General features: G+C 37.2%; 1 protein-coding gene across 1 annotated transcript; it reads left to right on the plus strand.

Moving 5' to 3' along the window:
* The first annotated feature begins 7151 nt into the window (after nt 1-7151).
* On the plus strand, nt 7152-39482 carry LOC127443362 (trifunctional purine biosynthetic protein adenosine-3-like). Its single transcript, XM_051701886.1, has 22 exons — nt 7152-7282; nt 13026-13175; nt 13405-13500; nt 15050-15224; nt 15638-15749; nt 15905-15973; nt 18055-18180; nt 18494-18581; nt 20693-20778; nt 24212-24380; nt 24484-24718; nt 25257-25351; nt 28179-28288; nt 30632-30830; nt 30956-31207; nt 31450-31602; nt 33546-33749; nt 33918-34070; nt 34164-34294; nt 34552-34693; nt 36901-37016; nt 38924-39482. The coding sequence occupies exons 2-22, from the start codon at nt 13031-13033 to the stop codon at nt 39119-39121; spliced, it is 3054 nt and encodes a 1017-aa protein (XP_051557846.1). The 5' UTR covers nt 7152-7282; nt 13026-13030; the 3' UTR covers nt 39122-39482.
* Nucleotides 39483-72089: the final 32607 nt, after the last annotated feature.

Consider the following 72089-nt stretch of genomic DNA (forward strand, 5'->3'; position numbering starts at 1 on the left):
CACTTGTATTCATAAATGTTTAATTTAAGTGTTAAAATAGGGGAGAGCGCAGCAAAAAGTTTGTATTTTTCTTTTTTCACATTAATTTCACATGTGTCTATTACACATGTGGTCTTGTTTCATGAATACAGTGTATCCTTTTTTTCGCAATCTATCTCGAAAAAAAGAAAGTGAAATGTTACAACGTGCCCCATAAGCGGGGCACGTTGTAACAAGACCATATATCAGCCTAAAATCCCCTAAAAAACCTAGAAGATAAACTACATTTTCATGTCAATAAAAGCCATTTATTAACTGTCATATATAATATCGCAATAATTTTGACACTTGACAATAAATACAAAACAAAGCCACAGCACTGACCGAAACAATGCATGGATTGATGACAAAACACACACACGCACGCACGCACGCACGCACACACACACGCTCACACGCGCACGCACACACACTCACACACGCACGTACACACATACACACTCCCGCACACACAAATTCACACGCACACACTCACACATACACACACGCACACACACTCCAACATACAAACATACACACACGCACACACACACACACATGTTGGTGCAGCTATCATTATGAGGACTCTCCATAGACATAATGATTTTTATACTGTATGAACTATAGATTCTATCCCCTAACCCTAACCCTAACCCTCACAAAAAACTTTCTGCATTTTTACATTTTCAATAAAACATCGTTTAGTATGTTTTTTAAGTGATCTGAATGATGGGGACACTAGAAATGACCTCATAAACCACATTCATAGCATAATACCCTTGTAATTACCAGTTTGTAACCTTAAAAAAGTCCTCATAAACCACATAAACCTGCCCACACACACACAGACACACTCTCGCACACACACCCACCCACGCACACACACACACCCACACAACCGCCATTCCGTCATGGCTGTGATGTCACCACGACGCTTGTGCCAGGCTATGTGCACCTTGATGCCACGTGAAGTGTCGAAAGCCCGCTGGCAGGAGGTCACGGGGCAGACCCAGCTGACTGAGACGACTGGCTGATGGACCACCTGTGCCCCCTACTGTGCGAACTTGCTGTGCTTTAGCCACCCGACGCTCCGCTCGTTGTTGTGAGCGTCACTCCTCAGCCCTCTGTTGTTGTTGGAGGGCGACTGCCTCCAACGGCCCAGTAGCGTCCTTCATGAGCCTCCTCCACAGAGGCCGATCTTGACACCGCTGGTACCAGTCAGCGGCAAGTCCACTCAGCTCCAGATCCTCCGGTACCACATCACTCCATCTCCTCTCTAACCCGTGCTGCGCCCGTTTAGCCCCCTCAATCCGGCCGAACAAAAGATGTTTAGGCTTGTGGGCTACATGGCCCAGCCAACGCAGCCTTGCCTGCCGGTCGCTGCCATCTCACTTGACGCCGAAAAGGCATTTGATATGGTAGAATGGGATTATCTTTTTAAGATTTTGGAAATGTATGGGTTCGGGAGTACATTTATTGGTTGGATTAAGTTACTCTATAAACACCCTGTAGCAGCGGTACAAACAAATGGATTGATTTCAGATTATTTTACTCTGGATAGGGGCACTCGGCAGGGTTGCCCTCTTTCCCCATTATTGTTCTGTCTTGCCTTGGAACCATTAGCAGCTGCGATAAGAAAGGAGGATGATTTCCTACGGGTGGTGGTGGGAGGTGTGGCGCATAAGCTTCTGCTTTACGCAGATGATATATTATTATTCATCTCTGACCCCACTAGATCTATGACTTGCCTCCACAGAATTATTCATTCCTTTTCCAAGTTCTCAGGATATAGAGTCAGTTGGTCTAAATCCGAAGCTTTGGCTCTGAAAGCGTACTGTCCAGTAACGGCCTTCCAGCCAGGTGCCTTCCAGTGGCCCAAACAGGGTATTAAGTATTTGGGTATTTTATTCCCAGCAAATTTGTCTGATTTAATTTCGACTCTTTAATAAAAATGTTTTCAAACGATGTGGAAAGGTGGGTTCATTAAATGTATCTATGATTGGGAAGGTTAATGTTATTAAAATTAACTGTATTCCAGAATTCAACTACCTGCAATAATCTCTCCCTGTAGATGTCCCCCTCTCTTATTTCAAGCAATCTGATATAGCAAAGTTTAGCATAACGAAGTCCTTCATTTGGAATGGTAAATGTCCCAGATTACATTTCAGTAAGTTGCATAGGCCGACTGACAAAGGTGGGCTAGGCCTACCCAAGATTTTGTTTTATTATTATGCATTCGGTCTCAGTCATTTGGCTCATTGGTCACTTCTACCTGAGAGAGCCCCTCCCTGGTTTTGTATTGAACAGGAAGTTCTTGCCTCTATTTTGCCATCGCAAAGCCTTTCTATCAAACTAACCGGAGAAGTTAAGTCACACCCCGTTATCTCACATTTGCACGTGATTTGGACTAGAGTGGCCAGAGTGTTTAATTCGGACATTTTTTAAAATGTTGCCTCGAGCATATGGCTGAACCCCGAATTATGTATCAACAAGTCCCCTTTCTGCTGGTCAGAGTGGATTGTGTGGGGGGTTACTACACTCGGTGACCTATATGAGAGTGGAGTGTTGAGATCCTTTCAAAGTTTGGTTGAACTTTTTGGGATTCCCAGATCTCAGTTCATCTAGCTGTAAGTATTTACAGCTGTGCCACCTGCTCTGTACTATTTTTGGGAGTAGTTCACGCCCCTAAAGTGGCAGATACTCTGTGAGAGGTGATTACTGCTTTTGGAAAAGGTCATGAGGCATCAGTGTATTACTCCCTGCTCATTCAGAGTCTGGGGAACAGAGCTTTAACTTCTCTCAAGAGATTATGGGAGAAAGATTTAAACTTGGTATTGGAGGAGGGAGTGTGGGCTAGGATTCTAAAAGACATCAAATCTGCATCTAGAGATGCAAGGGTGTTCCTCATGCAATTTAAGATTTTACATAGAGTCTATTGGACCCCCTCTAGATTGTATAGACTTGGTCTTAAAGACACACCCACGTGCTGGTGATGTCAATCAGAAGATGGAGACACAACCCATGTCTTTTGGGGATGTGTTAAGACGCAAGATTTTCAGAGTTTTATGTGCGAGGTATTGGCATCTCACATTTTATTTTGCCCCAGACTCTGTATTTTAGGAGATGGGGCAGTCATTAATTTGGAGAATAAGCACGTGAAAAACTTGGTCCTAACTAGTATTATGATTGCCAGACAGATTATTTTAAGGAACTGGAAGTCAGCTGGAGCGCCCCAATTTCAGGTGTGGTGTTCAGAGATGGCCAGAGTGGCAGCTTTTGAGGAGGGGGTATCCAGAAGACTGGGGAGTCTAGACCTGTTTGTGGAGAAATGGGGCAAATATCTTTCTTTTTTGGAGGGCTCTCGGGGAGGGACAGTGGAGAGAGGTGTAGTGGATGTGTGTGATTAGTATATTTATTTATTTTTGTTTGTTTGTTTGTGTGTCTATAATTATGTTACCACTGGGGTGGTGAGGGTTAAATATTGATTCTGTATGTATATGTTTTGCTGTTCTTTATTTAATAGATGAATCAATAAAAAATGTTAATCTAAAAAAAAAAAAAAAAAAAAAAAAAATATTTTTTATCTCCGAGCATTAACAGGATAGTTCACCCAAAGGTGAAGGTTCTCTCGTCGTTTGCTCATCCTCGTGCCGTCCCGGATGTGTATGACTTTCTGTCTTCTGCTGGACACAAGCAAGGATTTTTAGAAGAGTATTTCAGCTCTGTAGGTCCACACAATGTGGGTGGGTGGTGGCCGGGGCTTTGGGGCATAAGGGCATCATGGAGGTAAACCATGCGACTCTGGTGGTTGGATCCATGTCTTTGGGGGCGATGTTATAGGTGTGTGGGAGAGACATCAATTTTCAGGTCCTTTTTTTGCTGTGAATCTCCACTTTCACTTTCTTCTTTTGCTTTTTTGGCGAGTCGTGTTTTTCGTGCATATCGCCACCTACTGGTTGGGCTGGTCAAAGGTGGAGATTGGTAGTGGAAAGGGACTTGGATGTTGATTTGTTTCTCTCCCACACCTGTCGTGTATTTTCTGGGGATGTGGATTGAACCACTGTTGTCATATATGGATTGATTTTGTGATGCCTTTGTGCTTTTTGGAGGTTCGAGGTTTTGGTCGACATTCACTTGCACCTACAGGGCTGAGATCTTTGTTTGTGTTCAGAGGAAGGATGATGGTCTGCACCTCTGGGGTGGCATGGGGGTGAGTAGGTGATGAGAACAGTTTTATTTTGGGGTGAACAAACCCTTAAAACTCTCTGTGTAAATAAATACAGCTTTTGTGCCAAAAAAATAAAAATAAATAAATACTTGAAATCTGATTCCGACTGAAACACGTTTTCAAACATACTAATGTTATGTTGGTTTGGTAAACAGTTGGCAGCAGTCTTCATTTCACACTGCAAAAACTAAATGGATTTGATCCAGAAAAATCCGATTTGTTTCTGCCTGTCTCAACAAAGCCAAATCTTTCAAATGTGTATGCTATTAAATGTCTAATTACAGAGGAGCAAAGACATACAGAATTATGTTACATTTGTGTACTTCCTTCAGTTGCGACACACTTGCAGCTGATAGACGCGGCAGATGAGGCCAGCGGGGGTCTCGTGGTGGGTCAATTCTTCAGTCTCTATCCACAGAGGTGAGTGAAGCTGGTACCGTGGTTGGCACACTGGATTCTACGTAGAGATGTTCCTGTTGCCACCATGAATAGGCAGTGAGCCGTTCCTGCAGGAGAGGAGATTCCTGACGCCTGACGTCACCAGCTGATCTTTGGTGTGGCACCCAGTGCTGTATTCATGACCAATCCTCTGGATGTGGGTGTGTTCAAAATTACACACATCATGTTACTTGTGCAAAACTGTATGTCCACTAAAGGAACACAATATAAAGTCCAAAAGTGGACCTGAAAAAAAAAATGACCCTGACCCTGAGATCAGCTTATAATAATAAATGTTTCTTGCACTAAAAACAGTCATAATTTAGTTTTACGTGATCATTTTCTATCCGCTCACTGACCCTTTGAATTAAGCAGGCTGTTTTTTGCTGTCTGTACCTTTAAGACTATTATATGTAAATGACCTTTTCACATAGGAGTAACAGTGCTTACACATAGGATGTGTGAATTGTAAATGAAAATAATGGTATGTATATTGTTTAAATTATGTATTATTTATAAATCTTTGTAGTATTTGTTGTGCTGCCTTGTATTTAATGTACACTGTAAAAATTGTGTCTGAATGTTCACAATAATCATATTTTAATTAGAATAATTAATTAATGAGTATTCAGTGCAAAATGTGTTTGTCATGAAAATAATTTTACTTAGCAAAAAAAACTTCTTTTTTTTTTTTTCCTAAAAATAAGCTTCATTTTCTTTGCTCAAAATTTGTTTTTCTTTCTTTTAATTTTGGGGGTGAAAAATGACATTGGACATATTTTCATGAGATTTACAGCGAAGCCTGCAATTCAGTGTGGCCCAAAATTATTTACAATTAATATATATAAATGTATTCATCTGTCTAACATTAGAAAGTATGAAAGCCTTGAACAGCAAGGTTAATATATATATATATATATATAATGTTAGAATGTATGAAAAAATGTGAGTTCATTTTTCTTTTTTTTTCTTTTGGTAGGAAAAAGTAATTTGCAGGGGAAATTTTTTTTTAGGACTAAGACACCTAAACAATTTTTTTTCTTCACTTTGCAGTTCAGGGCTTCTGTAAGAAAGCTGCATACGTTTTTTTTTTTACAGCTCAATTTCAATAAATCACACTGGAAACGGGAGGTCAAGTCGAGCACGTTGCATTGTGAATTGTTTATATACTGTATTTAGACTGTGAATGTTCTTTTATTTACAGCTCAGGTCAGACAGATGATCAGTGAAGAAGACCACATTGATGAAGACCACCCAAAGATGACACATTCCAGCAACGTACAGCTCTTCACTCCCAAAGACTCTAATGTTGGTCGAGAGCTTCTCAACACACCAGAACTTCCTCTTCTGTGATTGGACAACGTCATATACACTAAAAAATTTTGGGTCGAAAATAACCCAATTTTGGTCAAATATGGACAAACCCAACCGTGGGTTATTTAGACCTACCATGTTGGGTTGTGCACCCAACCCAACTCTATGGGTTGATTGTCTAACCCATCTTATGGGTAGTGATAATTCTTTGCTGGGTTGCAACCCAATGTGTAGGTAATGTTTTTCAAGCTGTGTATGAAGGGTTTGAAAGAGCTATATCAGTATTTTCTGCAGTTTTTGTGAATTTAAAACAACTCTGGTGTACTTTGCATTACTGCAGAGAGTATGTCATAGTTTCATATTTTACTTACTTCCATTATTATAACTATATACAGACAATAAAAACAGAAAGGGTATTTCATAGAGAAAGCATATAAGTATATTTTCATTCTCAATGAACAATAAAACCGCATATAAACATGAATGTGATTAAATCTGCATTGATTTTTGTCGGTAATAACTAATTATTCCTGCAGGGGGCGCTTAATGGCTCAGACAGCCGATCCTCCATTGAGCCGCATTCAAAGTTCAGAGAGTTTTTTTGTCTTAATGGAAATATTTGCAAACTTGAAAGTATAATATTTAAATATTTTAATTTTTATGGATGTTTCATGAGGTACAAATGGAAATACGCCAATGTAATCTCTATTAAATTATATCTATATATAAATAAATTTATATTGTAATCGCAAACATCTGTCATTGGTCCATCGAGACCATCGATGAGAAAAGTAACAGGTACCACATGACTAGAAAGTAGTCCCCGTTGATCCCGTGGTGATAAATAACGGCACTGACCAACTTTAATAGACATAGAAGTGAAATAGTGTGTAATACAGTGTAAATAAATTAGATACAATGTAAAGAAATTAAATACAGTGTAAAGAAATTAAATAGGAATGTTAAATATTAAAGACATCGGACCGGACCAATTAGAGACAACTTTCGGGCCGCCTTATTATTTTTGTTGTTTAATATTTGTAATTTTTTTTAAATTTAAATATTCACGTGTTTATTGTATGCTGTACTGCTGTATTTATATCCCCTGTACTGTTATAAAAATTAAAATAAAAACTTTCGGGCCGCTAAGCTCCGCCCACTTCAGAGATATATCAATCCAACAGTTTTTATTTGTATTTCCTCCACGTGGTTTCTGCACGCTACTGGTCTGTCCATCACACACTCAAGACACGACCAACACATCTTCACCACAGATAGAAAGAGGTGAGCAATAATAGTTTAATAACAGTGAAATAACTTTAATATGCATGCTACATTTGACACGTTATTCCTTCTAAGTTAAAAACTGTTTGCATGAAACACTGAGTAGTGTGTCTGGTCAAAGAGCAAAACTTTATTTTTTAACTTTATGCAAATATCATGCAACTGTAGGCGTTTCAACACGTCTACATAATAACAAATATATATAAAACATATACTAGCATAAACAGTATGTATGTATGTTTAGATGGTGTAAATAAATGGGTACTTTGCCCCTAACTCGTGAGTCTCGTGATTTAGAGTAAATTAGTTATCATCATGTGTGTTTAATTGATTAGTAATCGGTTATCAATAGCCTCTGTTTCACAATCTGAGGACTCGTGAGCCAAAGTTCAACTCAAGACAAATCCAACTGATCATCTGACTTGCTTTTTAAGTTAGTTGATGTTTTTATGTGTTTGAACACCAACAAAATGTACCATAATACAGTGTTTTTGGACATCTACCATTGTATTTTTTTTTATTTACCAAGGGGTACCAAGGAAAGAATATTGTAATCATGCAGTAACATATATTGCCACAAATACCATTGTATTGCCATATATATATATATATATATATTGGTAGAGTATGTGTGTATGCTATTTGTGTAAAGGTCGCACAGCAATCCTGAAAGGTCAGTGCAAGCAGATTAGATAATTAATGCATGAATGCATCCTATAGGTCAAATGTTTCATGCAATTAAAATGCCTCTTTAGGAAAAATAATATATAGAATTAATTTAGCATGCTTAGCAGTGTTAAAATGTACTTTCTTTTCAATAAGGGGCAAATCAGCCTCCTGGTGTTGATTTTCAGGAGTATTTTTAAAATTATTTATTTTCTTTTATTTTTTGCATTAGCGGTGCATTTATTTTTCCAAACATCTTAACGCAGTGTGTCATTTATATACCTCAAACACTTTAATACATTGAAATAAACGTTAAATCTGAACAGTTATAACTGTTAATTATCAAATACAAAAATAGGCTAGCTTTAAACAGTGTTGGGTGTATTACGAAGTTATTAGTTACTGTAATCTAATTACTTTTTAGTAAAAAAAAAGTTGTGTAACATTTAACATTTTAAATTCTTGTAATCAGCCTTTTTTTTTGGGGGGGGGGATTTTCCGCAATTTGAAATTCCCAATGCGCCTCAATCCGGGTGGTGGAGGACGAATCTCAGTTGCCTCCGCTTCTGAGACAGTCAATCCGCGCATCTTATCATGTGGCTTGTTGAGCGCGTTACCGCGGAGACCTAGCACGTGTGGAGGCTTCATGCTATTTTCCGCGGCATTTACTCACAACTCACCACGCGCCCCACCGAGAGCGAGAACCACATTATAGCAACCACGAGGAAGTTACCCCATGTGACTCTACCCTCCCTAGCAACCGGGCCAATTGGTTGCTTAGGAGACTTGGCTGGAGTCACTCAGCACGCCCTGGATTCAAACTTGGTACCAGGTGTGGTAGTCAGCGTCTTTACTTGCTGAGCTACCCAGGCCCCCCACAGTTACTGACTTTTAAAGTAAATACTTTTAAGTACATTTACTTGTGCTAAAATAATGTGTAGTACATTTAAAATAAGAATTCATATGTATGTCTGTTAGCGTTTCATAAGGAAATATAGACGTTTTGAATTTGAACGGAAAACCCAAAAACGTTCATAGGAAAAGTAAAATAATTGGTAATGTGATTACTTTTTAGATGAAGTAATCAGTAAAGTAATCTGATCTTTTAGAGAAGTAATTGGTGATTTGTAGTGGATTACTACTTTTGAGTAACTTACCCAACACTGGCTGGAAATAATGTACAAGGTATCACAACTAACACAAGTAAACATTGTAAATAATTGTCGATGAAGTTGAATAGCCCTGCTCTATATGTTACATTATACAGCTCTATACAGTCTTCAGTCACTGTACATTTTCATATTCTGGCTATATAGTTTTTACCGATTAATCAGTACCGATAGTTGATTTTTAGAACTATCGGTTATCAGCAAAAATGTCGTTAGTTGCCGATAGTTTTTTTTTTTTTCATCATTTAGTCATTTCAAAATAAGAGTTCCCAGAGTGTTTCAGGCTTGTTTATACTTAAAAGTCCAGCGGTATGCACCAAACTTTTATTTGTTCTGGTTATTATTGAAAAACTGCATAAGAAACTGCATCAGGGACTTTATTCATTTTAGACTCTTTGTCTTTGCCTGCCATAATAAAGAAAGAATGAGATATATATATATATATATATATATAATATAGGTGCATCTCAATAAATTAGAATGTCGTGGAAAAGTTCATTTATTTCAGTAATTCAACTCAAATTGTGAAACTCGTGTATTAAATAAATTCAATGCACACAGACTGAAGTAGTTTAAGTCTTTGGTTCTTTTAATTGTGATGATTTTGGCTCACATTTAACAAAAACCCACCAATTCACTATCTCAAAAAATTAGAATACATCATAAGACCAATAAAAAAAACATTTTTAGTGAATTGTTGGCCTTCTGGAAAGTATGTTCATTTACTGTATATGTACTCAATACTTGGTAGGGGCTCCTTTTGCTTTAATTACTGCCTCAATTCGGTGTGGCATGGAGGTGATCAGTTTGTGGCACTGCTGAGGTGGTATGGAAGCCCAGGTTTCTTTGACAGTGGCCTTCAGCTCATCTGCATTTTTTGGTCTCTTGTTTCTCATTTTCCTCTTGACAATACCCCATAGATTCTCTATGGGGTTCAGGTCTGGTGAGTTTGCTGGCCAGTCAAGCACACCAACACCATGGTCATTTAACCAACTTTTGGTGCTTTTGGCAGTGTGGGCAGGTGTCAAATCCTGCTGGAAAATGAAATCAGCATCTTTAAAAAGCTGGTCAGCAGAAGGAAGCATGAAGTGCTCCAAAATTTCTTGGTAAACGGGTGCAGTGACTTTGGTTTTCAAAAAACACATTGGACCAACACCAGCAGATGACATTGCACCCCAAATCATCACAGACTGTGGAAACTTAACACTGGACTTCAAGCAACTTGGGCTATGAGCTTCTCCACCCTTCCTCCAGACTCTAGGACCTTGGTTTCCAAATGAAATACAAAACTTGCTCTCATCTGAAAAGAGGACTTTGGACCACAGGGCAACAGTCCAGTTCTTCTTCTCCTTAGCCCAGGTAAGACGCCTCTGACATTGTCTGTGGTTCAGGAGTGGCTTAACAAGAGGAATACGACAACTGTAGCCAAATTCCTTGACACGTCTGTGTGTGGTGGCTCTTGATGCCTTGACCCCAGCCTCAGTCCATTCCTTTTGAAGTTCACCCAAATTCTTGAATCGATTTTGCTGGACAATCATAAGGCTGCGGTTCTCTCGGTTGGTTGTGCATCTTTTTCTTCCACACTTTTTCCTTCCACTCAACTTTCTGTTAACATGCTTGGATACAGCACTCTGTGAACAGCCAGCTTCTTTGGCAATGAATGTTTGTGGCTTACCCTCCTTGTGAAGGGTGTCAATGATTGTCTTCTGGACAACTGTCAGATCAGCAGTCTTCCCCATGATTGTGTAGCCTAGTGAACCAAACTGAGAGACCATTTTGAAGGCTCAGGAAACCTTTGCAGGTGTTTTGAGTTGATTAGCATGTCACCATATTCTAATTTTTTGAGATAGGGAATTGGTGGGTTTTTGTTAAATGTGAGCCAAAATCATCACAATTAAAAGAACCAAATACTTAAACTACTTCGGTCTGTGTGCATTGAATTTATTTAATACACGAGTTTCACAATTTGAGTTGAATTACTGAAATAAATGAACTTTTCCACGACATTCTAATTTATTGAGATGCACCTGTGTGTGTGTGTGTGTATATATATATATATATATATATGCATTTTATAAATCAGTTTGAAAAACTATCGGCTGATTAATCGGTTATCGGCCTTTTCTACCACCTTAGTTATCGGTATCGGCAAAATCCACTATTGGTCGACCTCTACTGCAGAGACTTGATGTACCTAGAATAGAATATCTTGAAATATAGCAAATATTAAGATAACATTTTGCACCATATTTGAAATATCTGGGTTATTTTTGTTACTTTCAGTGGCATTTTTGCCCTGAGCTCTGGTGAATTTTTATTGCCTGATGTTTGGCATGTACAGTGCATCCAGAAAGTATTCACAGCGCTTCACTTTTTCCACATTTTGTTATGTTACAGCCTTATTCCAAAATGGATTCAATTCATTATTTTCCTCAAAATTCTACAAACAATACCCCATAATGTCAATGTGAAAGAAGTTTGTTTGAAATCTTTGCAAATTTATTAAAAAGAAAAAAACAAATCACATGTTCATAAGTATTCACAGCCTTTGCTCAGTACTTTGTTGAAGCACCTTTGGCACCAATTACAGCCTCAAGTCTTTTTGAGTATGATGCTACAAGCTTGGCACACCTATTTTTGGGCAGTTTCTCCCATTCTTCTTTGCAGGACCTCTCAAGCTCCATCAGGTTGGATGGGGAGCGTCGGTGCACAGCCATTTTCAGATCTCTCCAGAGATGTTCAATCGGGTTCAAGTCTGGACTCTGGCTGGGCCACTCAAGGACATTCACAGAGTTGTCCCGGAGCCACTCCTTTGTTATCTTGGCTGTGTGCTTAGGGTCGTTGTCCAGTTGGAAGATGAACCTTCGCCCCAGTCTGAGGTCCAGAGCGCTCTGGAGCAGGTTTTCATCAAGGATGTCTCTGTACATTGCTGCATTCATCTTTCCCTCGATCCTGACTAGTCTCCCAGTTCCTGCCGCTGAAAAACATCCCCACAGCATGATGCTGCCACCACCATGCTTCGCTGTAGGGATGGTATTGGCCAGGTGATGAGCGGTGCCTGGTTTCCTCCAGACATGACGCTTGCCATTCAGGCCAAAGCGTTCAGTCTTTGTTTCTCATGGTCTGAGAGTCCTTCAGGTGCCTTTTGGTAAACTCCAGGTGGGCTGTCATGTGCCTTTTACTGAGGAGTGGCTTCCGTCTGGCCACTCTACCATACAGGCCTGATTGGTGGAGTGCTGCAGAGATGGTTGTTCTTCTGGAAGGTTCTCCTCTCTCCACAGAGAAATGCTGGAGCTCTATCAGAGTGACCATTGGGTTCTTGGTCATCTCCCTGACTAAGACGCTTCTCCCCCGATCGCTCAGTTTGGCCGGGCGGCCAGCTCTAGGAAGAGTCCTGGTGGTTCCAAACTTCCATTTACGGATGATGGAGGTCTCTGTTCATTGGGACCTTCAATGCTGCAGAAATTTTTCTGTACCTTCCCCAGATCTGTGCCTCGATACAATCCTGTCTCGGAGATCTACAGACAATTCCTTGGACTTGATGGCTTGGTTTGTGTTCTGACATGCACTGTTAACTGTGGGACCTTAAGGCTGTGAATACTTATGTACATGTGATTTTTTTTCGGGTTTTTTTTTTTTTAAATAAATTTGCAAAGATTTCAAACAAACTTCTTTCACGTTGTCATTATGGGATATTGTTTGTAGAATTTGGAGGAAAATAATGAATTTTAATCCATTTTGGAATAAGGCTGTAACATAACAAAATGTGGAAAAAGTGAAGCGCTGTGAATACTTTCTGGATGCACTGTACATGTTGTTCTTACCTGTAATAAAATCATTGTAAAACAAAGTTTGTCAAATGTTTGTTTACATTTGTAATATTACAGATAAACGTTTGTGTTTGCTAGGCATCATGGCAGAGCGGGTGTTGGTGATTGGCAGTGGAGGACGAGAGCATGCGCTGGCTTGGAAGTTGGCACAGTCACCTCATATTCAGCAAGTCTTCGTGGCTCCCGGTAACGCAGGCACCGCCAACTGTGGGAAGATCTCTAACTCTGGTAAGAGTGCCAGCATGCTTTTAATCTGGTTAATAATACTAATCAATCCATTATATGTCAGCCAGTTTGAGATTTTCGGTATTGGCTGATAATTGTACCCACTTAGACAGTCAAAAGAAGTATTTATTGCAGCTATTATCATTTGCAAAATAATATAATATATAATAATTCTGTTTGTAATATTTTATTTCTTGTGCTGTCCTCTTTATTTGTCTCTCTCGTCTCTCAGCGGTGTCTGTGAGCAATCACAATATTTTAGCTCAATACTGTAAAGATCATAACGTGGGGCTTGTGGTTGTTGGTCCAGAAGTGCCATTAGCTGCAGGTAAGCAACATCATCTGTTGATCACACTGATTGATAAAACACAAACATGAGGTTCCATTTCAGTTCGGGTGCTGCCTGTCTAGACTATAGACCGCGAGGCAGCTCACTAAGTTTTGGAACTCACTCAAGTTGAGACACCCTCTGAAGACGGCCCATGCTTATATGCATAGTGTTCATGAGATTCTTATCAGATATTTATTGGATGTTTATCAGATATTTACAATATCAGATGTTTACGGTATGTGTATCAGATATTTACATTATCAGATGTTTATCAGATTTACAGTATCAGATATTTATCAGATGTGCATCAGATATTTACAGTATCGGATGTTTATCAGATGTTTACTGAATGTGTATCAGATATTTACAGTATCGGATGTTTATCAGATGTTTACTGAATGTGTATCAGATATTTACAGTATCGGATGTGTTTTGGATATTTATCAGATGTGTATCAGATATTTACATTATCAGATGTTTATTAGATGTTTATCGGATGTTTATCATATATTTACAGTGTCGGATGTTTATTGGATGTTTATCAGATGTTTACATTATCAGATGTTTGTCAGATGTTTACTGGATGTGTATCAGATGTTTACTGGATGTATATCAGATATTTACAGTATCAGATGTTTATTGGATATTTATCAGATGTTTACAGCATCACCTTTATCAGATATTTACAATATCATGTGTTTAGCAGTTGTTTATCCTATGTTCTTAGATGTTTATCAGATGTTTACTATATCAGATGTTTGTCAGATGTTTATCGGATATTTATCAGATGTTTACATTATCAGATGTTTACTGGATATGTATCAGATATTTACTGTATCAGATGTTTGTCAGATATTTATCAGATGTTTATCAGATTTACATTATCAGATGTTTATCAGATTTACATTATCAGATGTTTATCAGATGTTTACTGGATGTGTATCAGATATTTATCAGATGTTTACTGGATGTGTATCAGATATTTACTGTATCAGATGTTTACTGGATATGTATCAGATATTTACTGTATCAGATGTTTGTCGGATATTTATCAGATGTTTATCAGATTTACATTATCAGATGTTTATCAGATGTTTACTGGATGTGTATCAGATATTTACAGTGTCAGATGTTTATCAGATATTTATCAGATGTTCACATTATCAGATGTTTATCAGATATTTACAGTATCAGATGTTTGTCAGATGTTTACTGAATGTGTATCAGATGTTTATCAGATATTTACAATATCAGGTGTTTAGCAGTTGTTTATCCGATGTTCTTAGATGTTTGTCAGATGTTTACTGGATGTGTATCAGATATTTACAGTATCAAATGTTTATTGGATATTTATCAGATGTTTACAGCATCACGTTTATCAGATGTTTACAGTATTAGATGCTTATAAGATCTTTATCAGATCTTTTGTACTTAAATATGTTGCTTAAAGTAGAACTTGACGCCGTCCCGCGTTCCAGATGTGCTATTTCACATACATTGCGGGTGACAATTGGTTATTATGAATAAACCTGAGTAAATCTTATAGGTATAGTAGATGACCTGACAGCAGCGGGCGTGGCGTGTTTTGGCCCGTCGGCAAAGGCTGCACAGCTGGAGGCCAGCAAGAGTTTCTCAAAGTCTTTCATGGATCGTCACGGTATTCCAACATCTCGCTGGAGCTCATTCACTGATCCACACGATGCCTGCAGATACATTCGAGGGTAAATGTCTACAACATACACTGAGGGCCACACACTATACTCATGTGTTGATGTGTATACAGTTTATCTGTTGAAGCATTCATATTAATATAGGTATTTAAGGTAGATTGTAATATCTTCAGATCAAAATCTTGTTTGACGTTCACCTCAGAAGTTAACTGATTCCACTAGAGGTCAGCAGAGATGCACCTCAACATCAGAAATAAACCTGATCAACCAAATTAATACAGTCTGTTTAAAGATGCACTAATATTATTGCTCCCTGTATGATCAATTGCTTTTCCTCATTTGTAAGTTGCTTTGGATAAACTGTCTGCTAAATATTAAAATCAAACCCAAGGCATCTTCTGGAACTTTTAAAAGTGAAGTGTCTGTTCATTACAGGTGAGATGTGTGTGATTCTGTTTGTTCAGGTCTGATTTTCCAGCTCTGGTGGTGAAAGCGAGTGGTCTGGCCGCAGGTAAAGGTGTTGTCGTCGCTCGGGATAAAGACGAGGCTTGTCAGGCGGTTCTGGACATGATGAAGGTCAGGAGCTCTCTGCCATCAGTGTCTAATCACTGACATTTACACTAAATACAGTATGTTCTTTATTAATTAAAAGAATGAAATGTGATAACACACTTTACTGTGTTACCCTTAAATGGTGCATTTGTTGCAGTATTTGTGTATTAATGTTTCAGGATAAGACGTTTGGTTCTGCTGGTGAGACTGTGGTGGTGGAAGAACTACTTGAAGGAGAGGAAGTATCTGTGAGTATTTATATTTTATAACACACATAGTTAAAGTTTTATTTGTCAAATATACAGCATAGCAACAGCAGTAATTGTTGACAATGACATTTATTTTCCACAACCTACCATTTAAGGTAAAATTTTAATTAAAAATAAAGAATATAAAGAATGTGAGTAGAAACGCAAGTAAAAGAACAGGTTACAGTAAAATACAAGGTAAATTCGGTTAATATGTTATATTTATTCATATTAAAATTAATTAAAAAAAATTAAGTAAATATAATATTTTTAAATAGTTTTAAAGTTTTATGTCAAACGTACAACATAGCAACATAGGCAATGTGTTTTTCCACAAGCTACCATTTAAGGTCAACATTTTAAACTTTGAGCGTCAATATAAAAGTTATTCAGAGGTCCTTACAGGACAAAAATGTCAGCGTCAAAAAACTGCCTTAATAATATTATATATTAATATTATTTTCCACTTTCAATGATTTAGATTCTTTAACCAACATCAGTCCTGATCATAACTACCAAATATTCATTCATTTTCAGGATTTTAACCCTTTAAATGCCAGTTTGTTTACATAATGCCACTGTTGTTTTTTTACACACACACACACACACACACACACACACTTCTCAATACACACATACAAAACACACTCTGACATCCATACCAACACACACACACAATTTTAGCTGCATCATTTATTCAGTTGTCCTGCAGTGATCTCTAATAGAACAAACAGAGAATAGGGAAAAAGCTTGTATTTGCTCCATAGGCTAAACATGAGAACAATGGCGCCATCATGTGGAATATATATAAAATGTAAATTTTGAAGCCAGGACTACGGAATGAAAAAATAATATCATAGAATTCATGATTTTATGCTTTAATGGCACTGGGATCAAATATTGCAGTTTTAATGGGTTTCAATGGGGACATTTTTGTCCTGAAGGTCCTGAGTGTAACTATTGTGTGTACACAGTGTAATATAGATGTATTATAGGAACTGAGGCTGAAATATCAAAATTCCCCCAAAAATACACACCTTTGGCAAAATGTTGTTGTCATTAACACAGCCAAAATGATCGAAAAAACAAAAATGAAGGTCGCACAAAGGTTAAATTAAAAATAAATGATATGAAGAATAAGTAGAAACATGAGTAAAAGAACCGGCAGCAATAAAATATAAGCTAAAATAGATTAATATTATATTAATTTAAAAAATGTATACAATGTTTTATTTTTCAATATCATATATTTTATTTAATTATATTTTAATGCTTTCTGTAAAATGTGCATTAATTTGGTAATATTTTCATATTGATTCATATATAAAAAAAAATATAAAATGTATTATTTATTCTGTTGTTTAATATTTTTTTTTAAAATAAGAAAAAGCCGAATGTGCAACAACCGCATTAATTGTTGCCAATAAAATGTTTTTCCACAAGCTCCCATTTTAAATGAAAAATACATTTTATAAACAATAAGACATGAGTAAAAGAACAGGTTGCAGTACATATAACCTAAACATTTTGTGTATGTTCTATTTCTTTGTATTAAAATTAATAAAAAAACAAAAGTGTTTATAATATTTGTATTAATATATTTTTTTTTTTTTTTTTTTTTTGGGGGGGGGGCTTAGTAGTTTGTAATTTATTAATTTGTCAAAGTAGTTTGGCATAATCTTTATTATTATTTTTGGAAACATAAGCAGTGAAGCAATTTTATTTTAATGTATTATTATTTGAAAAACTTTTGTCCGTCAGTGTGGTTTAACCAACATGCAGGAAGTCATGTGACAAAATAGTCATAAAAAAGGAAATGACATCATTATTATGATTAAATAATTTGATTGTAATGAAATGGTGAGAAGTCAGGTTAATAGGTAAAAATGTTTTCACTTAATGGTTATACCACAACATTTTTAGTCAAAATTAAAACCTTTTTTGTAAATAAATTGAGATGACATAAGATGACATTTCTAAGAACCTCACACGTGAGTTTTAAATGACATTTTTAAAAGATATTTCCTTTTCATCTCAGACATCTTTATTCCCAAGCACTAACCATCTTCTCTGTGCTGCAGTGTTTGTGTTTCTGTGACGGCTTCACGGTCTCACCGATGCCTCCAGCACAAGATCACAAGCGTCTGATGGATGGAGATCAAGGGCCGAACACAGGCGGGATGGGAGCGTACTGCCCAACACCACAGGTGCTTTAACAACACACCTGCTTCACGCTGAAAATACAAAGTAAAGAGAGAGAGTTCATGCAAAAGTCGCATCATTTACTCACCCGCATGACTTTATTTTTTATTTTTTCAATACAAAAGGAGATGTTTAGCAGAATGTTAATAGTGCTCTTTATCATACAAAGAAAGTTAATTGTGACTGTGAATAGTCAAAATGATTTGTTTGCTATATTATATACAGTACGTCATGATATCCTACAGCGATCCCGGAGTGACCGAGTTAAAACAGTGAATGACAGCGCTGGTAACATGTGAATTATGTGTCTGTTTAAAGGTTCATGATGAAATGTTGGAAGAGATCAAGAAATCTGTTCTTCAGAAGACTGTGGATGGAATGAGAGAGGAGGGAACACCGTATGTTGGTGAGTTTATCCACTTCAGGCCAGTTATTCATGTAATAAGTCACCTTAAAGAAATAACTGAACAGACAGTTTTATTAACTTTTGTTTTACCTACTTTTGCCTATTTTATATGAACAAAATTAACATATTATTAGGGCCCAAGCACTGAAAGTGTGGAGGCCCCTATTGTTCTTCTAAGGATTATTATTATTATTATTATTTATTTTTATTTTATTATATGAAAACTCTTGAAAGTTTGCACACACATCAGAGTCGTCGGTGATTAGGGCTGGGCAAAGTTGCGGTGGGAGGTGCGCTCTGTAGCGCCAACAAGAAGATGGGCAAGTTCGGGGGGCTCTGTAGCACATCCCTTTTGAGCTACCATCCCTAAATTTTGTACACATATAGATCTCATCAAGCTGGACATCTTTCGTGCTGACAGTCATAAGCTCCACCCAACAGGAAGTCGGACATTTTGGATTGTTTGAAAAAAATGCATGCTCTGGAATTTTAAATACTCCTTAAGGATTTCATTGTAGATGATAAATTACGTACAGATTTTTGATATTTTGAATGGTGTCGCCATGGCGAAGCAATATATTTAGGCAAAAATGGGAAACAGGAAGTGCCTTATATCTTCTGTGTGCATTGTGATTTTTATGAAAATTCAGCTGTGTATTTGGTAATGGAGGCTAATCACATGGATGCGGCTATTATGGGTCACGGTCATAGCGCCACCAACTGGAAGAAGGAAGTATGGCACTTTTAACAGACTTTGAAATAGCCCTCTTGTGTTTACATGAATTGTTTCAAAATTCCTTAGAATAATGTCAAGATGCTGCTGATGTAAACTTGTAAAGGAATATTTGATATCTTAAATATTGTTGCCACAGCAACACATTAATTGTTGTTATTCCTTTCTTCCTATATTTGGGTGTTCATATATGGCATGCTTAAAATTTCATGAAATTTTGTACACACATCAGTGTCGTCGGCCATTAGGTCTGGGCAAAAGTTCACGCATGGGCTCTGTAATGCTCCCTTTAAAATGGGCGTGTATGATGGTTTCTGTAGCGCCCCTATTTTCACCTACAGTCACCAAAATTGGTACATATATAGTTCTCTGTAAGCCGGACAAATTTAATAATTATAGTTATTAGCTTCGCCCAAAAAGAAGTTGGCCATTTTGGATTTTTTTAATATTGCAGTCTCTGAACTTTTAAATACTCCTCCTAGGTGATTCATGAGACTGTCACCACATTTAAACAAAATTATGCCAAGACATTGAAGATGCTAAATTGCGAACAGATTTTGATATATCTTTTAAACTTTTAACTAAGAACTTCAACATTTTTAACGAACAATTTTTACCTTAAAAACGTTAACACTTTTTACTAATGACGATTTTTTCGTTAAACAACTTAACTAACGTTTTCACTGACGACTTGTTTTCAACTAACAATTTTAACTTTTTAACTTCAACTTAAAATTGTTTTACTTTAGTTTTAACTAACAACTAACTTTTTACATTTTAACATCAACACTTTTTTACTAGCGACTAACTTTTAACAACATTAAATTTAATTAAAACTTTCTTTTTTTAACTAATAACTTTACCAACCAACTTTTTTTACTTTTTCACTTTAACAAATGTAACAATTTGAACTTTTTGACTTCAACAACATTAAAAAAATCTTTTACTTTAGAACTTTAACTAACAACTTTTAACAACTAACTTTTTGAATTTTAACAACTTTTAACAACTTCAGCACTTTTTTTAAACAAACTAACTTTTAACTTGAACGACTAGCTTTAACATATTTTTTAATTAAGTCTTTTCACTGCTTTAACTTTTTGAAATTTTTTAGCTTTAAAATCAAAAAAATCAAATGAGATGTAGCACCGTTCATTTTTAAATTAAAAGGAAAAAAGTCTTGATGGATTTGTAATATAAATTTATTTTTATGTTGATTCTCCAGAAATATTAACTGTCATGATATGTATCTCTCTGAGTAATTTAATATCATGCTTGCAATATGATTTTGGTCACACCAACATACTAACTGTATTTATGTATTTAATAATGCTGGTTCTCTTTTAATATGATCATGTAAGCAAAGTTCCTCTCTCAGGTGTGTTGTACGCTGGACTGATGTTAACTAAACAGGGACCAAAAGTCCTAGAGTTCAACTGTCGGTTTGGTGACCCTGAGTGTCAGGTAAGAAGGTTTGTTTAATCCTCACTTAGGGGTTAAAACGCGCTCACACATCTAGAGCTTACAGCACACAAACATTAATATTATTATAGTTTATCTGTTGACACATGTTGTGTCTCTGAGGAACATCAGACACTGAGTCTGCATCCCTGTTAAGTAATTGATTTAATCTTGGTTATGATTTTAATCTGACATTGTGTACACTTAATATTTCATGTTTAAAAGGGTCATGTTTTTAGTGTGTATTTTTTTATTTATTTTTGGCCATATTTTAACCTTCCTATATTGTTCGGTCATTTTTGACCGAAATAAATTTTTACGATGTAATAAAAATGGTTTCCTCTATCTGAGCGGTACAAGACTTGGTGAATTTTCCTCCACTTACCATCTGAAATAAAAAAGCAACATCTTTACTGTTCGCGGTCAAAACTGACCGATTGTGGGAAATGAATGGAAAAGATGAAAAAACAGCAATTTTTGTTTATTTACCAAAAACAATATATAAATCAGCCACAATACAGAACAAACACACAGAAATGAAGGGGTGAGACTATAAAACATGCACACACACACTTACACACAAACACACTCTGATAACCCTATAATTAGTTTTTTATTTTGTCAAATAAAATCTATACGAGGTCACCAATGTCCGGACCTCAGTACAATTTTCATATTCAAAAATAAATTTTGATGCTATGTACAACTGAATATAAAAAAAATAAGCAGTTGAAAACTCCTTTGAGTGTCTGCATGCATGTATAATTTAGTTTAGACAGTTGGCTGGATTCTTTAGTGTCTGCAAATACTACAAGATTGTGACGAAATGGTGCTACCTGAAGCTGTGCAGTGCAGAATAAATGCGGGACCGGTGTCACTAATCTGATGAACCTGCTCTGCGCTTGTGGCGTGCTGTCCCGAGGATAACACAGTGCGAGTCGCATGCGACCCATTTGAATTTGACACAGAATGATCTGTTATGAACCCATCTGATATGAGACACTTAAAGCCTCTGTGCTGAAGCTATAGTTGAAACAAGATTAAACAGCCCGTCATGTTAAACTACAGTGACGAGGTAAACAGGAAAACATAAGGTAATTACAGGCTTTTCATGCTACAAATCAGCACCCTTATTGAAATATACCTGACAGTTACTGTAGTAATATTAACTGTAGAAGTAACTATGGTATTTTACCAGAAATACTGTATAATAAATGTTACCTGTGATTATCATGATCTTACTAATACCATAGTTAAACTCTGGATACTATGCACGAACAGTGGTAAATGGTCATAAAGGCAACTACAAAGCAGAATTGAACAAAAAAGCTATAAAGCCTGGACACATGAATTAAATATGAAGTTATGACTTTTTCTCCTTTGTTAATATGTTCAGTTCTAATGAACTTTAATTAAAAAAGGTGAATTAAAGGTGCACTCATTAACTTTTTGCTCGTGTCTTCTTGGACTTACAGTGACACCTAGTGGTGTGGATGCAGCAGCGTTCAAAATTAATAGTTTTCAGTTACAGATGCCATTTGTAGAAATTCACATTCAGCCATGATTAATCCAAGAGTGAAAGTGTCCAAGAACACAAGACGGTTACTGAGTTTAAACGAGTAGTATTCGGCTGGTCATGTGACTCTAAAATGGCAGCCCCTTTGAGGGTGCCCCTGCCCCATGTAGAATAAAACAGCTTTTATAAGGTCACTGTTACGACTAGAGTCCTCATCTCATGATTTTATACGTTTCAAATTATAATTCATTTATTTAGGAGTAAAACTTTTTTTTAAAGGGGAACAAATTACTGAGTGCACCTTTAAATAATTAAGAGTCTGGCAAAAGGAAAACAATTGATTGTTTTGGATAATATTAAGATGTAACGGAGATTACATAGCCTTAGATAAATTAGTTGTTAATTAACTTTTGCTGATTTTTCGGTAGTTAATATGAATACATTTTGCTGCCCAACTCAAAATCATTGCTTTGTCAAATGTGCATTTCTATGTGACAAATTCAGTGTTAATATTGTTAACTGCATTTGAGATTTAAAAAATAATTTCAGTATTATTATTGGTTTCTGTCCTTTAATTTTTATATTAAATTGGTAAGTATAGAAAATGTTTCGTTTATAGGTGTAATTTTGGTAAAGACATCTCACCGTGGACCTCACTAATTTTCAAACCCTGGTTACAGCCCTGAATGCAGAATACAAACACATAAATGAGGGGGTGAGATCCACGAAACACCCACAATGCATCATACACACACACACAGACACACAAATACTGTAATAGAAATAATATTAATTGTAATTTTGACATGGTTTGATAATGTCTAAATATATATACAAATGTATAACTTGTGATACAATTAAGAATTACTACACAGAAGGTGCCTGCATTGAACACTGTTGCCACCTACTGGCTATTATTGTCATAACATGAATTTCAAGTCATGTTATTTCCTTTGTTTTACCAGATGGCAGCAATCTGCCACCAATACAGAACACATTCTCATATTTTCTTCATGTTTCAACTAGGTTTTTAGTAGTGAATAAAGTTAATAAATGTGCTTATTTGCATATGCGAAGGAATGTTGAAATTGAGAAATTTATATGTAAATAAGAATCTAAAAAACATAAAATCCCAAAAGAAGTGCGTAATCTTATTGTTTTTACTTCAAGGAAGAAGAAACTTTATAATTTCTTAAATAAAATAAATAAAGTTAAACCTTTAATGTTTCCGGTCAAAAATGACCGTGAACAGTAAAATGGCCCTACTTGATCAGAATAGGAGGGTTAAACTTAAGATTTGCATATTCTGTAAAACTGGTTCTGCTTGGCAACACCTTATCAACGCAATCGAGAAATTAATCTTTCAAAGAAATATCCAAGTCACATTTCACCCCAGAATCAAAAGAAAGCAATGTAAAAAAAAAGAAAATAAATACATTTTGCACAAAAATGTAGCCTGTCTTTATTTAAGATGTATGTCCATTGTGACATAATTTTCTATTGCACCCCAAATTCACATTATTATAATGGGGAATTTATATATATAATTTTTTTCTCATTACATTATTATAATACAAATCATCGCATCTAGGCACATAGATATCGGTATAAAATACAGAACAACAAATACAACCATGTTGTATAAATACTTTACAATTTAAATTATCATAATTTTCTTGATGGGTTTTGTGAAATTCACCCAAAAATAAGTACACATTTTTTTTCTTTGTGGCATTAATGAATGTATATTTGCCGTCATTTTATTTATTTTTTTGCCATATGTTAACCTTCCTATATTGTTCGGTCATTTTTGACCGAAACCAATTTTATTACATCGTAAAAATTGCTTTTCTTTGCATGTTCTTCTGTTGCTGATGTTTGTAGGTGGTTCATGTGTTAATATGGATGTTTGTCTCTCAGGTTCTGATGCCGTTGTTGAAGTCCGATCTGTATGAGGTGTTGAAGAGCACTCTGCAGTGCACACTACACTCTACTCCAGTGGAGTGGCTACCGGACGCAGCTGCCGTCACTGTCGTCATGGCCAGCGGAGGATATCCAGGATCATATAAGAAGGGCCTGGACATCACCGGTATGATTATCATAAATTATGTTTTACTTTATTGTGCTCCATAAATGAGCTCGTTTAGCAATATATTTGTCGAATAAAGATCAATTGTTTGTTATATTATCAGGATTGTCTCGGGTATCAGAGATGGGCATCCAGGTGTTTCACGCAGGCACCGCCCTGAAGGAAGGGGGCGGGGTTATTACTAACGGTGGGCGTGTTTTGACGGTCACCGCGGTTCGACCGACGCTTGAGAGCGCGTTACACAGCGCTAATGAAGGCGTGGCTGCGATCAGCTTCCCCGATGCTGTTTACCGCCGTGACATCGGCCACCGCGCCATTGCTCACCTCACTCGCTCCAGGTGTGTGTTTAGAGACTGTTAACTTCACAACTAACCGGTTGGCACCACTGGAAATGATATAAAGAAATACTACCACAAACAACGTTAAAAAGCATATGGTGTAAGGAAATCCAAAGGCAGTATTTTATACTAACATTAAGATTTAGTTCAGCCAAAAATGAAAATGCTGTCATCAATTACTCGCCCTCATGTCGTTCCAAACCTGTATGATTGACTTTCTTCTAGTAGGCAGAATGTTCATCTCAGTCACCATTCACTTTAAGTGTATGGACCAAGCAATGAAAAGTGAATGGTGACTGAAATGAAGATTCTGCCTAACAGAAGAAAGTCAAGTCATAAAGGTTTGGAATGACATGAGGACGAGTAAATAATGACAAATCTGCATCCTCTCAAAGACATTCAAAGCAGATGTCCTTTAAAGAGGTTAAAAAAATGAGGATGTGTAAGTCTTCAATATTACTAACACTTTTACAAAAATATGGGACAGAAGTGTCATAAAGTGCTGTTATTCTGATGCTTGTGTCTGTTTGTCCATCAGAGGACTGACTTATAAAGACAGCGGTGTGGACATCGCCGCAGGAAACAGACTGGTGGACATTATCAAACCGCTGGCGAAGGCTACATCACGAGCAGGTGCACACATAACACACATTGCCTCAAACAAGCAATTATTCATTTAATAATTCTTTTATAAGACGAAATGAAATGGGAATCCTTATGTTTGGATAATCCAGTGAACTAAATCCTTGACAAACGAACAGTATTTCCTCGAATTATTTTCTGTTATATTTGAAACGTTTTTTGGACTCACATGTCAGACCAAAATCAAAAGTAAGAAATTATATTTTGCATAAAGAAAAACATAAATGAACAATTTTACGAATGTGTATTACGGTAATGCACAAAACAAAACTCCTTTTCATTACTGTAATGTATCATGTTAGTATTTGTAGTTTGTTGTACCACCTTTAATGTATGGTGATTTTATATATATATATATATATATACACAAATACACACATTATTTTTTTTATTTATTAATATATATTATATATATGTGTGTGTGTGTGTGTGTATGTGTATGTGTGTATATATATATATCAAAAGTTTATACACCCTTGAATGTTTGGCCTTGTTACAGACACACAAGGTGACACACACACGTTTAAATGGCAATTAAAGGTTAATTTCCCACACCTGTGGCTTTTTAAATTGCAATTAGTGTCTGTGTATAAATAGTCAATGAGTTTGTTAGCTCTCACGTGGATGCACTGAGCAGGCTAGATACTGAGCCATGGGGAGCAGAAAAGAACTGTCAAAAGACCTGCGTAACAAGGTAATGGAACTTTATTAAGATGGAAAAGGATATAAAAAGATATCCGAAGCCTTGAAAATGCCAGTCAGTACTGTTCAATCACTTATTAAGAAGTGGAAAATTCAGGAATCTCTTGATACCAAGCCAAGGTCAGGTAGACCAAGAAAGATTTCAGCCACAACTGCCAGAAGAATTGTTCGGGATACAAAGAAAAACCCACAGGTAACCTCAGGAGAAATGCAGGCTGCTCTGGAAAAAGAGAGTGTGGTTGTTTCAAGGAGCACAATACGACGATACTTGAACAAAAATGAGCTGCATGGCCGAGTTGCCAGAAAGAAGCCTTTACTGCGCCAATGCCACAAAAGAGCCCGGTTACAATATGCCCGACACCACCTTGACACGCCTCACAGCTTCTGGCACACTGTACTTTGGAGTGACAAGACCAAAATAGAGCTTTATGGTCACAACCATAAGCGCTATGTTTGGAGAGGGGTCAACAAGGCCTATAGTGAAAAGAATACCATCCCCACTGTGAAGCATGGTGGTGGCTCACTGATGTTTTGGGGGTGTGTGAGCTCTAAAGGCACGGGGAATCTTGTGAAAATTGATGGCAAGATGAATGCAGCATGTTATCAGAAAATACTGGCAGACAATTTGCATTCTTCTGCACGAAAGCTGCGCATGGGACGCTCTTGGACTTTCCAGCACGACAATGACCCTAAACACAAGGCCAAGTTGACCCTCCAGTGTTACAGTAGAAAAAGTTGAAGGTTCTGGAGTGGCCATCACAGTCTCCTGACCTTAATATCATCGAGCCACTCTGGGGAGATCTCAAACGTGCGGTTCATGCAAGACGACCAAAGACTTTGCATGACCTGGAGGCATTTTGCCAAGACGAATGGGCAGCTATACCACCTGCAAGAATTTGGGGCCACATAGACAACTATTACAAAAGACTGCACGCTGTCATTGATGCTAAAGGGGGCAATACACAATATTAAGAACTAAGGGTATGCAGACTTTTGAACAGGGGTCATTTCATTTTTTTCATTGTTGCCATGTTTTGTTTTATGATTGTGCCATTCTGTTATAACCTACAGTTGAATATGAATCCCATAAGAAATAATAGAAATGTGTTTTGCCTATTATAAATCACACACACATACAGTATACACACATAAAAATAAACCGTAAATACACACACACGTGTGTAATATATATATATACACACACACACACATACACACGCACATAAATATATATATATATATATATGTACATACAGTATATTACACATACATATTGCACATATATGCTGTGTGCGTAATATATAATCAAATATATTATATATATAATATTTATAATATGTGTGATTATAAATATATATAAAAAAAATAAATCACACGTGTGTGTGTGTGTGTGTATGTGTGTATATATATATACTGTTTATTTATGTGTATACTGTATGTGTGTGTGTATATATTATAAATCACACACATACAGTATACACACATAAAAATAAACCGTAAATACACACACACGTGTGTAATATATATATATATATATATATATATATATATATATATATATATATATATATATATATATATATATATATATATATATATATATTATTACACATAATTGCATTAGTGTTTTCTTGTAATTAAAAAAAATAATATAAAACATTTAAAAAAGGATATATATCATACACATATATTATAAATATATATTACACACACATACAGTATATATGTGCAATATGAATGTGTAATATATAGTGTGTGTGTGTATGTTTATATATATATATATATATATGTGTGTGTGTGTGTGTGTGTGTGTGTGTGTGTGTGTATGTTTTCTTATTTTAATACAGAAGAAATATGGTACTACAGTAAACAAAATCATTGAGAATAATGAGACTCACATGTAACGTCCCAAAATAGGCTCAATTTTCTATTATCATTTCAGTGCTTCAGTACATTTAATTTCAAGCTTTGTAGAATTCAAACTAAGAATGGCATTGTATGATCAGCGTTTGATCATAAATATGTCATGTTATTTTCTCAGTGCTTTAGCATGTGCCAAGAGAAGATCAATCGCCAGATCAGATATCTTTATCTGTCATTTTCATCTCTGCTTCAGGGTGTAATGCAGAGCTCGGCGGGTTCGCGGGACTCTTTGATTTGAAAGCAGCTGGTTTTATTGACCCCATCCTGGTGTCTGGAACTGATGGAGTGGGCACCAAACTCAAGGTACAATCAAAGGAAAAGTTCAGCAAGCCAAAAATGAAATTTCTGTCTTTTTTTTGTTTTTTTTTTTTTTTGGAGCTTAACAGTTACAATGAACTGCAGCTCTTTAGAAAAAAAGCAGTGAACATTCTTCAAAAAATAGTTACAGTTTCTGGTGTTAAAAATTTTGATACAAATTTTAAAGGGCTTTTTTAGTGCATTCTGCTGGATATATTGTAATAAGTTGCTGCATTAATTATGTAGGAAATAGAGGTTGGCCGATATATCGGTTCTACCGATTAATCGGTGCCGATAGTTGCTTTTTGGAACTATTGGTTTTCTGCAAAAAATCTGTGCCGATAGTTGCCGATATTTTTCTTTTTTATTATTCCTCCGTGTTACTCTAGAGCATTGTAAATGAGCAAAGTCTCTGTCATTTCAAAATAAGAGTCCCTGGTGTGTTTCAGGCTTGTTTATAGTTAAAAGTCCCACGCTATGAACCAAATCTTCATGAAAATCTTTTTTGGTTTTTATTGGGATTTTGGTTGAACAATAAACTACATCTGTGACTCTTGTAGTATCTACAGGTGCATCTCAATAAATTAGAATGTCGTGGAAAAGTTCATTTATTTCAGTAATTCAACTCAAATTGTGAAACTCGTGTATTAAATAAATTCAATGCACACAGACTGAAGTAGTTTAAGTCTTTGGTTCTTTTAATTGTGATGATTTTGGCTCACATTTAACAAAAACCCACCAATTCACTATCTCAAAAAATTAGAATACATCATAAGACCAATAAAAAAAACATTTTTAGTGAATTGTTGGCCTTCTGGAAAGTATGTTCATTTACTGTATGTGTACTCAATACTTGGTAGGGGCTCCTTTTGCTTTAATTACTGCCTCAATTCGGCATGGCATGGAGGTGATCAGTTTGTGGCACTGCTGAGGTGGTATGGAAGCCCAGGTTTCTTTGACAGTGGCCTTCAGCTCATCTGCATTTTTTGGTCTCTTGTATCTCATTTTCCTCTTGACAATACCCCATAGATTCTCTATGGGGTTCAGGTCTGGTGAGTTTGCTGGCCAGTCAAGCACACCAACACCATGGTCATTTAACCAACTTTTGGTGCTTTTGGCAGTGTGGGCAGGTGCCAAATCCTGCTGGAAAATGAAATCAGCATCTTTAAAAAGCTGGTCAGCAGAAGGAAGCATGAAGTGCTCCAAAATTTCTTGGTAAACGGGTGCAGTGACTTTGGTTTTCAAAAAACACAATGGACCAACACCAGCAGATGACATTGCACCCCAAATCATCACAGACTGTGGAAACTTAACACTGGACTTCAAGCAACTTGGGCTATGAGCTTCTCCACCCTTCCTCCAGACTCTAGGACCTTGGTTTCCAAATGAAATACAAAACGTGCTCTCATCTGAAAAGAGGACTTTGGACCACTGGGCAACAGTCCAGTTCTTCTTCTCCTTAGCCCAGGTAAGACACCTCTGACGTTGTCTGTGGTTCAGGAGTGGCTTAACAAGAGGAATACGACAACTGTAGCCAAATTCCTTGACATGTCTGTGTGTGGTGGCTCTTGATGTCTTGACCCCAGCCTCAGTCCATTCCTTGTGAAGTTCACCCAAATTCTTGAATCGATTTTGCTTGACAATCCTCATAAGGCTGTGGTTCTCTCGGTTGGTTGTGCATCTTTTTCTTCCACACTTTTTCCTTCCACTCAACTTTCTGTTAACATGCTTGGATACAGCACTCTGTGAACAGCCAGCTTCTTTGGCAATGAATGTTTGTGGCTTACCCTCCTTGTGAAGGGTGTCAATGATTGTCTTCTGGACAACTGTCAGATCAGCAGTCTTCCCCATGATTGTGTAGCCTAGTAAACCAAACTGAGAGACCATTTTGAAGGCCCAGGAAACCTTTGCAGGTGTTTTGAGTTGATTAGCTGATTGGCATGTCACCATATTCTAATTTTTTGAGATAGTGAATTGGTGGGTTTTTGTTAAATGTGAGCCAAAATCATCACAATTAAAAGAACCAAAGACTTAAACTACTTCAGTCTGTGTGCATTGAATTTATTTAATACACGAGTTTCACAATTTGAGTTGAATTACTGAAATAAATGAACTTTTCCACGACATTCTAATTTATTGAGATGCACCTGTATGTCTGTGCCCTTCACAGTGAGGAAAGATTAAGACTTTTTTTTTTTTTTTTTTTTTTACATTCTATACATCGATTTTGAAAACTATAGGTCGAATAATCGCTATCGGCCTAGTTATCAGTATCGGCAAAATCCACTATCGACCTCTTGTAGGAACATCATGAATAAATAATTTCTTGTGTGTCATTGATGGCTTCAGATTGCTCAGGCGTGTAACATCCACAGCTCGTTGGGTCAGGATCTGGTGGCCATGTGTGTGAATGATGTTCTAGCTCAGGGTGCAGAACCGCTCTTCTTCCTCGACTACTTCTCCTGTGGACATCTGGACGTTGGAGTTGCGTCTGCTGTCATTGGTGGGGTCGCGGAAGCTTGTAAAATGGCTGGATGTGCTTTATTAGGTGAGTTATACTTAATAGTTTTATCTTGGCATGTATGGATCCTATTCCTATAATGGGTTGTAGTTAAATATTTTTATGTAAATTTGAGTGACACAAGTAAACGTGTTTTGTGTGCATTTATTGAGGTGGTGAAACAGCAGAGATGCCGGGTGTGTATGGTCCCGGTGAGTATGATCTGGCAGGGTTCTGTGTAGGGGCTGTCGAGCGAGGAGCCATTCTGCCCCGACTGAAGGACATCATGGAGGGAGATCTGCTCATTGGTGTCGCCTCTTCTGGAGTTCACAGTAACGGTTTCAGTTTGGTGCGCAAAGTCCTGGAGAGAACCGGACTGCAGTACAACTCACCTGCTCCGTTCGGACAACCAGGACAGAATATCGGTGCGTCAATGTGAGGGGAATAAGTTAGAAATCTTGTTGCTCACAGCTACTTGTATAAACGCCACCATGAAATGACAGATATTTTCCCAGTGTTGACGTATTCTTATTCTAGAGAGCATTTGACTAGACAAAACATTTGTATGCTCCCCTGCAAACAAGATGTGATCAATATTTTAAGCAAAATAATCCTAAATGTTTCAATCGATGACATTCCCACCTTACGCTTGTGTTGTTGTTTGTAGGTGAGGTTCTCCTCACTCCAACAAAGATCTACAGTCGTTTGCTTCAACCAATCCTGCGCAGTGGAGTGGTGAAGGCCTACGCTCACATCACAGGCGGTGGACTTGTGGAGAATATTCCTCGAGTTCTCCCAGCAGAACTGGCTGTGGATCTGGGTGAGCAGCAGAAGCTGTACATCTTCATCTCGACTATAAATCTTTGACTAGTCACGGTCTTGAAGTTCTTGCCTTTAATGACTGATACAGTACATACTTTTCCTTACTTAATCGACCAGTCTGATGCAGTTATTGGACAATGCCTAATAATCTAAAAATGGCCAAATACCAGCTGATTAATCGACCTGGACAATAAAAAATGACCAAATACTGGCAGAAAATATCGCCCGATTAATCGACTATCACTAATTTCTAAAAATGTGTATCTCATAATCACAAACAACTGAAAAAATCATAAATGTATTGGTCAAAAAGTGTTGGATTGTAATGCAGTGTAGACGGCTTAGTTGAAAAATACAAATAGAAAATGGCCAAATACCGGCAGAAAATATTGCCCGATTAATCGGCTATTATTAATTTCTAAAAATGTGTATACCATAATCACAGACAACTGAAAAAGTCATGGAAATTGATTGGTCAAAAGGTGCTGTGTTCCTCATAATAGAGTAATGTGGTAGATGTTAAAAAAAATTATAAATGGCCAACTATCGGCCGATTAATCAGCCTGGACAATATATCAGTCTATTGCTAATTTTTAAAAATCTCTCTTCCATAATCACAAACAACTTAACAGCCATGGAAATTCATTGATCAAAAAGTGTTGGATTATAATACAGTGTAGACGGCTTAGTTGAAAAATAAAAATAATAGAAAATGGCCAAATACCAGCAGAAAATATTGGCCGATTAATCGACTATCATTTCTAAAAATTTGTATCTCATCACAAACAACTGAAACAAATCATAAATGTATTGGTCAAAAAGTGTTGGATTGTAATGCAGTGTAGACGGCTTAGTTGAAACGTAAAAATAGAAAATGGCCAAATATCGGCTGATTAATCGGCTATTACTAATTTCTAAAAATGTGTATACTATAATCACAATCAACTGAATAGGTCATGGAAATTGATTGGTCAAAAGATGTTGTGTTCCTTATAACAGTGTAGTGTACACAGTTAAGTTGTTAAAAATGATAAAAAAAAATGGCCAAATATCAGCCGATTAATCGACCTGGACAATATATCAGTCTATTGCTAATTTTTTTAAAATCCTTTTTCCATAATCACAAACAACTTAACAGTCATGGAAATTTATTGTTCAAAAAGTGTTGGATTATAATACAGTGTAGACGGCTTAGTTGAAAAATAAAAATAGAAAAAGGCCAAATACCGGCAGAAAATATCGGCGGATTAATCGGCTATTATTAATTTCTAAAAATGTGTATCCCATAATCGCAAACAACTGAAAAAATCATAAATGTATTGGTCAAAAAGTGTTGGATTGTAATGCAGTGTAGACGGCTTAGTTGAAACGTAAAAATAGAAAATGGCCAAATACCGGCCGATTAATCGGCTATTACTAATTTCTAAAAACAAGTATATTATAATCACAAACAACTGAATAGGTCATGGAAATTGGTTGGTCAAAAGATGTTGTGTTCCTTATAATAGTGTAATGTACACAGTTAAGTTGAAAAAAAAAAAAATGGTCAACTATCGGCCGATTAATCGGTTTGGACAATATATTGGTTTATCACTAATTTTTTAAAATCCCTTTTCCATAATCACAAACAACTTAACAGTCATGGAAATGTATTGGTTAAAAAGTGTTGGATTGTAATGCAGTGTAGACGGCTTAGTTGAAACGTAAAAATAGAAAATGGCCAATTACCGGCAGAAAATATCAGTTGATTAATCGGCTTCTAAAAATGTTTCTCAAATCATGAAAATCCATTCGTCAAAAGGTGTATTCCTCATTATAATGCAGTGTAGACATCTTGGTTGACTAGATTGTGTGCGATCTTGATTTGCCGTGTCACTTCGCACTACTTGCTTGTACAGTAGACACGTCTTTATTGATAAGCATTGAGGATTTGTGTTTCAGACGCGTCCCGTTGGCGTATTCCTCCCGTGTTCTCGTGGCTTCAGCGTGAGGGGTGTCTGTCAGAGGAGGAGATGAAACGCACATTTAACTGCGGTCTGGGGGCTGTACTGGTGGTCAGTAAACGGGATGCTCAGAGGGTTTTGAGGCTTCTGCAGGCGCATGAGGAAGCCTGGATCATCGGATCAATCGCTCACAAACAACCTGGTGAGATACAGACATGCTTTGAATTCAGTGATGCTTAATATAAGAGTGAATCTGACAAAAACATGACAAGCTCATATTTCACCTTACAGTAATATTTGGGGGAAATGTGCTTTATTGATTGGTGTGCATACGTTTTTGTGTTCAATGCATGTTTATATGTGTGTACAGGAGCAGAGGCTGTAGTCATTAGAAACCTGGAGGCGAGTTTAAAGGACAGTCCCGGCCGTTCACCTGACACCAGCACCCTGCAGAACGGAGCAGCTCACGGGGAGAATGCCACACGCAAGAGGACAAAAGTAGCTGTGCTCATCTCTGGAACTGGTGTGTGTTTATAAACCGAATTCTAGAGTCTTATGTGAGACCGTATTGAAATAATTACATCATTTTCATTGTTGATTGTTTTGTGTTTGACAGGAACTAATCTTCAAGCTTTGATGGATCAGGCAAAGAAACCCTCGAGCTCTGCTGAGATTGTGGTGGTCATATCAAACAGACCGGGCGTGGTGGGACTGAAGAGAGCTTCCATGGCGGGCATTCAGACACGGGTTTGTCTGAAAAATGCAGTCAAACACTTTTCACTTTACAAAAATTGCAAAGCATATTGTAATGTCCTTAGAAGGCATGACACAACCAGCATAAAGCAATACATTCAGAAGTTGTTTCGTGACCAAATTTTGTCACTGTATGTATAGAATTTCAGAGAGTGCAGAAAACATACTGGTTTGGACGCGAATGCAATGAGAAGACCGTTAATTGTGTTTTAAAATCAAGTGAGTGAATTGAGTGGTTGTGTGTGTGTCAGCTTGTGGATCATAAGCTTTACGGCAGCAGAGCAGAGTTTGACGGCACTATAGATAAAGTTCTGGAGGAGTTTGGGGTGGAACTCGTGTGTTTGGCTGGATTCATGAGAATCCTCACTGGACCCTTCGTCAGGAAATGGAACGGTGAGTATAAACGCTTTCAGCAGATTCCCACCAAGTGATACCGAGGCTGTGAATTGATTACTAATTAAAACAATATTCCCAAGAAAAAGTGTTTGGTTTTAAATATTTCAATTAGAGAAAGGAATAAATATAGGAATATTTATCATTAAATTAAACTTAATGTTCCTGGGGACATGGCAGAAATATCGCATGCTCAAAATAGGGACATTTATTTTTATTTGCCCCTATACGCCCTTAATTGTGATATGATAGATGAAAACTTTGTCAAGCACCCCTTGTAGGGTATGAAGCAGCTATATAGTATAAATTCTCCCCCCTGCGACCCCTCGTCCACATGCGTGGATGTTGTATTTTGGCTTCCCTATACGCAACGCATAATTTTAATTTAAACAGACTGAATACTGTTCACAAGACTCTAGACTGTCATTTAAGGGTTAAACATGTCACACGAGTTACATGACGCAACAACGTTATGGGCGCAAAGCCAACAAAAGTGCCTTTGGTACGTTTTTTTATTTTTTTATTGAAACCTGTTTGGGTGTGAAGAGTAGCATCTCTAGTTTCATTTGATATGCGGCTTTAAACAATTCATAATTTTTTTTTGCATGTCAGCACGCTGATAAACATGATGTCCACATACGTGGATTTTAGGACACTATTCCCTCAAACGTTGAAAAAAACAAAACATGTTAGTTATTTTTAATAACTTTCAAAATGAACACATCTGTAGGTCATTTAACTTCATTTTAATAAACATTTTGTTATATTTTATTTTATCACTGTACAATACGGTTCTATTCATAAACATTAATAAATGTGTTCCTATATTTACTGTGTATTATCACATGGGTTCATCCAAAAGCTGAAAAATGTGTTTTTCAGAGTCTTTATATGGAGTTAGGATGAAAATAAGGTGCATTTCAAACTGTTCTGAGACCAGTGCAGACAGACAGCACACTGGAGGTTAAGTCATTCACTAAATAGGGAGCAAGGGAGCATCCTATAGCTCTCTATGCAGTTAAGTGCATTCACTCCTAAAATCTGATCAAAAGTTCAGTTTCAGGCTGCAGATGATGTTTGGATCACTCAACATGTTTGACAGACATGTGACAATGATAATCAGTACATAGATTCAGAATTTATAATGTATCATTTTATTTTAACATGGTTGACAGTGATTGGATGATGCTGGACATTACTTTGAATCTGAATTAATTATGATAATTTCTGATGTAATGTCTGTAACGTCTCAAACAGGAATAATCAACACTCCTGGAAACATCATAAACTATTTGATGAAACAAAATCAGACTTCCTATAGCTTGGTGTTACTTACAATTTCACTGTTTAGTCCCGCTGTCCACATATGAGGACATAACATTTTAGGAAAACTATTTACTCTAGAAATGTTTTTTTTTTTATTAGGTGCTACTAGTTACAAATCAAAAAGGGGAATGGAAAATGCACACAGCAGTCATGTGGGGGTCTCAGGAGGTGTTTTTACTCTATTAATATCCAAACAGTCTATAGAATGCAGAATGTAACGGTTATAATAATATCAAATTCAGTAAATGTGTTATTTTTATTGTGTTAAACCTAGATAATTAATTTCTTAGGCTAACAGCCCTAAAAGTACATATTGTAAAAAAATATATATATATTTTTCTCTCCCAAATTTTCCGTGCACCCCCTTATGGCCCACTCGGGAGTCCCTGGACCCACTTTTAAATCCCCTGTATTAAGACACATACGATGTGTATTGCGTTATAGGAATGGTCCATGTAATATAGTATGTACTTTTATTGTTGTTTTTGTTGATGTGTCAAACAGGGAAGATTTTGAATATTCATCCCTTACTGGGGCTTTTCTTCAGAAAACTCATTTTGTTTTCAATTACAGAACATTTGGAATATTTCTTGATAAATTGCCAGTTTGTCATGTTAGAAGAAGCACATGGCAAAAATAGCAACAGCCACTAAAATTTAGGGTGCATTTTAGATCATTTCAACACTTGTTCACTTAATTGTGATTAAAGAAAACTAAGATCATTTACATCTTAATATTAACTAAACATACAATATATAATGTATTCAGTCTAAATAAAGGCACATGAACATGTGCTGCACAGTAGTAAAGACTCGTGTAATGTAGTATGTGGTCTCATGGTTTATTGTTGTTTTTGTTGACATTTTTCTTTTGGTAAACAGGAAAGATGTTGAATATTCACCCGTCACTGCTGCCGTCATTTAAAGGTGTAAACGCTCAGAAACAGGCGCTGCAGGCGGGAGTTCGAGTTACTGGCTGCACTGTACACTTTGTGGCGGTAAGATAAACAACATTATTTAGCGGCATTAAATCTGTCTAAAACGTAAATAAGTGATGCCACAATAATGGACAAACTCTATTTCTAAATCTATTTATTTATGTTGGCAAATAAAACCTTGTTGTAAAGTTACACACACACAACAAAGAAAGTTATTTTAGGAGGACTTTGGTCAAATATACCATACATCCAAAAGTAAAGAAGCAGACCTCACAAAAAACATGTCCAGGTTGTGTTTTACTTCCACATTTTTCAGACGTTTTCACATTACAGTAATGAAAATAAAATCTCAGTGGAGCTAAAAAAAAAAAAAAAAAAAAAAAAAAGGCTTCATTTTAAACAATAAATATCCTTTCTTTTTTATTTTGGGGTGACAAAAACATGTTCTTGAAGTTTCTTAAGATGTTCCCAAAAAGAACAGATAGTTTTAATCCTCCTATGGTATTGAAAAATAGCACCTCACTTTGGTATTCGTGGTCATTTTTGACAGGAAGGTTCAGATGTGTTACACCTTTTATTTTTTTTTTATTTTTTTTATGATAATGATACCATTTCTACCCTGAACTAAGAAAATATAAAATATTTTTATATACAAATAAGTACATTTTTGAAAAAAATAAATAAATAAAATAATTCAGAACCTACACTTCTATAAATTGAAACATGAAGAAAATATGAGAATGTGACACAAATTGGAGGCAGATTGCTGCCATCTGGAGAACAAAATATAAATAACATGACTTGAAAACCAGTAAAAACCAGTAACGGCCAGTAGATGACTGTAGACACATACTGTGTAGTCTGATGACTTGTTGTATCCTAATTTTATATTTTATCACAAGATATGCATTTGGATATATATTTAGACATTATCAAACTATTATTTGTCAAAGTTTAGTATTTTAAAATGTATTTGAAGTGTCAGTTTGTGCAGTTTATGTCATTATGCTGCAATCAAACCTGACCATGGTGTTACAAAGAGAAGACACAGAATAAACATTTTTCTACCAATAATTTCAGACATAAAAATGTATTAATTCAAAGTAAATGCATAATAATGTCAAGAAAATGAACATCAAGAAACAGAAATAAACTGCAAAATTCTGAAAATTCAATTAGAGTATAAAACAGAAGAATCAGAGTAAACATTTTGCAATTTCAAGCTTTTTTGTATAGTAACAATTTATTTTGCAAACGTGTGTGTGTGTCTGTCAGATTGCTGTCATTAGCTGGAAAACAAGAGACGGCTTGTAATGCCAACAATGACCAAAAGATGGCTGAAGAGTTCCACTTATTGATGCCATGGTTTTGTGTGTGTGTGTGTGTGTGTGTGTGTGTGTGTGTGTGTGTGTGTGTGTGTGTGTGTGTGTTCTGCATTGTGAGTGTGTTATAGTCTCGCCAGTTCATTTTTGTGTGTCTATAAGTGTGTTTGTGTGTGAGTGGGTGTGCATGTTTTGCACTGAGGATGTTTTAGAGTCTCACCCTGTAATTTCTGTCTGTGTTTTTCTGCATTGTTGCTGATTTATTGATTGTTTTTGAAAGATAATTAAAAAAACTATTTTTTTTTTGGTCTTTCCCATTCATTTTCAATGGTCGGTCAATTTTGACCGTGAATACCAAAGCTTTTTTTTTTTTTCAACCACTTAAACTTATCGAATCAAGCCCAGTTTTTTGTTGTATGTTCAGATGGCAAATGAAGTAAGTCACCAAGTCTTCTACTGCTCAGATAAAGGAAACCATTTTTATTAAATGAGGAAAATGTATTTACCACAGGAGGGTTAATGGACATATCTGTGTACACTAAACATGTACATTTAACACAGACTTTCATATAAAGCATTCAAAGTTTAGTAGTTTGAGTGTAAATACTGTTGTCTGGTTTTCTAAAGTGTTATCTGAATCAACAGGAGGAAGTGGATGCCGGAGCCATCATTGTACAGGAGGCAGTTCCTGTCCTGGTGAATGACACAGAAGATAGCCTATCAGAGCGCATTCGAGAGGCGGAGCACCGCGCCTTCCCTGCCGCGTTAGAACTCGTCGCCAGCGGATCCGTAAAGATGAGAGATGACGGTCGGATCATGTGGAATCAGTCCGTTCGGGGATAGATGATGTTTTGACGTTACGATAATGACACTACTGAACGCACACGCAAACGGCTTTAAAGTCCTTCATTTCAGCTGTTTATGTGATCATAAAATCACATCAAATTGACTCACTCAAACATTCCATAAACATCAATTTCCAAAATGCTTTTGCTTTTTAAAAGCTCTTCATAACATTCCTTTAAAAATAGTTGTTTTTACTGTTACTTGGACTCTTTATTTTCTGGTATAAATGCTGAACAGTATTATAAAAACAGATTGACAAGTATATAGAATCTCTGCTCGATCTGTGATGGATTTGCATGTAACAGAAGATTACAATATAAACATTTGCTTTTGGCATTAAACTTGCACTGGTCTGTGATTAGCATGAGTATTTGTCTTATTTTCCATTGTTCTGGAAATTTCACAGGTTGTATTCTTGCGCTGGAACTGAACAGATGGTGATTTTATAACCATATTAATGCTCATGGAAACATTTATCCTGCTTGCAGATTTAACCTTGTGCGGCCCCCATGTCCACATGCGTTTGCTATAAGCAACGCATGATTAAAATTAATTTAAACCGACTGAATACTGTTTACAAGTCTCTAGACTGTCATTTAAGGGTTAAATTTCTGGCGGACCGAGTCATGTGACATAGCATTTCCTTGAAGCGCTCCTACAGGTGCAGAGCCAACAAAAGTGCCTCTGGTAAGAAATCTCTTAAGTTTTTAAATTGAAACTGGTTTGGTTGAGTCTCTAGTTTCGTTTGATATGACACTTTAAAAAATTCATACATTTTTCGTGCATCAGCGCACTGATAAACATGATGTCCACATATGTGGATTTTGGGACATTATTCCCTCAAAAGTTGAATTTTATTTTATTTTAATCAACTTTCAACATTAACCCATCTGTGGGTCATTTAGCTTGATTTGAATATAAATGATCACTGTACAATACGGTTCTATTGATTAGTAAATGCATTCCTATATTTACTGTACATTATCACACTGAGAATAAATGTATTTATCCAAAAGCTGAAAAATGTGTCTTTTCAGAGGCTTTATATGGAGTTAGGATGAAAATAAGGTGCATTTCAAACTGTTCTGAGACCAGTGCAGACAGACAGCACACTGGAGGTTAAGTCATTCACTAAATAGGGAGCAAGGGAGCATCCTATATCTCTCTATGCAGTTAAGTGCATTCACTCCTAAAATCTGATCAAAAGTTCAGTTTCAGGCTGCAGATGATGTTTGAACCAGAATTTTATTTTGTTTTTTTTGCATGTTTATAGGTGCTACTATTTACAAATCAAAAATGCACACAGCAGTCATGCTCGGTTATCAGGAGTTTAAAATGACTTTGATCCACATCACAGAGCATCAAAAATGTAACAATTTTAAACTGACTGAACATGCTGAAAATACAGTAAGTCATTTAAAAAAATGCAAATGGCAAGCCAATATGTTCTGTGTGAGTGTCCGCTAAGAAGCCTGTAAACTAGTAATCCTCCCCAAAACCTCTCTTATTTTTTTTCACCTTACAATAATTGTATCAGGAGTTACTAACTTGTGCGCTTCAGTATGAATTCTGTTCAATCACGATGCCTGACTTTAAGGAAAACAAAAGCTGTTGTTTTCTTCAATTACAGATGGTTCAAGAGATTTTAAAAGAACCATTTCTATAATACTTCATGTTATGTGACTTTAAGGAAAGCAGTTTTTACTGATCTGGGAACATGTGCAATTGCTCAGATGAGAAAGAACGCTGATCGCATGGTGAATGTCATGTGATTTACAGTGTTTGTGTGCTGATGAGTGTCTGATATTCAGGTATGGTTGTGTTTACTGAACGTCCAGCCTGACGGGACAAACACACATCTCCTTTAAGGCCAGATTCTCCTAAGAGAAACAAGACAAAAACACACAATTTCACAAACTGTAACAAAGATATTCAAACACTTAAAGCTGAAGTGTGCCATTACTGAGCCACTAACAGCACCAAGTGGAATTGCAGAAATGTCCAAGCAGCTTTATGCTAATATATATATATATATATAAGGCTAGTCCCACCCATAAACTCACACACTGGTTGAGTCGGAAGTTGACTCTTGAACATTATACTGAGATACGAGAAAGTATTTTAATATCAAGGAAAGACTGCACACTTCATGGGAAAGAATCTGTCCATCACCTCACTTTCCACCAGCCCACGACACCTCAATGCCCCGACTGCCCACCTGCATTGAGACACACATTAAGAACAGGGTTCCTGGGGGCTGGGTAGCTCAGCGAGTAAAGATGCTGACTACCACCCCCGGAGTTGCAGTTTGAATCCAGGGCGTGCTGAGTGGCTCCAGCCAGGTCTCCTAAGCAACCAAATTGGCCCAGTTGCTAGGGAGGGTAGAGTCACATGGGGTAACCTCCTCATGGTCACGATTAGTGGTTCTCGCTCTCGGTGGGGCGCGTGGTGAGTTGTGTGTGGATGCCGCAGAGAATAGTGTGAAGCCTCCACACGCACTATGTCTCCGTGGTAACGCGCTCAACAAGCCACGTGATAAGATGCACGGAATGACGGTCTCAGATGCGGAGACAACTGAGATTTGTCCTCCGCCACCCAGATTGAGGCGAGTCACTACGCCACCACGAGGACTTAGAGCGCATTGGGAATTGGGCATTCCAAATTGGGGAGAAAAAAGAAACCGAACCATGACAAACCAAAACATGAGAATTTTTGAATCATTACACCCCAAAAATATAGGCATAATACTCATAACACTTCTGACCCAACAACAGAAGCCAGGAAAGCCGACACCACACCAGATCCGCACCAATGGCCTGAAAACATCAAACACTAATCCTTTAAATCAGGCAGGCAATATGACTAGTGTAGAACATTTACATCACATCTCACCTGCTGTGTTTCAATCTGTCGGCATCTTTCTCCATTGCATCTATGAGCAGAAATGAGTCTTCAGCAGGCTCATACACATCGGAGAAACTGCCGCGGCCCAAGTGAGAGTACTGAGGCATCAGGGCTATTGGAGCAGGGCGTCACACGAGCACTGATGCCAAAAAAACAAAAAAAAACATGCATTATGAAATTGTATTTGATTATGGAAGACACAGGTGAACAATACTACCATCTAGAGGTCGACCAATAGTGGATTTTGCCGATATGATAGTTCCAAAAAGCAACTATCGGCACTGATTAATTGGTAAAACCTACCTCTGCAAAATCTGAGAACGATAAATAAACTATCGATTTTGGGGGCCTGGGTAACTCGGCGAGTATTGACTCTGACTACCACCCCTGGAGTCATGAGGTCGAATCCAGGGCATGCTGAGTGACTCAAGCCAGGTCTCCTAAGCAACCAAATTGGCCCAGTTGCTAGGCAGGGTAGAGTCATGTGGGGTAACCTCCTCGTGATCGTGATTAGTGGTTCTCGCTCTCAATGTGGCATGTGGTAAGTTGTGCGTGGATTGCGGAGAGTAGCATGAGCCTCCACATGCTGTGAGTCTCCGCGGTGTCATGCACGACGAGTCATGTGATAAGATGCGCGGATTGATGGTCTCGGAAGCGGAGGCAACTGAGACTTGTCCTCCGCCACCCGGATTGAGTTGAGTAACCGCGCCACCAAGAGGACCTACTAAGAAGTAGGAATTGGGCATTCCAAATTGGGAGAAAAGGCGATAAAATTAACTAGCGATTTTTCACATCGGTGTTCACATGCTTCTTATGCAGATCGTTTTACGTTGGTCAATAATTGGCCGATAAATATCAGCAGCCAATACATCGGTCCATCTCTTAATGTTTAAAAAAAAATTTATGAAACAAAACTGGACACGAAGATCACATTTCTGTGAACTTGAAACATGTTTTTAACTAAACGCATTCTTATATGAATCATAAGAAAGTCAGATTAATGTCAGTAAACTGATTTGTACGCATTTCAATTTCATAAAAAATAATCAAATATCAAAACAAGCAAGTACCCCCCAATATTTATAACATGATCAATGGAAATATGTAAATTCTTCACACTGTAACCCCCCAATGTTCAAGCCAAATCTATGCCCTTGATCTCTTGTATGAGGGCCAGCAATATGTTTTTCTGTCATTGATCAGCTTTACAGGAATTTTACAGAGGTATGCATGAAAATACCATCTTGGTACAACTACAGTAATTTGTGAAAGGGCTATTAATGTTTTCTGTAGAGTTAATCACTTTGGGTGGTCGAACCAGAGCCAAATCTGCTTTTAAGTGTCTTTTCACACGCAAAAGAGCTTGATTGTGTGTTTTATTTTCTGTGCTTTTGGCACGTCAGAGCTCTTGCTAGTGTGAAAGTAATAAAGCCCGGAGTATTTTATAGCTGTTCTGACAACAAGGAGATTAATAGAAGAGAAATTTACAATGTCTTAATGAACTATAAAGCTCACACCACAATATAAGCATGCTTCTAAACATCTTTAGACATGTTTCTAGAATAATGAGGGGTGAGTTTGTGTGGTTTTATACATTCATAACCACATTTCAAGTGATAAAAGTCCCGCAGATGAAGTTTTAGGCAATCACAAAAAGTACTATTGTAATTCTGCTGTACCATGTAAATACCACAGTACATTGATATAGTAATCAGTCACTATCATGCTTCCGATTTTTATGATAATGAAAAAGTTTCTCGCCCTTTCGGAACAGTACCGCGTGGACGCTGTGTATTTCACTTCTGGTTGGTGTTCAAGGTGCATCGTGGGAATTGTAGTTTTTTTTTCTCTCCATAATAATAGCCTAGGACGCATCGGATTTGCTCATTCATATTTACATTCTCTCTAAGTAAATTTAGGACTCATATAAACAAAGATGTCACATTTTAGCAGCTATAGATGTGAAAATCTGGATCTAAATATGTGAATGTGTTTATGTGCATGTAGGCTAAACAGTTAGCAAACACTGTTGTAAACTCAGAGGTGGCTACATTTACTCCGTTACATTTACTTGAGTATCTTTTTGGGAAAAAATATACTTTTAGAGTAGGTTTAAAAGTGGGTACATTTTACTCTCACTCAAGTAAATTTCGAATTAATTTTTTTTTACGTTTACTTCGTTACAATGGGCAATGTTCCTGTCGTTACATTACAGGGTTTAATTTTAATTAATGCGTAATTATTGAATGGGACTTTTACGACAGCGGAAGTTCACACAGCTGCGTGCGCTGTCACAGACTGTCACTCAAGCCGAGTCCATCACTGCTGCAGCATCGAGCTCTTCAAACAAAGTGAAACACTTTCTTCGCTCTGCACAGAGAAAAAAGAATAGTTTCATCATGCAGTGCCTTCATTAAACACCAATTCATGTGGATATTTCAAGATAACAACTGCAGCTCCAACTTAAGGCAGCACGTTGAGTTAAGTTGTGGCTCTATTGATAACGCTGGCTTTTCTGTGACATGGTGATGGTCATTTTCTGGGTGATTCTTTAAATATGGGCTCTTAAGACATCAGTTTTTAAGTGTATGTTTTTAAATCAGTGTGCTTTGTCCCGCATCCCACATGTCATGAGCAGTATTTATGCATTTACCCCATGCCTTTGCGGGGGTACTGAAAACTATTGCAGCTACTTCGGGCTGATTAACTGAATAAATCCATGTAAACTTCCAAGTTCAGCGTAAATGCCTTTTGCTCTGCCATTCACGTGATTGACAACTGCAGTGCGAACAGACAGCATTTCTGTGCCTGCAAAGTGAGGACCGTGTGAGAGATGTGCGATCCTGAGTGTGGTTGTGTCTGAAATCGTTCACTGATTCCTATATAGTGAATGGCAGTGAGTACACTATATCTCAGCAGTGAGTGAACGAAATGAGTGAGTGAATTCGGACGCTGGCGTATACACCAAGTGTCGGAGCAGAAACAACGTCACATATGAACTTTTAAAATACTTGGGCCTTACTTGTTATTCTTATTAAATAATATATTAATACAATAAATCTTCATTCTGTTTGTCATTTTTAATATATACTGTGTGTTAATATAAAGAGTAAACACATTTGATCAAATAAAGAGTACATTTTAAAATGTATCTGTATGTTTTGCCTCTCTGTATGTTATTTTAATCAAGTAATGATTTGTCAAAAAGTAATTTACTACATTCAGCATGAAATAAAACATTGCAGGAGTGAAGAAAGCAGTAAACTCCCAGCTCGTACATCTTCCCCGCGGTGGATTATGGGCAATTAACCGTTGTTGAGTGTACATCAAAGGTACACTCAAAATTAGAGTGCATTGTGAGTAAGAATGATTGAACAAAAGTAGGGAACGAGGTGGACCCCCGAAATAGTGCACTATATAGTGGACAGAGGGCGGTTTCGGACACAGCGGGTGTTCCGCGACCGGGGTTGGTGCCCTGCACAGGCTGTGTACTCTGCATTTAAGGAGTGTTGGTACTGCTGTACAGAAATAATGATCTAAATTCTTTCGACACTTAAGAATCCACACAGGACTTTAAAAGCTATGAAATAGCAAAACTAGGCATTAATAAAGCATGGTCTTGCTTTGGTTTATATTTCAGCATTATATATATATAATGTCCTTGTGGGACATTGTTCATGTTTTCACCGTAATAAATACTAGAAGTGTTTCCAAACCTCTCTTCGATCTGACAAGAGCCCTAAAAGGGTTAGTTCACCCAAAAATGAAAATTCTGTCATCATTTACCCACCCTTATGCCTCCCCAGATGTGTTTGACTTTCTTTCATCTTCTGAACACAAATGAAGATTTTTAGAAGAATTTCTCAGCTATTTTGATCCATATAATGCAAATGAATGGGTGGCAACATTTTAAAGCTTGAAAAAAATCACATAAGTCAGCATAAAAGTAATCCATACGACTCCAGTGGTTAAATCAATAACTTCACTTTCACATTCTTCTTCTTGTGTTTTTGGTGATTCACATTCTTCTCTACATATCACACCCTGCTGGGCTGGGAGAAGAACTTCTAGCAAAAAAAGACTTAAATATTGATCTGCTTCTCACCCACACCTATCATATCACTTCTGAAGACATGGATTTAACTACTGGAGTCATATGGATTACTTTTATGATTCCTTTATGTGCTTTTTGGAGCTTCACAATTTTGGCACCCATTCACTTGCATTGTATGGACCAACAGAGCTGAAATATTCTTCAAAAAATCTTCATTTGTGTTCTGCAGAATAAAGTCATACACATCTGGGATGGCATGAGGGTGCGAAAATTATGAGAGAATTTTAATGTTTGGGTGAACTATCTCTTTAAAGTGATAGCTCAGCCATAATTTAATATTCCATCATCATTTCCCTACCCTCATGTTGTTCCAAACCCGTGTGACCCTTTGTATTCTGTGGAACACAAAAGATGTTAGACAGAATGTTAGGGACTGAGAGTCTCAGTCACCATTCACTTTCAAAATATAGAGAAAAAAACACATTCACTGAAAGTAAATGGGGACTCAGGCAAACATTCTCCTTATTGTGTTGCATGGAAGAAAGAAAGTCATATGGGTTTGGAACAACATCAATTTCCATTAAAAAAGAATAATAATTCTGTAATGCATGTTAAATGTGTATTATGTAATGGAATGTAGGGCGTTAACGTCCATTATGTAATTTGTGAAAGTAACAAGTTACTACTTGAGTACTCTTTTAATTGGATACTTTCTTACTCTTACTTAAGTAATTATTTATGTTAGCTTTTTTACTTCTACTTGAGTATTTTTTTTTTTTTTTTAAATAATTGTATAATGAGTACAGTTTTTGGCTACTCTACCCACCTCTGTGTAAACTAAAGCACTGTGTAATATTTTTGGAATATTTTATATTTACATTAGAGTTCACTCTATATATATCTTTTTATAGATCATTATTACTGCAGCAAATTTTTAGGACATATACTGTGTGTGTGTGTGTGTGTGTGTGTGTGTGTGTGTATATATATATACATACACACACAGCTTGATGTGGGTTGGAAACCCTTAGACGGTAGCACTGAGAATGTAAAATACATAGCAAAGGATGCATATGCATCCTTAGTCCTGACAAACAAACTAAAGAAGTAATTTCCTTTATTGTGTCCAGATGGCACTGGTTCGAGTGTCCAAGTACAATTTTACTTATTAATAGAATTAAAGATACAAGAGAGACTCATAAAAGAAAAGCAATAAAAACATGTAATTTCATCGTGCAGCGAGCGATAAGGTGAACGGCTTGCTTTTAATTTAGACATTCCTGGGTTCTCACGACGGCCAGGCCTTTACAGGGTCCAGGACAGAGGCAGAGGGGGCGGGGCTTGGAGCTGTCACACTTTAGAGGCGGAATTTGTCTAAATGGGTCAGGGGCTGGTGTTCCCTGTGGTAACAGAATGGGATATAGGATACTGACACACTGCAGTATATATATAAAAAAAAAAACAAGTCCAAAATAAAATAAGTAAATAAATGAATGAATACAACAATATTAAAGGTGCTGTAAGTGATTTTTGCCGTTCTAGAATTCCCACAAACTGAGTGCTGGATTAGCCACGCCCCCTCTTTCCAAAACCCCTGCAAAGATAACAAATGAGCTTTATTGAGACCAACACGAGCATAAATGGTTGTTAAAAACAACAGCATAATAAAGCGCCCTCAGCTGACAACTGTTATGAATTGCATGGCATAAAAATGGCATTAAACCTCAATACTATGAGAACGCAAAAAATGATTGACAGGCAGAAAGCGTCAGTGACCGCGGACACATTTTTGTTTGCACAGTCTAGAGCTGTCAGACTGGTGAGATATCTCATGACAGTTAATTCATTAATATCTTTCAGGGAGTAGTAAAACATTTTAATAACTTACAGCACCTTTAATACAAACAGCAATAAGATGTAATTTACAGTGTGCAATAAATTACTGAGAAGATGCATCAGATTGTGCAAAATTCATTTCCTTGCCTTTATTGTGCATAATGCAAAGTTCAAAAAGATTAATAAATGAATCAATATTATTTATTTAATTGATTATTATTTACCAAGGTATAGAGTTTAATTATAAATGACTTTTTTGAGGAGTGCTCAATTATCAAATAATAGATTGAACTGTTAATAACAGAAAAAAAGTGTCCTAAAAGCCTCAATAGAGGGCAGCATTGTTCTATGTCTCTCATTTTTCCTCAAAGTTGAGGTTTTGAAAGGGCTGCGAGAGAGATGCCAAAATCAGTGGGTATTTTTGAGACTTTATATAGACTTTATCCACAATATCGGAAAGTTTCCGAGTCCTGCATCATAATTCAGATTGGCCACATTTTAAAAAGTAAAATGAAAGTTTTGTTTTTTTATTTTCTATACGGAGAAACTTTAAACTCCTTATCTATACTTCTTTACTTTTTATTGTCTTTATACATTATCTTGTTCATAAAAGCAGGGCTACCAAATGTACCCATGGGTGCAATACACAGGTATAGATACAGGTGCAGTTTCATATAAATCCAGCTGTAAGAAAAATAGACTGCACACCGTGTGCTATAAATCAAGGCCACACAAAACACCTACAGATGGCTCTTATTTCATTTGACCCCTACAGTTCGCTGAAGTTAAATAAATACAGCTCAAAAAGGCCTGTTTATGGAAAGCTGTAGAAATTGTATAGAAATTGACACTTCTCTGACATTATACCTGAAAGCAGTCTGTTCTGATCGGATCACAGACAACAGGAAAAAAATAAAATGTAAATAACCATAAATCAGAGATGAGAAGTAAAACTAAAAGTAGTGATGCTATTTACTGAACTAACTGTAGGCCTACAGATATTTTAACAATAGCGTCACTAGGGGCCTGGGTAGCTCAGTGGTAAAATATGCTGGCTACCACCCCCGGAGTTCGCTAGTTCGAATCCCAGGGCATGCTGAGTGACTCCAGCCAGGTCTCCTAAGCAACAAAATTGGCCCAGTTGCTAGGGAGGGTAGAGTCACATAGGGTAACCTCCTCGTGGTCGCTATAATGTGGTTCATTCTCGGTGGGGCGCATGGTGAGTTGAGCGTGGTTGCCGCGGTGGATGGCGTGGCAATGCGCTCAACAAGCCACGTGATAAGATGCGCGGGTTGATGGTCTCAGACGTGGAAGCAACTGGGATTCGTCCTCCACCCAGACGGAGGCAAATCACTATGCCACCACGAGGACTTAAAAAGCACATTGGTATTTGGGCATTCCAAATTGGGAGAAAAAAATCCAAAAAATAAATAACAATAGCATCGTCACAAAATGCTTCATTTGTAACATTGATTTGTGAACGCCCATTGAACAAAGGGGCCTCAGTTTGTTCCTGGGAGGCAACAGATGCCCTAACACTGCCCCCACCCTAATTCTAACCAAATGGAGCATGTAAGGCTGAGTACCCTTCAAGGAAGGGCCAGAGGCAGTGGCGGATTTAGGCATGTGCAACATGGGGCGGCATCTTGCCAGGGGCAGCACAGACCCCCCTTCAGCACCATATATATGTATGTGAGAGAGAGAGAGGACAGCTCAGGAGAGTGGGTTTTTTTCTCCCCTTTTTCTCCCCAATTTGGAATGCCCAATCCCCAATGTACTCTAAGTCCTCGTGGTGGAGTAGTGACTCGCCTCAATCCAGGTGGCGGAGGACGAATCTCAGTTGCCTCCGCATCTGAGACCGTCAATCCACGCATCTTATCACGTGGCTTGTTGAGCATGTTACTGCAGAGACCTAGTGTATGTGGAGGCTTCACGCTATTCTCCGCGGCATCCACGCACAACTCACCACACGCCCCACTGAGAGCGAGAACCACATTATAGCGATCACGAGGAGGTTATTCCATGTGACTCTACCCTCCCTAGCAACCGGGCCAATTTGGTTGCTTAGGAGACCTAGCTGGAGTCACTCAGCACGCCCTGGATTCGAACTCGTGACTCCAGGTGTGGTAGTCAGCATCTTTACTTGCTGAGCTACCCAGGCCCAGGAGAGCGCTTTTGATTATTAGCGTTGGGAACTCATTTGACTGAGTCAGTTTGTTCAGATGCTTCATGCAAATGAACTAGGTCACAGAAATGATTCACATTTTCCAATGAGTAGTGCAGTGCTGTAGCGTCACAAAACACTTCATTTGTCACATCATATTGCAAACGCGACATTTAACCTGGGGCAGTAAATGAACACGCTCACCTGAGCCGTCCTCTCTCTCATAAGTAGCGCTGGGAAATCCGAATGTTAATTCATTTAAGTGAATCGGTTCTTTCGGACAATTCGTGCAAATGATCCAGGCACACTAAATAATATGTAATTCACTTATATACTTAGTGAGTCGGTTCGTTCGAACTTGTTCACAGAAATGATTCACCCGAGCCCCTGCGCAGCCTTAAAGGGACCTTGCCTTATTTTTTTGAAGAGAAATATTTGGAGAATTGCTTGTGTTTATCACTATATATTCGACTCGGTTATACAAAATAGGGTGTTTTGTAGTTATATTATTTTATATTTAGTATACATTTATGTTCAGTTGTCACCCTAATTGTTTAATGTCACTCTAATTAAATATATAGTCTATTAACTATTAATTAACTATTAGTTAATTTAGTAAAAAATAACAAATTATATTATTATTAGAACTTACAATTAAATCAAACTTTAATGTCCATTTATTTATTTATTTGATAAGTATAATTGATCTCCTTTTAGCTTTCTGTCTTTCAGAAAGGTTTACAGGAAGATCTTATGAGGAACTGTAAAATGTGTGTCGTTCTGCGCCGAGACAAACACTCAGTCCAGTTCCCTCTTTGTGGTTTTATGAGCTTTTATCAGGCTGAACTTATAATGTGGATTAACTGACTGAGGGATCAAACAAGACTAATGTTCTGGAATAGAAAGTCTGTATTTATCTGGGATGTTCTGCTCTTTTCTGGAGACGTTTGGCTCTCATTGTGGTCAGCGTGGAGATCTTTATGAGAGCGACTGGCACAGATACATCAGCAACTCGTAAACATGACGTTTCAAAGGACTTTAACAGCACGGACACGTCTTTAAGGGATTTGTATTTGTGAAGAACATACTGAATGTTTAGCCATTTGTGTCCTAGTCAAGGGGGATTATATGGTTAATGTTATACATCTGTCTGGGATTTGTTTAAATTCCTTTGCTCCAAAATCGAGCTAATTTTGAACACTATACATGCAAAAAACAATAGTACATTTTTAAAAAAAATTTATCAATATTTTGTCAATATCTATTTTTTTCTCTCTCAACTTTCTACCATCTGCCGACATTTTTCAACTATTTTCACAACAGTGTCGCTTTTCCAGCAATGAGCTGTTTTCTAACTAGTAGTGCTGTAGCATCACAAATACGCTTCATTTGTCACATTATATTGCGCATGCCGCAATAAACCTGAGACAGTAAACAAAGATTCAAGATTCAAATAGCTTAATTGGCATGGTAAAAAATAAACTTTATATTGCCAAAGCATAGTAACATTAAATATACATACATTTACATACTGTTAAAGAAAAAAAATTGAAATACAAGTAATATTAAAAATGTTTATAGAAATGTTTATATATGTAAACGAACATGCTCACCTGAGCCGTCCTCCCCAGCATACGTTCTGTTCGGTTATTTTTTTTTTTGGGAATCATTTCCTAACATTCTAAGAACGTTCTCTTTAAGTTTTATTTTCATAACCATAAACTAACGTTCCCAGAATGTTGCAGGGAGGTTTTTGTGAGACAACCTAAAAAGAACGTATACAGAATGTTCTTTAATGGTTAGTTTTAGGTTCTATTTTTATAACCATAAACCAACATTCCCAGAATGTTGCAGGGAGGTTTTTGTGAGACAACCTAAAAAGAACATATACAGAACGTTCTCTAATGGTTATTTTTAGGTTCTATTTTTATAACCATAAACTAACGTTCCTAGAATGTTGCAGGGAGGTTTTTGTGAGACAACCTAAAAAGAACATATACAGAATGTTCTCTAATGGTTATTTTTAGGTTCTATTTCTTATAACCATAAACCAACATTCCCAGAATGTTGCAGGAAGGTTTTTGTGAGACAATCTAAAAAGAACGTAGACAGAATGTTCTCTAATGGTTATTTTTAGGTTTTACTTTTATAACTATAAACTAACGTTCCCAGAATGTTCTCTAATAGTTCTTTTTAGGTTCTATTTTTTATAAGCATAAACCAATGTTCCCAGAAAGTTGCAAGAAGTTTTTTATGAGACAGTCTAAAAAGAACGTATACAGAACGTTCGCTAATGGTTAGTTTTAGGTTCTATTTTTTTATAACCATAAACTAACATTCCCAGAATGTTGCAGGGAAATTTTTGTGAGACAACCTAAAAAGAACATATACAGAACGTTCTCTAATGGTTATTTTTAGGTTCTATTTTTTTATTATCATAAACTAACATTCCCAGAATATTGCAGGGAAATTTTTGTGAAACAACCTAAAATTAACGTATACAGAACGTTCTCTAATGGTTAGTTTTAGGATCTATTTTTTGTAACCATAAACCAACTTTCCCAGAACACTGCATGGAGGTTTTTGTGAAACAACCTAAAAAGAATGTATACAGAATATTATCTAAGTGTTAGTTTTAGGTTCTATTTTTATAACCATAAACTAACGTTCCCAGAATGTTGCAGGGAGGTTTTTGTGAGACAACCTAAAAAGAATGTATACAGAATATTATCTAAGGGTTAGTTTTAGGTTCTATTTTTATAACCATAAACTAACGTTCCCAGAATGTTGCAGGGAAATTTTTGTGAGACAACCTAAAATGAATGTATACAGAACGTTCTCTAATGGTTATTTTTAGGTTCTATTTTTATAACCATAAACTAATGTTCCCAGAATGTTGCAGGGAGATTTTTGTCAGACAACCTAAAAAGAACGTATACAGAACGTTCTCATGGTTATTTTTAGGTTCTATTTTTTATTACCATAAATATCTCATATGAAGAGCTGGGATGTCTGAATCATTTAAGTGAATCGGTTCTTTTGGACAGTTCATGGAAATGAACTGGTTAAAGTAAATGATAAAGTTATATTTAGCATTGAGAGGTCGTCCGATTCATTTCATAAAGGGACTTTGCCTTCTTTTTTTAAAGCGATATATTTTGTTTGTTGCTGCTGTTTATCACTATATATTGACTCAGTTATATAAAATTAGGTGTTGTTTAGTTTTGTCATTTTAAGAATAAATTTATGCAATTTGTCACCCTATTTGTGTAATGTCACCATAATTTAATATATAGGCTAACTATCAGGTGATATCGTTTAATTTAATAAATAATAATAATAATAATAAATTATATCATCAGAACTTACCCTCAAATCATAACTGAATGTCCATTTATGTATTTATTTGGTAAATAGTAATGTAATGGGAAAATGTTCAGACTTTTGTCTTGATGTATGGAACTAGTTTGCAGAAATGACAATAATACCACAGTTACCCTCAGGGTACGACAGATATGAAGACAAGTATAAAAGTGCACTCCCGAAAACCTCCTTTATCACTGTTCTGCGTTCATAAATGTCAGTGCTTCAGAATTATGAGCAACAAGCGAAAAATCTTCCAATGAAATTCCAAAAATGTTACACACAATCTTAAAAGAATTCCAAAGAATACCATTAATGTCATTTTTAAACTGTCAGCACACAGATGTCCTGAAAATATGACACCCAGAGAAGAATTCTCACTGGCCACGAAACTCGGTCTAGTCACTGATTAAATTATCTTGGAGGCCCGTTGAGGAAACCATTAGATAGATAAATGACGTACACTAAGAATTTACTGGAATTTTCACAGGTGAGCTATCTCTGGTAACAGAGAATGCGATTTGCTCAGGGGAGTGTTTGTGTATAAACGATAGCTCAACAGGGCAATGGAGCCGTGATTTATACCGCCATGAGAGCGTGTGCTGGATTAAGTGAGATGCAGGAGTAATATATACTGTGAATTTATCACAATGAGGCTCTGGGAGTGTCTGGATTTATCACACCTGGGTAAACATTATCTTCTGCGCTCAAGACAAAGTAAAATAATGGAATAATAAATGCAACACAAAGGTAAAACTTAAAGGCAAAAATACAGAAACAGAATGATTTTCACAACTTTTAGTTACATTAATGCTTCTTGAACTTGCATTCTTCCACCAATAGAGATGAAACACCGTTCTAAAATACTCCATTTCCATTCAGCAGCACGAAACATACAGCAAGACAAGAGTAGTCTGATTCCTGAACAAATGACTCTTATGAGCCAGTTCCTTTGAATCTATAGCTTGAAACATACTGCGCGACCTGTATAGTCAGATTCCTGAACAAATGACTCTTATGAGTCAGTTCTTTTGAATCTACAGCACGAAGCATACAAAGCGGCCAGTATAGTCCGATTCCTGAACAAATGACTCTTATGAGCTGGTTCTTTTGAATCTACAGCATGAAGCATACAGTGCGGCTAGTATAGCCGATTCCTGAACAAATGGCTCTATGAGTCGGTTCTTTTGAATCTATAGTTTGAAACACACCGCACGACCAGCATAGTCTGATTCCTGAACAAATTACTCTTATGAGGCGGTTCTTTTGAATCTATAGCTTGAAACACACTGCACGACCAGCATAGTCTGATTCCTGAACAAATGACTCTTATGAGGTGGTTCTTTTGAATCTATAGCTTGAAACACACCGCACAACCAGTATAGTCTGATTCCTGAACAAATGACTCTTAAGAGCCAGTTCCTTTGAATCTATAGCTTGAAACATACTGCGCGACCTGTATAGTCAGATTCCTGAACAAATGACTCTTATGAGTCAGTTCTTTTGAATCTACAGCATGAAGCATACAGTGCGGCTAGTATAGCCGATTCCTGAACAAATGGCTCTATGAGTCGGTTCTTTTGAATCTATAGTTTGAAACACACCGCACGACCAGCATAGTCTGATTCCTGAACAAATTACTCTTATGAGGCGGTTCTTTTGAATCTATAGCTTGAAACACACTGCACGACCAGCATAGTCTGATTCCTGAACAAATGACTCTTATGAGGTGGTTCTTTTGAATCTATAGCTTGAAACACACCGCACAACCAGTATAGTCTGATTCCTGAACAAATGACTCTTAAGAGCCGGTTCCTTTGAATCTATAGCTTGAAACATACTGCGCGACCTGTATAGTCAGATTCCTGAACAAATGACTCTTATGAGTCAGTTCTTTTGAATCTACAGCACGAAGCATACAAAGCGGCCAGTATAGTCCGATTCCTGAACAAATGACTCTTATGAGCTGGTTCTTTTGAATCTACAGCATGAAGCATACAGTGCGGCTAGTATAGCCGATTCCTGAACAAATGGCTCTATGAGTCGGTTCTTTTGAATCTATAGTTTGAAACACACCGCATGACCAGTATAGTCTGATTCCTGAACAAATGACTCTTGTGAGTCAGTTCTTTTGAATCAATAGCTTGAAACACACCGTGCAACTGGTATAGTCTGATTCCTGAACAAATGACTCTATGAGTCGGTTCTTTTGAATCTATAGTTTGAAACACACCGCATTACCAGTATAGTCTGATTCCTGAACAAATGACTCTTATGAGTCGGTTCTTTTGAATCTATAGTTTGAAACACACCGCATGACCAGTATAGTCTGTTTCCTGAACAAATGACTCTTATGAGGCAGTTCTTTTGAATCTATAGCTTGAAACACACCGCACGACCAGTATAGTCTGATTCCTGAACAAATGACTCTTATGAGTCAGTTCTTTTGAATCTATAGCTTGAAATATACAGTGTGACCAGTGTAGACTGATTCCTGAACAAATGACTCTTATGAACCGGTTCTTTTGAATCTATATCTTGAAACACACAGCAAGACCAGTGTAGTTCGTTTCCGAATGGACTCATGGAGGTATCATACTTGTTTGTAGTACAAACTGTGCGGGATGAGTTTCACATCAAAGTTGAATACTTGGTGTTAAGAGGTTTGTTCAAATCACCTTCTATATAAGTGATATTAATAGTGATGCATGACTTCACAAAAACAACCAAGAGTTGCTCAATTAATACGAGAGTGAAAAGTGGGAGGTCCGGCACATCAGATCGGATTAAAGGTGTGTACATTAATCCCTCAGTAGTGCACACTTCTCTAGGTCAGGCACTCATGTGAGGTTGTGCGTTCTCAGTGCACAGCTGTTGTGTGTTAAAGTCACGCTTGCGTTAAACTACCACTGAGACTGCGTCTGGAGAAACTTGTGCTGAGGGCTCATGAGGGGTAAAACTCGACTTTACTGCCTCTATAAAGAGGCCGTTTGGCCTACATTCAACACAGGGCCAATAAATGGCAGAACGGCATGTTTTCGTTGTTAATGATGGCACGTGAGGGCAGAGGGTTATATCAGCAGACTCTAGTAAACACTAGAGTGTTCAGAATGAGAGAGAGAAAATAACAGACCCAAAATTATGCTGCACAAAATGAGGTGGTTGTGTTTTTCATCTCACATTTGTTAGGTTTAGGTTTAAGGTTTAGGGTAGGGAAACCCCATCTGTTTGGGAGACCATTTAACTCACCACATAGAGGATATTTTACCACAACCACCACGCTACATGTAATGAACTAAGTAATAGCACTTTGCAAATATGTCAGCACAGTCATGCAATTTTCATGAGATCAGAATGGAAACTGTATGATGAAGATGGCACAGAAATATTAATCGGTTATCGACATATGTCCATAAACAAAGGAAAGTCAACTAGTTAATTTTAAATGATCCTGTGGTGAGACAAATTCATTTTTAAATGTAAATTTTTTTTTGCCTATGCAAATGTTGCTGCAACGATGCCAGGGTGTTGCTATACAGTTGATAAAGTCTTGGTGGTTTCCAGGGCGTTGTTATGGGGATTCTAAGTGTTTTTAAGCCCAAGTGAATAGAGTCCACCCTCAAGTCTCAGATACTGTGGTCTCTAGATCTGACTCAAGTCCCTCCTCAATGTAAGTCTATGGGATATTTTTCACCTGATCTATCGTCCTGCACCAGGTGAAAATGGTGAGTGTGATCTGTTAGTAAAGTAACAGCACACCTCTCCTCAACAAGACACATGATTTAAGGGATCATTCATGTCTGGAGCACAAATGCTACAAGACGAAGAGGGGTTTAAGAAGAAGAAAAAAACATGGAAAATCTAAAACATTTTATCCATCAAATATTTTAAAATCTGTGGAATATTATGAATTCTGTGGAAATCTATGGAATTTTATTTTTTAATTTGTGGAATATTATGAATTCTGTTGAAATCTATGGAATTTTATTTTTTAATTTGTGGAATATTATGAATTTTGTGGAAATCTATGGAATTTTATTTTTTTATTTGTGGAATATTATGAATTCTGTGGAAATCTATGGAATTTTTATTTTTTAATTTGTGGAATATTATGAATTCTGTGGAAATCTATGGAATTTTTATTTTTTAATTTGTGGAATATTATGAATTCTGTGGAAATCTATGGAATTTTTATTTTATTTTATTTATTTATTTATTTTTATTTTTTTTGGTATATTATGAAGTCTGTTGAAATCTATGGAATTTTTATTTTATTTTTTTATTTTTTATTTTGTGGAATATTTTGAACTCTCTGGAAATCTATGGAATTCTATAGGCACAGATTTTATACAGATCTACTTGTTTAAAATCAGTAGAAAGACATGCACACATCTGCCCATGATGTAAAATCCAGTTCTGGAGGTACTGACTGGGTTTAAATCAGGTGTAAAGGTCCAGATTATAGAGGTCAAGCTGAGGATCTCTGACACTGATGGGTCAGTCAATGGAAACAAGAGGAAATCTAGTGGGATTCCATGAGAAAATCTTCACTCGTGGCTCTGAAACGTTACGGCTACAACCGCTGAACTGTACACGACCCAAACTGAAGCTTTACTGCTGATCAGAACCAGCCAATGGGGTGTTGTGAGACTGGGTCATCAGGTCAGTGTGTGTTTGAGTGGTGTGGGAATGGACCATAAATGGTCGTGTCAATGGTTTCCTGGAGATCAGAGTGTGTTTCCAATCTCTTTTCAAAAACAGTGTGTAACTCCTGGGGTACAAAAAATGGGCCAAAGAAATTCTGTAGACTTACATTGAAGCAGGGATCCAAGCCATATCTTGAGACCAGAAAATAGCAAAGACTTTGATAATATACTGTACAGTATATATATATATATATATATATATACAGTATAAAGCCATATAACAACCCACAACATAAATAATATCATGGCCACGAGTTTTGCATGGGCAAACAAATCTAGATTTACATTTATTATTTTTGAATACTTAGTGTTTTTGGCAGTGGAGACATCTTACAGTGTCTTATCAATTTGGACACACAGTACTGAGCTGAGCAGGACGGGCCTGTACGGTCTGTCCCATCTCACCAGACATAGTTTAATGTTGAATGATTCGTTCAGTGTTCTCTTCTGCACATCTAATGTTTCTTTCCATCAAAACACTTTAAGCCAAACAGATGAGGTCTGGAAAACAGCATGCCTCATTTCAGTCTGAAATAATTATGCAGCTCAGAAGCTTTTTTCATCTGCAGTCTCCTGTGTATATTTGCTGATTTATGTCCTGTATATTAGACATTGTTTGGATTGATCTTAATATTTCGCTGAAGAATGCTGTGTTCTTTTTGGAACTATCTGAAACATTTATCCATATGAATGTTGCGATTCGAGCAGCGTTTGAACAGCGGTGAAACACTTTATGATGTGTTTCATTCATACAAGTTTACATTGTTGTGAGTGAAACGTTGGATATGACATCACTGAGGAACTTTCCTTTGGGAGCTTAATATTGTGTTTCTACAGCTTAACAAAAACAGTTAGAAACGCTTTGACAGATGAAACATAAATCCAATACATACACGGTTACATGCCTGGTCAATTATTTTTTATTATATTTGAGGGTATTTTTACTAGAAATGCTAAAATGTGTAGCCTTAAACATCATATAGAAAGCTACAAATAATATATTTTCTGCCTTATTATATGAACAGAATCCACATATGATCAGAAAAGGATGTTGTTGTTTTCACTCTGTGGGGTTTTGAAGTTTGGAGCAGCAAAAATAGTACATTTTTATGTGAACGTGTGGTAAGGGGTTGTCTGAAAAGTCCACACGTTGTACTAAAATGTGCTAATACCATGGAGGGTGTGGTAAGGGACCATCTGAAGAGTCCACACTTTGTACTAAAACATGCTAATACCATGGAGGATGTGGTAAGGGATCGTCTAAAAAGTCCACAGGTTGTACTAAAATGTGCTAATACCATGGAGGGTGTGGTAAGGGACCGTCTGAAAAGTCCACACCTTGTACTAACACGTGCTAATACCGTGGAGGGTGTGGTAAGGGACCATCTGAAGAGTCCACACATTGTACTAACACATGCTAATACCCAGGAGGGTGTGGTAAGGGACCGTCTGAAAAGTCCACACATTGTACTAAAACATGCCAATACCATGGAGGGTGTGGTAAGGGATCGTCTGAAAAGTCCACACGTTGTACTAAAATGTGCTAATACCATGGAGGGTATGGTAAGGGATCGTCTGAAAAGTCCACACTTTGTACAAAAACTGTGGATTTTTTTCTATATAAATGTTCAATAAGATGTACAAAATTACACAGATCAAACAAAGTATTAATATGATCACTGAGTCATAAAGACAAGAAGTACAGGTGAAGGAAAAAAATTAAATGAATAAAAATGATTAAAAAAATACTTAAAAACCAACTAAGAAGATAAATAATAAAAAATATATATATATTTTTATATATATATAAAAGATGTACTTTTTTTATAAGTCATGAAAGTTCTCATTTCAGCATATAAGAAAGGATATACAATTTGTATTAATAATAACTCAACGCATTTATTGCTAAAACTGTGAAGGATGTGGTAAGGGGCCATGCTACATTATTTCATTATACACTGCCTGGCCAAAAAAAAGTTGCATACTCTAATATTTTGTTGGACTGCCTTTAGCTTTGATTATGGCGCACATTCATCGTGATATTGTTTTGACAACCTTATGCAATGTCACAACATGTATTTCTGTCCAGAGTTGCATTAATTTATATATATATATATATATAATAACTACTGATTTTAGGTTGTTGATTATAAGTATAGAAACAATATATTTTGCAAAAGATTCCAATATGTACAAATATAAAAGTAGTTTAAGGGTGAAGGGAGACCAACTTGTTTATGTCATTCACAGTGTGTCATGGGAGTGCACGGTCATTCTAAGGAATGTTTTAGTGGGTTTCGTTGGATGTGGTTCTCTGATTGGTGGATCTTTTTCTGCTGGACCATGGGTAATATAGTTGTTTACCATGAATTGCACTATGAAGTTGAAATAATGCAGACAGATGGCTTCAACGGAAGCATATATCATCGATAAATAACCTCGTAGATCATGGTTGGTCTGTCTTTAAAGGTTTATAAATTATCGTTGAAAATCAATTTGTCTATGGGATAAATGAATGGGGTTGCACTCTATAACCTGTCACTCTTAAAAATCAATGGTTCCATCGAGAACTCTCTTTTTATGAAGAGCCATTTTTGACTATATTGAGTTGCGGTTGAGGTTCTTGAGTTTCTGAACAGTTCTTTAGAGATAATAAAAGTTTCATTAGCCGCTTTTCCACTATTGGGCCAGTGCGAGCCAGGGCTTTGAACTGGCCAGCCGGGGCCAATAGCCTCAGACCTCAAGCCACAAGGCCAAAATCAATCTGCGTTCCCACCATCGGGCCAATAACTCTGCAGCTTTGCCCAAAAAACCACCCTTAATGCGCCGCTGCGGTGCCAATGTCACACACCACGCCCATTTCACAAGCAAGAAGGAAGCTCAAGCTGAGGTATCATGTTATCTAGTTATCTAGAATATTGAGTTTATATTGAATGTAAACAGCAAGATAAGTTAGGGTTGACAACTCATCAACTGTAACTGCCATGGTGTCCCGAGTGGTCTCTCCAATAACGGTGGGACGATGTCCTAGCACACTGTCCATGGAAAGTATTTACTTTGGGCACCACTTTGTCCATTGAGCATTTTAATGGATTTGTACTGTGTACCCGCATTTTTTTTTCGAACCTGTACCGTTGTGCGCTGGATACACAATCTGGGAAGTTGAAAACTACGCCTTTGACATTGAACCCGCCTCAATCACCGGTTGGCCTTGACTGGCCCAAGGATATTTGGCAGGCCAAAGGCCATTACCCTCGAGAAAGCCCCGAGAAGGCACGATGAAGCCCCGGAAGCGACAGTGGGAATGCAACTGGCCCTGGCACGCACTAGCATGCCCTCATTTGGCCCGATAGTGGAAACGTGGTTATTGGTTATTTCATGGGTTCTTCAGATCAATGTTTTGGTTTCTGGGTTCTTTTAAGCATAAATACACTGATGCTTTTAAATGTAAATAACAAGAAGTTCTTTGTGGAACTTTAAAACGTTCTCCTTTGACATGAGCCTGTAAAACCCCTTCTAATTTTAATTGGAACTTTTATTTTTAGTGCAGATGTACCTTTTTGTTAATACTGTTAATACTGGACAATGATCACAATTGCTTCTGTTGATACCAAACTAAACCAAACTGCTGTGCAGTCAACTACAAACCTGCTGCATACTTTGGTTGAAATGGACCATAAACGGGTCATGAACTGAACATGTGACCCGAGATCCACTTGACACCAATACATTCAACTTACAACTCTGACCACCCAACGTAAAGCCTCATACGAGTGACATGCATTATAGCCAGCAGAAATGAAGGAGGTTCAGGCAAATGTAGGGGGTTTAGATTCTGTTTTCCTGACTGGACCAGAGCCAACTGGGTCACTTTGACAGAGCCGCTGTACCCTGACTGTAGCACACCACGTGTGTGTGTTTATCTGAGAGAGTGTGTGTTTGTGTATTGAGAGGTTTAATGCAGGGGTTGAATGTGTGTGTTTGGATTTCTGGTTGTGATTATTTTGTTTGGAAGAATTCTTAGTAGAGTAAGGAAGGAGGTAAATTGCATGTAAATAAACAGTTTTTATGATTTCATTGTTTAGTTGAACAATGTTTTCAAACAGAACAAGATTTGTAGATTTTCTGAGATGTGTTTGCCCATGCTAAAGTCACCACCGCAATGCTAATGTGTTCAGGGTGGTTGCTTTGGCATTGTAATGCAGTTACTAGGGTGTTGTGGGTGGTTTTAAGTGTGCTACTATGCTGTTGCATGGCTGTTCTGAGTGTTTGTTTTTAACCTTATAATGCCGTGTGTATCAAATATGATACACAACATCTGACGGCTCCTGTTTCACTCTCTGTTCAACCTATGTTTCACATGTTTATGGCACCATTTAGTGGTTATTTGTGAAAGTGGTTTCAATGTTTATATGGATCTATTTAAAATGGCAGCGGAGGCGAAAAGTGACTCTTATGTTGGGATAAATGACAGCTTATTTTAATAAAGTAAAAGTGACAGTAATGATTATATTGTTACTGATATTTTAAAATGAGTATCTGCTGAATATAAGCAACTTGTGCTTGGTTAAAATTTTGTATATTATTTTATTGAAAAAGCCCCTTTGAAATCCATGTATCAAATATGATTCAACAGGCTTTAGAGGAATATCTCTCCATCACCGTTACATTACATTCATGCACACCACAAAACAAATTATTTTATAAGATATATTAAAGTGTGAACTGATATTTCTGTGTATTTTCATATATGCAGCGTGCTCTGTCATTATAACGATCTCATTATTTTACATTACAAGTGATTATGATGTCATCTTACCATAAGTTCATGAGACCCAGCGAAAAAAGTTTTACAGTTTATCTTTTTTAAATGTCAATATAGTGTTTGGTGCATAAAATACATATGATAAATATAGTTTATTGAAAAAATAATATTTTATTCCTATTGTATTTGAACTGTGATACATTTCAATCCATATTTATAGAGCAAGGAGAGGAAGTTCTCAAACATTTGGTATCTCTGAAAAGCCCAGAGAGTCCTCTGATAATACCCCAAGATTTACCCCTGTAGAAAAACTTCAGTAACAAACGTCCTACACAAAAATGAATTGCAGGGCCTCAGGAGGATAATGACCTTTATAGCCTAATGTATCAAATATGATTCCTATAGTTTGTCTAATGGTACTAAAAACAGTTTAATGTCAAAAACTCTTTCATATGTCATCCTTTATAGGGTTAACCTGTTGCTATCCCTTAGCAAACACAACTAAGTGGGAATATGCACTTTGTAATGAAGGGAGAATAATGCCTGCAAACTCTTTGTTATGTGTATGTGAACACTAATGAATGCATGACATTTCTCTCTTTATATACAATATATTTGTCTGCAAACCACTGCAAGCCGTGTTCCAGATGTGCACAATTCAGGACTGCTCCGTTAAGCCAATTCAGGTAAACAAAGACCCTCACACATCCACGCTGGGCTACTGTTTTTACTAATTTCTCAAATGTCTACCCCGAACCCGATGGCAATTCAGCCCCACTGGGAGATGGCACTTGAGCTATCTATGTTTTAGTTTTAAGATTTTCTGGCCGCATGCGGTTCGAATTCCTTTGCAGTAACCCACAGAGAACAGAAAACGTGCTAATTAGATTTTCAATGCCATATATAAAAGTTTATATAGAAATCAGCTTTTACTATACTGAGGGATATTTAATGGCAAGCATGAGACTATGAAATGGCATTATGTGATTTAAGAAAGTGTTGCTTTAAAAGTATTTTCCTCTATTTCTCGTGCCATTTAATGGGTCAACTATCAGCATTTGAGTGAAGACAGTATTGTGCAGTTGCTCAGTAAACAGTGGAATATTTTCCTTCAAATTAAATGAACGCTGGCACAGTCATTAAAAAAAAAAAAATTATCTTCTCCATAAGAATATTTCTTAAGTACCTCTGTACTGGGGGCCAAATATTTTCCCCAGTGCAATATTGTGCCAAGATAGCCGCTGGAAAGTAGGCTGGTATATGGATTGGCAATTTGAGTGTATCAAAAAGCCTGAGTACTTTTGCAAATAAGTGTTGATGGTACAGAAATAAATAAACCATGCATTAAAGTCAACATAAAATCAAAACTGGCCCCATTTAATTTTTAATTATAAATTGCGTTGACACATTTCAGAATAAAGCGACTCCTGGAATAAAGCATGAAATGTTTGTGTTTTAGTTACGTAAGTGAAGCATAAACAAGAATTCATTATTATTCTTATACAATAATATGAATTGCTATATATATTATTAAATCTTATAGAATAAGAAAGAGTAAAATAATTATATAGTGGCAAAAAAAAGGTATGTGAACCCTTTGATTTAATAACTGGTCGATCCTCGTTTGGCAACAATAACCTCAACCAAGCGTTTCCAGTAGCTGCGGATTAGACCTGCACAATGTTCAGAAGGTTTTTTGGATCAATCCTCCTTACAGAACTGCTTCAGCTCAGCCATATTCTTAGGATGTCTGGTGTGAACAGCTCTCTTGAGGTCATTCCACAGCATCTCTATTGGGTTAAGGTCTGGGTTCTGACTGGGACACTCCAAAAGGTGGATTTTCTTTTTTTGAAGTCATTCTGTAGTGGATTTACTTCGATGTTTAGGGTCATTGTCCTGCTGCATCACCCAACTTCTACTGAGCTTCAGCTGGCACACAGCCACCCTGACATTATCCTGTAGGATATCTTGATAAACATAGGAATTAATATCTCTCTCGATGATGCCAGGCGGTCCAGCCCCGAAGCAGCAAAGCAGCCCCAATCATGATGCTCCCTCCACCGTACTTCACCGTTGGGATGATGTTTTCATGTTGGTATGTGGTGCCCTTTTTACACCATACGTAGTGCTGCTGTTCTTCACAAACAATTCAACCTTAGTTTCATCAGTCCACAAAACATTTTCCCAGTAGTGTTGTGGAATGTCAGGGTGATCTTTGGCAAATTTCAGTCACGCAGCAATGTTTTTGTTGGAAAGTAGCGGCTTCCTTCATGGTGTCCTACCATGAACACCATGGCTGTTTCAGTAGTTCGCAGTTAATATAATCCTGTACTAAGGATAGTGTAAACATGTGTGGCTCGCTGTCTGGGGCGAAGGGCTCCCCAGACTGGATTAGTATTGATGGAATACATAGGAGGAGATAGGGAGGTGGTGGGATGCCGGAAACTCTCATAGCTACGTAGAGGTAAGCAGCTGTTTATATACTCTTACTCTGGCTGTGTGATAGGTCGGATAAAATGAACCTCCTGAACCTTGTTAAAAAAACTACATTTAATGTTTTCCGTATAGTAGACTCATGAATAGAGATGTTAACCAGTTCCAATGATTCCTTCAAGTCTTTATCTGTCACTCTAGGGTTATTTTTGACCTCACTGAGCATTCTGCGGTGTGCCCTTTGAGTCATCTTGGCTGGACGGCCACTTCTAGGGAGAGTACCCACAGTACTAAATCATCTCCATTTATAGACAATTTGTCTAACTTTTCATGTCGAACAATTCTTGATTGTAGGTCTTTTTTTGCAAGGCATGGTTCACGTCAGCAGATGCTTCTTGTGAATAGCAAACTCAAAATGTTTGAGTGCTTTTTATAAGTCAAAGTAGCTCTAACCCACACCTTCAATCTCGTATCATTAATTGGATGCCAGGTTTGCCAACTCCTGACTCTAATTAGCTTTTGTTAATGTCAATAGTCTATGGGTTCACTTACTTTTTCCACAGCACTGTGAATTTTTAATTGGATGTGTTTAATAAAGACATGAAAAAGTATGTATTTAATACAGAAAACCAGCTAATTCCAAAGGGTTCACATATTTTTTCTTAAGTCAAATGAATGTAAGTTATAATTATTACATGGAATATTGTTTTATATAATACAATAGCAACCTTGTGAACCAAAATAAAAACTTATTGATTCTAATTCAAATTATGTCATAAAAACAATCTATAATTATTAAAAACATATGCTGTTAGTTCTTTAACACAACCACAACAACTAAAATTCTTTGATAATCTACTGGAACATAGGACAAACACCAATCACAATAACTCTATAATTCTAAACACTAAACATATGGATTTTTACATTAATATAAACTTTATCCCTTTAGATATAAACCATTATGAATCCATTATCTTACACACTCTCTGAAATTTGTCCAAATGAATAATGTTATTAAAGTAGGTCTTGGCACGACCCACATATGAGCATTTTGAAACAGACATTGTTTTGAAACCAGATGCTTTATACGGCTCCTTTAGTCCTTGGCAACATAAGCGTTCAGTCGATAGCTAATCCTGATGTTGTGCACGAGTGAACTCGCAAGTGTTTTTTTCACGGCTCAGTTTTTCAGAGGTTTACTTTAGAGCCATGGCTCAGATATGAGTGATTCTGAGGAATTGGCTCCACTGGTCCGTGCCGAGGCCTCCTACACATTTGCGGTGGTGGTGATGTTAACGTTGACCAAAAACGCATCACTGAGGTCACAGAGCATGCTGCCTCAGCTGGGCGACTTTAAAATAGAGGTCTGCCTGTAAAAAATGACTACAGCACTCTCTAGCCCTGTCCTAAATGTTGCCCTCAGTCCTTGCGATCCTATTCCGATTTACTTTGGTGACGTAATGCAGGATGTTAGGGTGAGACATATCGAAAGAGCCAATAGCCTTTAGTTTCCGTCACAACAATTATATCATATTTTTTATGAAATAGTTTGCATTTCCTCGCAATAGTTTTGCATGCCCTCGCGATAGTTTTGGGTTCCCTTGCGATAGTTTTGGGTTCCCTTGCGATAGTTTTGTGTTCCCTCACGATAGTTTTGCGTTCCCTCGTGATAGTTTTGTGTTCCCTCGCGATAGTTTTGTGTTCCCTCACGATAGTTTTGCGTTCCCTCGTGATAGTTTTGTGTTCCCTCACGATAGTTTTGCGTTCCCTCGTGATAGTTTTGTGTTCCCTCGCGATAGTTTTGTGTTCCCTCACGATAGTTTTGCGTTCCCTCGTGATAGTTTTGTGTTCCCTCGCGATAGTTTTGTGTTCCCTCACGATAGTTTTGCGTTCCCTCGTGATAGTTTTGTGTTCCCTCACGATAGTTTTGCGTTCCCTCGTGATAGTTTTGTGTTCCCTCGCGATAGTTTTGTGTTCCCTCGCGATAGTTTTGCGTTCCCTCGTGATAGTTTTGTGTTCCCTCGCGATAGTTTTGCGTTCCCTCGTGATAGTTTTGTGTTCCCTCGCGATAGTTTTGCGTTCCCTCGTGATAGTTTTGTGTTCCCTCGCGATAGTTTTGCGTTCCCTCGCGATAGTTTTGCGTTCCCTCGCGATAGTTTTGCGTTCCCTCGTGATAGTTTTGCGTTCCCTCACGATAGTTTTGCGTTCCCTCGCGATAGTTTTGCGTTCCCTCGTGATAGTTTTGCATGCCCTCCTGATAGTTTGCATTCTCTCACGATAGTTTTGCATTCCCTCGCGATAGTTTTGCATTCCCTCATGATAGTTTGCGTTCCCTCGCGATAGTTTTGCATTCCCTCATGATAGTTTGTGTTCCCTTGCAATAGTTTTGCATTCCCTTGTGATAGTTTTGCGTTCCCTATAGATAGTATACTTTGTTGATGTAATGCAGGATGTTAGGGCGGGACATATCGAAAGAGCCAATGGCCTTTAGTTTCCATCACACCAATTATATCATATTTTTTATGAAATAGTTTGCGTTTCCTCGCAATAGTTTTGCATGCCCTCGCGATAGTTTTGCATTCCCTCGCGATAGTTTTGCATTCCCTCAGGATAGTTTGCGTTCCCTCGCGATAGTTTTGCATTCCCTCATGATAGTTTGCATTCTCTCGCGATAGTTTTGCATGCCCTCATGATAGTTTGCGTTCCCTTGTGATAGTTTGCATTCCCTTGCTATAGTTTTGTGTTCCCTCGCGATAGTTTTGCATTCCCTCACGATAGTTTTGCATTCCCTCACGATGGTTTGCATTCCCTCGCGATAGTTTGCATTTGCTCGCGATAGTTTTACATTCCCTCGCGATAGTTTTGCATTCCCTCGCGATAGTTTTGCATTCCCTCACGATAGTTTTGCATTCCCTCACGATGGTTTGCATTCCCTCGCGATAGTTTTGCGTTCCCTCGCGATAGTTTTGCGTTCCCTCACGATAGTTTTGCATTCCCTCGCAATAGTTTTGCATTCCCTCGCGATAGTTTTGCGTTCCCTATAGATAGGATACTTTGTTGACGTAATGCAGCATGTTAGGGTGGGACATATCGAAAGAGCCAATAGCCTTTAGTTTCCGTTGCACCAATTATATCATATTTTTTATGAAATAGTTTGTGTTTCCTCGCAATAGTTTTGTGTTCCCTCGCGATAGTTTTGTGTTCCCTCACGTGAGTTTTGCATTCCCTTGTGATAGTTTTGCGTTCCCTATAGATAGTTTCGCGTTCCCTCATAATAGTTTGCGTTGCCTCACTATAGCTTTGCGTTCCCTATAGATAGTTTTGCGTTCCCTCGTGATAGTTTGCATTCCCTCGCCATAGTTTGAGTTCCCTCGCAATAGTTTTGCGTTCCCTATAGATAGTTTTGTGTTCCTTATAGATAGTTTTGCGTTCCCTAAAGATAGTTTTGCATTCCCTTGCGATAGATTTGAGTTCATAGTGATTGTAGGTGTCATAGTGACATAGTGTCCCTATAGATAGGGAATGCAAGGGAACGCAAACTATTGTGGTGACGTGAGGCGAGCCATGAACTCTTTTCTTGATGTTTCTGATTCTCAGATGAGATTTACCATCGTGTTTTAATTCAATCTCGGGCCTGCGAGTACCATGTGGTGCAGCAGCATGTTACTGAAACTCGAGGTGGTGCATCTGTGGTGCCGTGACATCAGCGAACATGATGTGTCGGTCCCTAAATAGAGTGTTCAGGACATCAAACCGTAACAACAAGATGGACTGACGTCTTGGCAAATGCAAGCTACTAGGTATAAGATAAAGAGGAAGGCCTACAATCACTATGAACTCTTTGGAGACGCTTGACTCAAAATGGCTCAATACTTAGTCAGTGACAAACCTTAAAGTGACAGTGCACCCAAAAACGTTCATGCCATCCCAGTTGTGTATGACTTTCTTTCTTCTGCAGAACACAAACAAATATTTTTAGAAGAATATTTCAGAACTCTGAAGCTCCCAAATGCACATAAAGGCAGCATAAATGTGGTTTAATCCATGTCTTCAGAAGTGATATGATAAATTTTTTAAGTCCTTTTTTACTATAAATCTCCCACTTTCACTTCCATACTTTTGTTTTTGGTGATTTGCATTCTTCATGCATATCACCACACGTGAAATATACGACTTTTCACACTGGGTGAAACTGTTTAGAAAATGGTTCTATTTTTATCTGAAATGAAAAGAAACAAATAATCCATTTTATTTTCCATATAGAGAATTAAACCTATATTTAGGGCCATTAAAAATTATTTCCATTACAGTGACATACATTTTACCCCCAATTCTCATTACCACAACGCAGAAAAAGTTGGTAATTAAGATGGGAAATTTATATGTTATTTAAATTGTAAAGTAATCATACATCATGGTAATACTGATTTTAATAATAATAATAAAAATATATATATTTACTTTAATATACGGTAATGAGAATCACTGAAAACAATGGAAACAGGAGAAGTAAAATGTCCAGATCAGTTACGGTAATGAGATTTGGGTGTTAAAATGTGCTGAAAATAACGTCACAATGCAAAAAAATCTTAATGGGCCTAAATGTAGACTTAATTTTCTTTATGCAAAATATATTTTCTTTTTTTTTTTTTTTTAAATATGACCAAAACATTTACTTAAAAGTGTTTTGTGAAAAACAACCTACTATATACAAACCTAACGGCAACAATTGTTTGTACATATTCAGACAAGATATAAATAGATTTTGAGTTTAACGAGCAGCCCGTTCACATCAACTGCACATCACAGTAATTCAGAGCACGTGGACTTTGTAATTCAACTCCTCTCACACTCACAAAACATGATTAAACATAATAAAATTCTGACCTAGTTTTAAGAGCACACGGGCTGCTGGAGAAAGAGAGATTTTCTCAGACAGGGCTTCTTTGAGGATTAAACTGGGCCAGTCCAAAACTCGCTGGGCGACCAACGCTCCCGTGAACCCAACAGAGAGAGGTCGACAGATGCCCCGAGTGACCCAGCACCTCTCCGACATCACAAGCACACCCCTCCCAGCACATCCAAAATCCCCTCAGGAATCACATGGAACCAGGCCACGGATCACAGCTCGTTTGCGCGACCACCTTGGTTTATTTTCATTGTAAGCACACAGGCTGGGCCAGGAACCAAAAAAGTCCCACAGTTCCTGCATGTTGCAGCCCTACGAAGGTGGAAGTCCCCTTGACAAACAGGGGAAACTGTGAATAACTGTAAAAAGCAACAGACACTGGAGAACTCACCGTCTTACACTTTGTTTTCCACTCTTTCATCAAATAACGTGTCCAGGGAAGTTTGACGAGGGATGGTGCGAAAAGTATCACTTCCGAGAAGCGTTGGGCTGAGGTTTGGATGATTTTGGGATCTCTGCTGTGCACAGACCAGAATTCACAGTGGTATCTTTCATTTTACCTGTGGGATATGGGAGAAACCCTTTCACAGCCTCATCAAAACACCATTTAAAACATTTAATAAATGATTGACCAAGATATTTACTAATGTAATGTCATTTTAATGATGTTTGCTTCAAAATCTGGAACCAATTACCATATTGAGATTTAGTTCGACACGTCCACACTTATTCATTTGAAGTTTGAAACCTCGATTTTCAGTTTCCTAACACTGTCGTTCTCCAAGTATGTGGTATTGTTTTCAAAGTATCGTTTTCAGTGGCGGAAAACGCTGTTGTAGTGTATATGAGAGGCATAAATGTAGCAAAATCAATGTGTTTCAAATGAAAATAGATTATTGTTAATGTAGCCTTAGAAGTTGAACTATTTTTGACTTTCCACACTAGTTTAATGCAACGCTAGTGGCATAGTGGGATGCTAAAAAAATACAAAAGCATGTAATTTACAGCCAAGACATTGCCTGTAAATTAATTTAAAGATGTAACTTTTCCAAGAGGGTTTTATAATTAATATTAATAAATAATATTAATCTATCTATCTATCTATCTATCTATCTATCTATCTATACATACTGTATACATATATATTACGGAGCCCCGTAGAGGACAGGGTGGGAATTTGTTTTCTGAAATAGTTTGCATTCCCTCACAATAAATTTACCATGGTTTTACTACAGTAACCATTTTTAAACCATGATATTCTTAGTGAAACTATAGTGATAATACAGGAAAACAAAAACTATGGTAATAAAAATCACAATTTTGAGGGTATCATGGTTTTACTATGCAAATACCATAGTTTAACTATGGTTTTACTATAGTAATATTGTGGTAACACTTTAAAATAAGGTTACATTTGTGAACATTAGTAAACAACATTAGTTAACATGAACTAACAATGCATAATACTTTTTCAGCATTAATTAATCTTGGTTAAAGTTAATTTCAACATAAAAATCAAAAGTTGCATATGTTTACATTAGCTAATGCAATATGAACTAACATAAACTAACAATGAATTTTTTTTATTTTTTATTAACTAATATTAACAAAGATTAATAAATGCTGTAAAAATATTCTGTTCATTGTTAGTTAATGCATTACCTATTACGCAAATCTAGTGAGAGGGAATGCATAACGATTGTGAAGGAACGCAAAACTTGTTGCGAGGGAATGCAAACTATTGCGAGGAAATGCAAAACTAATTGGGAGGGAACACAAAATGGTTGCAAGGGAAAGCAAAACTATTGAGAGGGAACGCAAAACTTGT

Source organism: Myxocyprinus asiaticus, chromosome 7 (assembly GCF_019703515.2).
Source record: "Myxocyprinus asiaticus isolate MX2 ecotype Aquarium Trade chromosome 7, UBuf_Myxa_2, whole genome shotgun sequence".
In the NCBI taxonomy this organism is placed as follows: domain Eukaryota; kingdom Metazoa; phylum Chordata; class Actinopteri; order Cypriniformes; family Catostomidae; genus Myxocyprinus; species Myxocyprinus asiaticus.

Excerpts from the sequence above, each read along its gene's own strand:
- LOC127443362 (XM_051701886.1), top strand. The coding sequence starts at position 13,031 with ATGGCAGAGCGGGTGTTGGTGATTGGCAGTGGAGGACGAGAGCATGCG. Across the intron at positions 15,750-15,904 it reads CGGTTCTGGACATGATGAAG|GATAAGACGTTTGGTTCTGC; the intron begins GTCAGGAGCTCT and ends TTAATGTTTCAG. Across the intron at positions 24,381-24,483 it reads GAAGGGCCTGGACATCACCG|GATTGTCTCGGGTATCAGAG; the intron begins GTATGATTATCA and ends TTATATTATCAG.